This window comes from Callospermophilus lateralis, chromosome 15 (genome assembly GCF_048772815.1).
Source record: "Callospermophilus lateralis isolate mCalLat2 chromosome 15, mCalLat2.hap1, whole genome shotgun sequence".
Classification (NCBI taxonomy): Eukaryota; Metazoa; Chordata; class Mammalia; order Rodentia; family Sciuridae; genus Callospermophilus; species Callospermophilus lateralis.
In genome coordinates this window covers 82,288,531-82,360,619 of record NC_135319.1, presented here as the reverse complement: position 1 = coordinate 82,360,619, position 72,089 = coordinate 82,288,531, and the positions used below count along the sequence as shown (strand labels likewise).

Genomic DNA, 72,089 nt, shown 5'->3' with positions numbered 1-72,089 from the left:
AAAATAGTGACAAAACTTAATATGGTGGTTACCATAGGAGGTTACACGGAAAGAAGTAAAATCAGAGAAGGACAATTGGTAGAGTCTTACTGACTTGGTATTTTTTATTTCTTAAACTAGGTGGAAAGTACACAATGTTTACCCTATTATTTTAGGTTGCTTGTGATATATGGAATTGAAAATAAATTTAAAATTATAACTATATGAAATTTAAAGAGAAATCTAAACTTTCTCTTAGAAAGTCAAAAACTCTCTTGTTCTAGAATTCAGAACATTGTGAATCATATTTGGGAGAGCTTCTAGATTCTGTCAAAGTCCTCCAAAGAGTACTGTTCTTTTTAAGAGGCAGTTAGCTTAACTGATTTCAGACCCAAAACTGTCTCTCTTGCAGTGAGTAGCCCCAGAAACTTGGTTCCGTTCTTTGAGGCTTAGCTGGGCAACTTGCACACATGGTTCAGAAGTCACCCAATGGTCTGTGCAGTTCATACAGACCACGTCTCTTTCCACTCTTTGGCTCTCTTTCCAAGATTCCCCCTTACTTTCCAGTTACTTTAATTACCTAAGCCCTATCTCCTGGCTCTTCACGCCAGTAAGACTACAGGTTTTCTGTCCAAATTTTAGTCATCTTTCTTTGGCATGGACGGGTCCTGCTTTCCAGCAAAGAGTTATAATAATGGGCAGCCTTCCCGCTGCCATCCCCATCTCCAAATGCAGATTTCCCTGCATGGTCTGTCTGCTTGGTTGCTCTCCAGAGCCTTTGGATAGCTGCTTTCTATAACTTGTCCAGAATTTATAGTTGTTGTGTGCAGGAGGATTACAGAACCAGAAGTCCATTTCATTTCTTTTTCAGTTTGTTTGTATCCCATAATTTTTCTTTTTCTCCATTATTTATCACTTTTTCCTCTCTGGGATCCAGGGCTCTGGCCAGAGTCTCATAGCTTTTTTTGAAAACAGTTTCAATAGACCTCATCTTTCCAACCACAGAGACGCATACCAAGTCCAAGGGGCCAGAGAGGGGATGGGGATACGCTATGAATCACCTCGTCTTAATACACACCTGAGCATTTCTTCAACAGCACCATAACTTACAGACCTGCAGCCATTTATTCAACTCAGGATATATTTACTGTCTACAGGGTACAAAATAGGTCTTTTGGACACACTGATGAACAAAACAGTCAGGTGCCCTTGCCCTTGGGGAGCTAACATGATGAAGAAGGACACAGACAATAAACAATAGACATAAGAAGTACCATAGTTTGTTAGAAGGTGGTCATTTCCCACCTTCATTTTCATTCCCAAAGTAGTTTTGACTGGTCACAGTCATTTCGGGCATCTCAATTTCCCTTAACTTTGCTGACTTTTTATTTATTTATTTTTTTGAGTTATTTCTCCCAAACTAAGAAACTGGCAGCAAACCCTAAAGAATTATCGGCTGTTGCAGTGACTCAGTTTCACCACTGGGTGGGAAAAAAATGAAAGGAGTTAAAGAGCCAGTGCCTAAGGGCAGATGGCAAAGGAAGAAGAACCCCTGCTCAACACCCCACCCCACCCCCCGCCCGGCCAAATCCTACCCCTCTCAACTCTCCAGGGACCTCTGTAGTGCCAGGGTCACACAGTCTAGGAGCTGCCACACAGAGTGGCCATATCACACCCAGAGTGGAGAAAGTACCTTGGCAGAGATTTTGTGAGTGTGCGTGTGTATGTGTGTGTATCACACTTGTATTAGAACCATATTTTTCATATATATTAATATGCTTGTGTGTGTTTCTACTCACATTTTCATATGAATATACATATATTTTTATGTTTTATATGAGTATGTATATATTTATTTTATAGGTCTTCACCAAGCTACTCTGTCATCAATTACTATTTTCTGTATTTCCTGATGCTTTGGCATCTTGGGGTCTTCAGGGCACTGGAGAGGACCACCTACCCTCCCAGGACTTGTCAATTCCTAAGGAGTCAAAACCTCCCCAGGAGTCTGCCTTTCATATACGAACCAAATTACAAAGCCCCCAGCCCCACCTCCTCTTTTATCAGGATCACTCATAGGTAGTATTCTCCTGCCCTAGTCACCTAGAACCAGGTACCAGGCCACAGGCTGTAGGATCACTGGAGTATTCAAACCAGCAAATCCTAAACTGCTTTACCCAGCTGGCCTGTCCCATGAAGCCTCCATGAAAGTTCCCGCCCACAGGCTCCTGGCCCTGCCTGCTGACCCGCCCTGCAGAGCACCTGCCTGCTTCTCCTTTCTAGGGATCTGTGACTAGAAGAACTTCCTCCTTGAAGGCCATGTCTGTGTCCGTGGAAAGCCTACCTGATTAAAACAAGACCCAGGTATATTTTAAAACAAACTTTCAAAACATTTTTGAAGCACAGTGTTCCCTAGATGACAGTGTGACACATATCTGGGTCATCCTCATAACTGCCCTCATGAATAAGCTTCCTGTGGTCCAGGGGGTGTGCTAAGTACTTTGGGGCGTTTAATCCTCACAATAACCCTACAAAATAGACACTGCCCCTGGTCCCACTTTACAAATGAAGAAACTGAGGTATAAAGCAGTTAGCTCCCCCATGATGGAAGTAGGATTTAACCCAGTTCTGACTGACAAAGTCAATTTTTTGGTATTAATTATTTGTGTATTTCAAAGGTGTGGGTGGTCTCTTTTTTAATTTTTTAAAAATTAGTACATTATAGTTATCTTTAATATTGGAGTTCATTTTGACATAATTATATAAGCATAGAATTCAGTTTGCTCCAACTCAGTCCCTAGTGCTTCTCCTTTCCTTCTCTTCTCCCTCACTCCTTCCCTTTCCTATTCCACCGGTCTTCCTTCTATTTATTTATAGTTATTTTTAATTAGTACATTGTAGATATAACAAAGATGACATTCACTGTGTCTGTCCATGCATGTCGATAGGATCGTTTGGCCCGTTTCATTCCATCACTCCTCCCTTTTCTCCTTCCTCCTCCCTCCTCCTCAGTCCCTTTCCTCTACTGATCTCTTCTCCATTTTCATCCCCCTCCCCTTCCCCCTTTTCCCCTTATTTTGGTCTAGTTTCCCTATAAGAGAAAAAACATCCAACCTGTGAATTCTGGGTCTGTCTTATTAGCATGACGTTCTCCAGTTCCATCTATTTACCAGCAAATGCCATAAATTCATTCTCCCTTATGGTGGAGGAAAGTCCATTGTGTATATGTACCATATTCTCTTGATCCATTCATCCACTGATGGGCATCTGGGCTGGTTCCATAACTTGGCTATTGTGAACTGTGCTGCTATAAACAGGGATGTGACTATATCACTGTTGTTTGCTGATTTTAGTTCTTTTGGATAAATACCAAGGATTGGGTCATCTGGGTCATTTGGTGGTTCCATCCTAGTTTTTTGAGGAATCTTCATACTGCTTTCCAGAGTGGTCGTGCTATTTGCAGCCCCACCACTAATTTATGAGTGTATCTCCACCTCTTCCCACATCCTTGCCATCATTATTATAATTTATATTCTTGATAATTGCCATTCTGACTGAATTGAGATGAAATCTCAGTGTAGGTTTGATTTGTATTTCCCTAATTGCTAGAGATATTGAATATTTTTTTCATATATTTGTTGGTCATTTGTATTTCTTCTTTAGAGAAGTGTTTTTTTAGTTCTTTTGCACAATTATTAATTGAGTTTCTTTTGGTGTTAAGCTTTTTGAGTTCTTTCTATATTCTAGATATTAGTCTTAACTAATGATCAGCAAATATTTCCTGCAAAGGGCCAGAAAATAAATATTTCAGGCTTTGTGGGACATGTGGTCTTTGTTGTAACTATTCCCTCTGACCCTGTAGGGTGAAAGAAGCCATAGTCAATATGTAAACAAATGCGTATAGCTCCATTCCAACAAAGATTTAGTTATAAAAACAGGTTGAATTAGTAAGCTTTACATTACTACAATGAAATACCTGAGGCAATTAACTTAGAAAGAGAAAATGTTATTTAGCTCGTGGTTCTGGAGGCTCCTGCAAAGATTGAACAGCTCCATTGCTTTGGACCTCTGGCGAGGGAGCCACATGGCAATGGTGGGGAGTATGTGTTGGAGCAAACCATGCCCATCATGAACCAGGAAGCTGAGAGAGAGGACCTGTGAAGATCCACAGTCCCTTTCAAGGGCACACCCCAATATCTAAACACCTCTCATGAGGCCCGACCTCCTAAAGGTCCAAATCACCTTCTAGTTGTAACCTTTAATACCTTTGGGACACACTATTCCCAATCAAACCATAGCATGATTGGTGGGCTGGGGTTGGCCCAGGTGTCATGGTTCACCTACTCCTGCTCTTAATACTAGGGTCCACTGCCTCCATGATGACAAAGGCTAAAGGCAAAAACTCTGTCTCCCACTTTATAATAGTGCTCGTTAGAGGCAACTCACTTGGCCAGTCTGGGTCTCAATCCATCTTTTATTCTTTGATCACTCTGGACTTCAATCCATTAGATACTGGTGGAGACAGAAACTTGACTTACATTCCACTCTGAACTCTATGATTCTGAGTTCTCAAGAATTAAGCTTAGGCAGAAGGAGTTGCAGACAGTCATAGAAAAGGAAAGCATATGTTAATGTTCATATGAGCAGCAGAATCTGTCGAAAGGAGACATTCAAATGAAAATTGTGAAAGAGCCTTCTCTTATTTCACTCGCCACCAAAACAGTACACCACATAGTGAATCATGCCGTAGCTAGTGGTGGTTTGTTTGGAAATTCTGTTCAGGAAAAAGAGCATGCATAGTGAATTTTAGTCTGCAAAAGGCACAGTGCCAGGTACTCAACAACCCTTATTCCTTTCACAGTACCCCAGGGGGGTAGGCCTGGTACTTTGGGGTTGAAGAGGAGAACTAAGAGTATATTGATATCCAGGGGGTTGCAGTCAGGGACATCTCAGGACAATACTTCTTTTGGAAACCTGGCAGATCCAGAAAGGAGCTATCATTAGGCAGTCCATGATGATCAACTTGTCACCAAAGTAATAGTCCATAGGTTCTGAAGCATGCACCAGAATATCAATTTATCCATTTAGGAGTTTTCATACCTACTGTGGAAAGGGCTTGACAAGTATTTTCTCAACACCCAAAACATGCTAAGGCTTTGGGAATAAGGTGCAGAAGAGGAGCTGGTCCTTCCATTGAAAGAACTCTTGGATGGGTCACTGTGTGCCTCAAGGGATTTGCTGAGTGATGAGTGTGGGGACAGATCAGGGGCCATCTGAAAGATAGGTCGCACCCTTATCTAGACCTACCTGCTGGGGAACACTCACCCAGGGCCCACCTATGCAACAGAAGGAGGGACACTGAACCGACCATTGAGGAGATGGTCAGCCCTTGCCCTGCTTCATCTCCTTCAGGTGCCTGGAACAATAATGAAGATGGCTCCTAACTCCTGAGCACGACAGACATGCCCAGGACGATGTGCTGAGTTCCATACACACAACCGAGCAGGCTGGATCTGAATTCCCGCGTGGGACCAGGCGGGCCTCCCAGGATCCACCCCAGCATCACCTTCTAGTTCTTTCTGCTCTGTGTGCTCCCTGCTCCGCAGCCACCCTGCTCCGAAGCCACCTTCCACCTAGCTCCTTCTCTCATTCAATCTGTCCTATACCCTGTCCATCAGGCCCGGCTCTCAGGCCAACTCTTCCCTCAAAATGGTGGGAATCTCTATTAGAAACACCTAACCTGTGCACCTCGCTCAATGCTGTTTAAATACCTTTCCAAAAAAAAAAAAAAAACCAACCCATCCTAATGCTCTCGTCTCTGATTATAAACACTGCTCACTGTAAATAACTCAAACAAAAATGGCAAAGTTTTTGTAAACACATCACACACCTTTCATGATTTTAAATTCCTCAAGGACAAGACCTTATTTTAGTGATTTTTTACATAATCTTTATATCTCCCTGCCCCAAATTTGCCTACCGTTAGTGCCAGAATGTTTAGTTCAGGCTTGGTTTCTACTGAGAACTAAGTAAGTAATTATTTGGATGAATGAATTATGCTCAGATCTTTTATAGTGAAGCCTAGAGCTGGTTTTAAAAACTTATCTGAGATTTATGGTCACTAATTTTATTAGCACGTCTTTATTTCTAATGTTATAATATCTCTCCTCTAAAAAAAAACAACCAATAAAATCATTTCATGGCTAGATTAATGAAATGCCTGTTTCCTTTGCAGTGTTCAGTCACATGGATCTCTGAGCACCTGTCCCTGCTGGGAATTCCGTTGCCTCTACCTTCAGACCACTTTCGAATGAATTATTTAATTCCTGCTGAGAACATTTCAGTCCTTCAGTTTGTTCACCTTTTAAAGTTCCTCAGGTATCTGCGCGAATTTGTGAGTTAAAATATTCCTGGGTTATAGGTCTTCACTTCATTGAAAATTGACTGCACATTTTTATCATTAAATCATGAGCATCAGGTGACTTTCCGTTTCTGCCAAAGGCGTGTTTCTTATTAGGCAAAAGCTTTCCAGTCTATACAATTAATGGTTCATGGCACACTAGGGAACATTTATTAATTTTCATTTTACTTGTTTTTTGAAGGTTATGGGGGTTAAGGGTTCTAAGTTGAAGTTATTGAAATTTTAAAAGGTGTAAATAGGTAAATATTATGGTTCTTGGAAAAGCAAGACGTTTTTCCCTTTAAGCCTGTGATTAATATTACTAATAAAAATGTCATCAGCCTTCCCTGCCGGCGTGATGCAGTTGGAAACACATTTTGTATGCATGCGTGTGGCTTGCTTTCCATACCTAATGGGACATTTGGGGAGACTGCTTAATATTACATTTCTTTCAAAATAGATTCTTGATGGTTTCGTACAATAAAATTCTACATGAAAAATAGTATCTTCCTATGCATTTGGTAAAGATTTAGCTTGATTTAAAAAATCCATCTTCTGATTGGTAACTTATATCAATCAGTGTTTGACACAGGGATTTTTTTTCTTCTTCTCTCTCATCTGATCCCACAACACAAAGACCTCTCTTGTTGAAGGCTGAGTTTTGAGAGAGTGGGTGTCCTTTTTATACTTTTGGGACTAGATACATTTTCTTTCTCTCTTTTCTTTTTTTTTTTTTTCTTTTTCTTTTTTCTTTTTTTGTGGTGCTGGGGATTGACCGTCCTTGTGCATGCGAGGCAAGTGCTTTACCAACTAAGCTATATCCCCAGCCCCTTAGATCACATTTTCTATTTGAATTTAGTTCCATTCATAAGTTACTTTCTTAGGTAGCTATTTCCTTAATGATTATTCATAGTACAGGGGTTGGCTAAATATAGTAAAATATTTAATTTTGGCATAGATCAAGCACTACTGGGTAAATAGCTTTGTTGAGATATAATTCACATACCATGTAGTTAGCCCACTTAGAGTGTATAATTCAATGGTGTTTAGTTTATTCACACAGTTGTGCAACTATCACCACCAGCGAACTTTAAAACGTTTGAGTTACTCTAAAAAGAGACCCCATACCCATCGGTGGTCACTGCCCGCTCTCCCTACCCCACCAGCCCTTAGCACCACTAATCTACTTTCTGTCTGCATAGATCAGGCAGCATTTTAAAGCAGATTTTAATTATGTCAAAGTTTTGGTGATTTTATTACTTTATTAAAACTAATACATTCAACACAATAGTCGGGTAATGGCATCTTTCAACTTCTTAGGATATTTACCTTTGAAGTGAAGCATCTGGCTTATGACAATTACAGATCCACTGGTGAATTGCCGTTGTATTAAGTTGCCTGTGTTTCCCCTCTTCTTGGTTATTTCTGTAAGGATTTAAATTTATTCCTACACAAATCCAGAAATGTTACATAGAAAGATTGTGAATATTTGAATGGTCAGCCTGAGCCTCACTCGGACAACCATATCAATACTATTTTTATTTCTCAGGACCTTCTCCCTCACCAATCCTCACTACCCCCCCCCTCCAAACACAGAAGTCACAGTCACATATAGTGACCAGGCTTCATGCAGTGACAAGAAGCAGCAGCACTACATGTCCAGTACTGAGATATTCCTATGCACACATACAAGTATATAATATGTATATATGTGTATTATATATATGTATACATATGCATTTGGATTGCATATACATATGGTTTATTTCTAAATCATACTGGGAGTCACAAAACATTTCCTAGAGGTTGGAAGTACGAACACAGAAAACAAAATCCTATTCTAGGTAGATGCTTGATTCTACAGATTCCATTCATGGCATTATTAGAAAACCTGGTCCATTCGTCCGTTTGCTCCTTCATCCAACACACATCTACTGATTGATGACAGTGTAAAAGGCCCCATGCAGGGGCCCAGTAGAACAATGCAGAGCCCAAATTCAGCTTCTGTGGAAAGTGTCTCCCAACTCCAGCACAGGAAAGGGTGGGCTGTCTTCTCACAGGGAAAAAAGCTCAAAGAATCATGCATCTTTTCTTTTTTCTTGAAAAACTGCAGCCTATATTTTGCAGGAAAATTCAACATAATTGGTATATACCCATCTTTTTAGGTGAATTAGGCCTTAACTGACAGATAACCTATTTTGTTCTAAAATTCAACAAACTCTCAGAAAATCTTATTCCACACAATCTTTTGAATATGTCATTTGCCATTTATATTTGATGGCCTTAAGCAAAAAAAAGTTATAAAAAGGTATTAATGCAAGTAGATAATAAAGCTGCATTCTATAAATCTATAGCAGCTTACAGTAATCATTAAAGCATGCAAAAGTCTTTCATCTATTCAAAAATATGCAGTGCACAGAATGTCTGCTAAGGTGCATGACAAGTCAGAGTTAAATATATATTAATAAATGAATTAGCTTCATAAATAATAGCCATAATGACATTTTAGGAGACAATAAGTCTGAGGATTGTCAGAAAACGGTTGATGTATGAGCTTCACGTCTCAGTGATTCTTCAAAATGAATAGGCTTTGCAAGATAGTTCAGACCCGCGACCAGCCTATTTCCTTGAATAATTTACTTGTTGTCAATTTGTACAGCCACATTACACATGCAAATTGTGCTGCCTGTGCAAACACCACTTGGAGATGATAAAAACAAATTTACGAAGGCTATAGAAGGAGGATTTATTTCACTTTCTCACCCAGGTCAAGCAATACATGTATCTGACGATTGTGTGTACCCAATTTTGTTGTAATTATATCAGCAAATTATTCCTTATAATCTTATTATTTTTAGCAGTCTCCTTGTGCTTGGGATAATTAGCTTTCTTCACTCAGTGTAAAAACAATTCAACTTGCCAGCCAGGCAGGGCATAGCTCCATTATCTGTTTTGGGTTTAAATTTATTCCCTATATTCTTGGACACTTTGTGTAAATTAAAAATTTCATAGTCCCTAATACTGTACACGCTGTTCATTCAGTGATGAATTAAGGCCCCTAAACCTCTCCGTTTGCTATTAGATATCTCACCCACTTTATATGTTAATCTGTGCTAATGAATTCCACAACCCCTAGCCACAGCGAGATGACTAAAATTATTACCACTTACAGAGATATGCCTTTTTCATTTAAAGTTCAATTCAAATTGCTCCCATAAACAGTCTGCCACACAAAGATACCTCCTATAAAGGAGAGTTACTTACCTATAAGTAGAGTTCTCTGAAGGTAGTATTATCTTTGGGTGCACATTCCTAGGTCACGTGCCCTCAGGTCTGTGGCATGGGGGGAGAGGATTCATAGCTGATGGGTGGGTCTTCCTCTCCTTGGGGCTCTTCATTAGCTCTGTGGCCTGTATTCCTGAGGGTCACTTGGGCCACACCCCATCACACAGCCGATCGCGATCTTAGCACAACAGGCCCCAGTTGGCAAGAGTAGGGCCCGGGGAACTACTAAAAGAGAGTGGAAAGACTGGTCCCTCTAAACTATTGCAGTTGAGCAAGAAGCACTGTTTCCATCTTAAAGAAGCTCCCCATTAACTAATGAGCCTCGTAATTGAAAAACAAATCTAGGGTTGCTCTTTAACATTGAATGTGAAATTTAAAACCTGCATTTACTTTTTACAGACATGACATTTTTATTGTGAAAGTGACACATTCTCATTATAGGAGAATAAGAAAACATAGATTAAAAATATAAATAAATATTGCACATATTCCCACCAAGAGTCCTACCACCCAGTGATAGCCCCGGATGGGTCTGGCATCTATTTTCACAGACTAGTTTTCTATTTAGAAACACTCGTAAGTTGACAACAAAATCACTGGTCTCTCTTAACCATTCCAACTGGAGCTCACATAGGGTGCCTGCCCCGTTTGCCCGAGTCTCCCACTTAACCCTTTTTAATGGTGTAGGCTCCTTGGTGGGAATTTCTATTCTAAACGCCTAGCAGGTGCTGTTGTTCCTGTTCCACTGATGTGATCATCTAAGGTCCAGCAGGTGACAAACCTGCCTGGAGAGAAGGATTAGCACACAGGTCTTTGTGGCTCCTGGACTCACCCTCTCCATTTGAATTCTTGCCCTTAATTGTCGCTTATGACTTTGGAGCTCTGGGCACTTGGTTGTGTGTTCAGTATTTCTCCTTAAAGGCAGATCATTTCAAAGGTAAATCCCTGGAAACCTTTTTGGTTAGAAATTCAGAGCTTCATACATTATTTTATTTTGAGGTTCCTTAATTATTTATTACTTTGAGAAGGCTATTTACATAAAGCAAATATTTTGCTTCGGAAGAGTTTATAATAGTCCACCTTTCAGAGTATCCTCTGCTTAGAAGTCAAAACAACTTCTTGGGAATGAGATTTTTCAGTCCACAGTTAGGAAAGTACCCCAGGATTCCCTTAATTCAGCATCATGCTGAGGGCAGCGTGGTTTGAACCCCAGTCCTTTGCAGTAGGTTGGCTCTTCCTTTTTTGCCTCAGGGTCACTCACAGTGGGACACACCCATGCAGTTAGGATGGCAAATGGCATTTGATATATGATAGGATACTAGAGGGACAAAGTAATCCCTCATCTTAAAATCTGAAACCATCATGTGGATGACAGATCTAGCAGCCTACAATTAACCTGAGTTAATGTTTGGCAGGGCCAGATGGACAGCTCGTGACACATAACCTCCCTCAAAGTGCAATATGTTCTGAAACAGGAATTAAATATCCTTTGACTCAGCCTCCGCTGTGGAACACAGTGTGTTTATCCAATTGTCTCATCTCCAGGTGTGAATCTCAAGTGTGAGTTGGATTCTAGCAAGACCAAGCCCAGAACAAGGTGAAGTGGGCGAGGTCGGCTTTCTGGACCTCAACCAGTCTCAGAGGTGTCTCCTTTCTTCCTCTTTCCAGGACCCCTTCTTGGGTGCCCTGGCCTGCTAGTCCTCCAGCTCATCCCTCAACCCTAAAACCCTCCTTCCTGAACCCAGCTGGCATTGCTGTAGCTTTGGCTGTTTGGTCTTATCCCAGCATTGCTTTCCTTTTGCCAGGGACAAATCTGAGAGAAAACATTTAGAGACCAGGAAAATGTTCCCAGGGCCATCCAGTGATGGGACTCGGTCACTGCTCTCATTGCTCCAGGCCTTGGAGAATTGTTGAGTGTCTTGTGCAAGATCAGGCTCCTTTCCTGGTCCCTGTGACACTCTTCCTTCCTTCTTCTCCCCTCCTCCTTTTCCTCCATCCTTTTCTTTTTCTTCTCTTCCTACTTTCCTCCTCTCTCTCTTCCTCCTCCATATAGTTTACTCATGTACGAAATGGAGACAATGAGAAACCTCCCCCACAATGATTGCTGTGGGGATTAAATTAGCTATTATGTGTAGAAGCACTTGGAACAGTGCTGACCTGCAGGAATGACTCAGCTCACTCAGTTCAGTTTTCAGATTTTCTTCTCATTTCTTGGAGAAGTCAATGTAGCATGGAAGAGCAGAAATGTGCCTGGGGGTCAGGTGTTCCTGGACTTAAATTCATTTGCTACCACATGATCCTGTGCACAAACCTTCCTGAACTTCCATTAGCATGAAAAAGGGGATAGAAAACTACCTCATATTTTTGTGAAAATTAAGAAGACAATGTGTCTGTTAGGCTTAGCAGACACATTAATGAATGATTAGTGAATTACTATTATTGATGTTAGTAAAGGCAAAACATATACATAGGTTTAAATGCAGCAGTACAATTTTCTACATATTAAATAGTCTGTTACAGTTACTTAACTAAATATGGATGTCAGCTTCTTCACATTTAAGGAGTAAGTTTCCAACTTTCTGAAATTTAAATGTCATTTCCTTGATTTAAATGTTTTCCTACCATCAGAACAAATAAAGAAATAAAAAACACAGTGGCATCATTTGAAGAAGAATTTCAATGAAGTACTAAGCAGATGCTAGTAAGTGGCCTGTTGCTATTAAGAAAATTTAATATTTGGAAAATGTGAAGTATATGTTAAGAAGACTAACAGAAAATAGAAAATATAGAAATTGTATAAATAAGCAAAATTACGAAGAAAATTCCTTGAGTTTCTATTTAATTAAAAAAATGAACTAACTTTGAAAATTATTTTTCTCAGTATCTTTTGAGTCTTATTACTAGGTACAATAGTTTAGGATCATATTAAAATATATCAGAAAAGAATGAACCCTGGGTATATGCCATACTAAAATAATAATATATAATCTTTACAATGATCATTTTAGAGTATGTTTTTAAAAGATTTGGTTCTAAACTGAGTTTCACATCTTTCCTTCCTCCATAGGATCAATTGCCAAGTCTTTTGTATCTGTGCCCTCTTCTAAAGCCCCTCACCTCGAATCTGTGATTGAAATGGATTCAGCTCTATGGCCAATACTTTTCACTTAGAATATCACAACAGCCAACTAACAGGCTTCCTCACTCCAATCTATATGCCTCTATAAACCTCTCTTGAAGGGCTCCACTCTTATGATGATGAAACTCGGATTTGGGGAACTTCAGGTAGTTGAATATAGTCAGACATGCCTTTGTGACTTCAAAGTTCAAGATCTTATCATTAAATCATGCAGCTCTTCCTGAAACATAGCCTATAATTTCCAAATTTTCCTATAATGAATTTCTGTATCATATGCACCTATTAAACTCTTTACCTCCTCCTATGGCCAGTGTATATCCGCCTTTACTAAGAGGCTCTCCTGAAAACCCAGTCTGATTTCCTTGCTCTTTATTTGCTGCAATTACCACATTTTGCTCTGATCTCAACACAGCATTTACCATTGTCTGCCTTATTGGGAATATTTGCATCTACCTGGATTCTTGGGCAGCAGGGACCATGTCTTATCTGTCTTATTTGATCATCCTTCCCTTTCATCCCCAAACAGTGCTTCTCAGTGTTTTGCATCTAACAGATATGAAATCAATGTTGAATAAATTGAATTAAAATTCTCTTTTAAAAGAGAAGAACAATTCTGCATTTTTGTAAGAAATTTGAGGTTTTATTTAGTTCTAGTGGCAATTTGTATGAAGAATAGCCATTATTAACTAGGAGATCTTGCATGGAATGATTTTTCTCAACAAAAATATGCATAGTATGGGAAACTTTGGATAGTTTTACTCATTATTTATCACTTAGAGATTTATCAATTCCCAGTGTCCAGCACTATGGATAATGCAACTGTCCAGGTATTACTGAACATAAAAGGTAATCAGTCCTCAATCTTAAAATATAAGCTAAAAGGAATAAATTCAAACAATAACAACAAAATGATTTCATGAGAAACACAAGGGATGTTTAAGAAGATATGTATGCACCTGCCTGAATTTAAAAATATTTCCATATCATATATTTTACTTTCATAGCCAAATAAACTCCTATCTGACCAGACTTTCTAGATAAGAACTGTAGACCGCAAAAGAAGCAAAGTAACTATGCAAAAACATGGAGAAGAAACTGAAGCAGGCAGGCCTGGAGAGTCCTGATACTTGAAGAAGGGGACAGTAAGGGACATGATTAACATGGGCTTTGGGTTCTCATGCTGAGGGAGAGCCACAGCCAGCCACTTGCAGAAGGAGGCAGAAAGTAGATAGAAATCGAGTTTTACTTGGGGAGGAGTCTGATGTCCATAGCAATTGATAGAAAGTGAGAGAAAATTTTAGAAAGAAGAGACAGAGAAGGTGAGCACAAATGACATCTAAATGTGGGCTTTACCTATATGCCGAAAAGCATGAAATGTTCATGAAAGAAATAAAAGAAGAGCTAAGTAAATCTAGGAAAAACATCTAGTACAAGACTCTATAAGGTTAAGGTATCAGTTCTTTCTAATCTACAATGTATTCTCAAAGTCTTGCAGTATTTTTTAGAAGTTGAAAAACTAAACATTTGCATAAAAAGAGACAAGCTAGAACCATAAAACTATTTTGAAAACAAAAATAATTTGGTTGGAAGACTCATCTACATGATTTAAAAATGTATCATAAAAGCACTATCATTAAGACAGTGTGATATAGAGAAAGGATATACACATAGACCAACAGAAGAGAACCGAGGGGTTCAGAACACATATCTACAACTATATGGTCAATTTGATTTGCAAAAAAGATACAAAACTGATTCAATAGAAGAAGGAGTTTCAACAAATTATGTGGAACAATTAGGCATCAGGTGCCAAAAGATAAAATTTGACTTAGACTTTATACCATGAAAATAATTGGCCCCAAATGAAACACAGACCTAAAACTTAAAACTATAAAAAATGTTCAGAATAAAACCGAAAAAAACTTATGAACTTGGATAAGTCAAACATTTCCTAGACCTAATACAAAAAGGAAAAACCATCAAAGAAAAATTGAACTTCATTAAAATAAAAAACCTTTGCTCTTTGAAAGACAGTGTGAAAATCAAAAGACAAGTTGGAAATGTCAAAAATGATCAAAGAAATTAAAATTGACACCATAATGAGCTATGAATACATGTAATTTAGACCCTTTATTTTAAAACTTTTTTTATGGCCATACCAAGAATGTGAAGCAACTGGAACTCTTATGAATTGCCATTGGGAATGCACAATGGTACAACCACTTTGGAAAACATTTTAGTAGTTTCTTATCTAGTTAAATATAAACTAGATACAACCCAGCTATCCCACACGTGGGTGTTCATCCAAGAGAAATTAAGTCATTTTGCAAAAAACCTGTATGTGAATATTTTTAGCATCTCTGTTCAAATAATTTATAATTGCTACAAATTAAAAACAATCCAAGTAGACTTCAATGGCAAATAGACTTGTTACAGCTTCACAAGGCAAAGCTGCTGAGCAATAGATTGCTGATGCACGTAACAGGAATGATCCTTACATACATTAAGCTGAATAAATTAGGCTAGACTCAAAAGTCCATGTGCTAATGTATTTCATGTACATGATTCCATTCAGGACATGTCAAAACTATGAGTAGAGACCGTCTCAGTGACTTCCAGGAGTTGGGGTGTGTGGGCCAAGTCAACTCCAGCTGATGACAATCTTCTGTATGTTGATTGTGTAGGGTTCACATGACTATATAAGTCTCATAGTATACAAATTATAAGGCATGAATTCATGTGTACATCATATCCTGGTGTCTGATTTTTAAAAAAGAAGATAGAATATACTTTCAGATAAAAGAAAAATTGAAAACTCTGTTGCCAGTAAACCTATTCTACATGATATGCTGAAGGAATTTTCTAGAATAAAGATAAATCAAAGCAGATGTAAACTCATAGAATGATATGGAGTAGAATGAAAAGCATTGGAAGGAGTAACTATGTTGGTGAATGTAAAAGTCTATCTTTTTCTTCTTGAAAAGCTCATATATTAATGCAAAAGCCACTTTCATGTGAGCGTTACAGTGTGGATGTAGTATATACGACACCACCCAGGATGGGTCAAGAGCCAGTTTGGTTCTAAGATTTCTCCATTTTCCAAGAACTGTTAAGATATTAACTCTAAGTAGACTTAAGATGTTCAGCTGGACAGTGTAATCCCTGGAGTATACACCCTTTGTATATTTATACACCCAATGTATAAATCGGAGTGAAATTCTAGAAAGGGCCAGTGAGTGAGCCTGGGAAGCCAGTGCTCTAAGGGAGGGCAAAGGCTCAGGGCTGGGAGCGTGGAGGGCAAGGTGGTGAAGGCGGAGCACATATCTATAATTCAGGAGTTCAAGATCATAAAGTGGCCTGTGCTTTTCTTAACTGAAATTCATTTTTAAGTAAACTCACCTGTTATGGTTTGGATGTGAGGTGAGACAATTCAAGGAGGTTTGGAGGACAAATGACTGGGCTCTGACTTAACCCAATCAGTGAACAAGTCCCCTGATGGGATTAATTGAGTAGTGACTGTAGGCAGGTAGGGTGTGGCTGGAGAAGGTGGGTCACTAGGGGCGTAGCTTTGGGGGTATATATTTGGTATCTGGTGTGTGGAGTCTGTTTCCTGATCATCCTTTGAGCTGGTTCTCTTTGCCACACTCTTCTGCCATGATGTTCTGCCTCACCTGGAGCCCCAAGGAATGGAGCTGGCTACTATGGACTGAGACCTCTGAAACCATGAGCCTCTAAATAAACTTTTTTCTTCCCTAAAATTATTCTTATCAGGTCTTTTAGTCACTGAATAAATTAGGCTAGACTCAAAAGTCCACGTGCTAATAGATTTCATGTACATGATTCCATTCAGGAAATGTCAAAACTGTGAGGGTAGAGACCGTCTCAGTGACTTCCAGGAGCTGGGGTGTGTGGAGCTTTAAATCTAGGAAGTGCTGTATTTTGTATATTGAATGTCCCCCAAAGGACCATATGTTAAAGATTTGGTCCCCAGGTTAGTGCTTTTGAGAGGTGGTGAAGCCTGTTGGAGATGGTACCTTATGTGAGGTCAATAGGTCACTGGAAGAGTGCCCATGGAGGGCACAGTGAATCCCAGCTCCTTCCTCATTCCTTTTTTTACTCCCTTGCTTATGAGGAGGTGAGTGGTTTTGCTTTGCCTCATTCTCCTGCCTTGATGTCCTGCTGCCTTGCTGTTGATCCAAAGCAATGGGGCCAACCAGTCATGGATTGAAGCCTCTATAACTGTGAGCCAAAATAAACCTTTATAAGGTAATTACCTCAGGCATTTTGTTATAGTGACAGGAAGCTGACTAACACAGAAGGCAATTTGAAGAAATTTCAAAGACAGAACATAGTAAGGTTTAGATGGTGTGAGACAGATCATCAAGATGTCCTCAATGTAGCAAATATTTAAATTATGTATTTCTAAATAATTATAGGACATTCAAAATAGTGATTTCATTAAAGACCATATTCTGGGTGATGATTAGATTTCCAGGCCAAAGAAGATAATGCCACACTGCAATACAAACCAAACATTAAATAACACTGAATAGGAAATTATTATTCTCTATGTGGGGAAAGGAAACTTTGGAAAATATTTTGAAGGAGTCTTCTGGTCACTTTGGAGGGGCGATGCTAATACTTAAATGAGTCCTTTCACTTTAAACTTTCCTTTTCTTCACAGGTCCTCCATCCTCTGTGCTTGGCAGTTAGGATTAATGGGGTAGGTACTATTGTTTTGTGGGTCATAAAAATATGGACAACAAGACACTGAAGTTCCTTGGCTAGCAAAGAGGTTTCCAGGTGCCATCCCATACCTGTAGGAGGAGGTTAGCTGACATTATATTCTGAGCTATAAGAAACCCAGGAGAGGCAGGGAGCACTTTTAAGGTTCTCTCTACACCTAGAGGAAAAGTTTGGTTCAGTCCCAAGAGGAACAACAGGAGGCCACCTGCAGGGTCTGCATCAACTTCGTTGGTGTTTAGAATAAATTGAGGATGTGGCGCTGAGGTGGAAAGGAGGCTGTTTGTGGAGAGAATCTGAAAGTCAGAGTTAATTAAAGATGTTTTATAAAAGTCCATAGCAAAGGAGGCAACCCTGAAGGCTGGGCTGAATTCATAAAACTGAACACAGAACATGAGTGGGTGGAAAGCAGGGAGTAATATAAGAGCAATAGCATGAGGACCAGAAGGGGTGGGGATGAATAAATGGGGAAATATCAGGCTTGATCCTCAGAACTGCCCTTATCCTGTATTCCCATTGCCTTTGTCTAGATGCTAATCATTATTCCACAATGGCTTTCTGGCTTTTATATTGGTCCAACTATCTCCAAATCCATCTTTCAAATTCACATGACTATACCATTAATCTCCCTGAAGCACCTGCTTCATCATGTCACCCTCTTGATCAAAATCCTATAATTCCTTCCACTATATCAATTAGAACTTGTCCGCTTGCCTTAGGGAGGCTCCATAATCTGAAATCTGGCCCAAGCTGATTTCTCGTGTCTTCCTTAAACCACGGCATTCCTCCCTCTCTGGTCTGTTCACAGGATGTATGGGAACCACATTCCCCATTTCTTTTCACCCCATGTCTTGGCATCTTCCACTTCTGCCATACTGCCATTCTTTCCACAAACACTACATACGACCTGACAAAGAGGAACTCTATCAGAGGAGACCAACCATGGCAACTAATTGTATTTCAATCTGAAAAATCCCACAGTGCTATGTACCAACTATCATAAAGGCTCAGAGAAGAAAGGCGTGAACTCCATGGATCGGAAAGGTTTAAGCCAGGAGGTAATATTCGACCTAGGTTTTGAAGGATATAAAGAAGTTCTACAGGTATTAAAAAAAAAAAAAAGGCATTCTAGGCAAAGAAAATAATATGTGCCAAATTCCATCTAGTTTACTTTTCTATTCTTAGGACTTCCAGATTCATACTTGTTTTATGAACCTCACAATTTTAGTGTATATGGATAGGGTATATCATTTATGAACACATTACGTATCTCAGACTACAAACTTCTTGACAGACCAGTTCATATACTGTTTTGAATCCTTAAACCTTAGCACAGCGCTAAGCACTGGATATATAGTAAAGACCACAAAGATATTGGCGGATCAATCTGGCAATCTATCAATATTCATCTGCTTCTTTATTTTTCACATGTCAGGAAAAGGGACACTAATATTTACTATCGACCTTTATGCCATGCTCTGATTTGGTTTCTTTTCTTTTTTGCCATGCTCTGTATTAAAGCTTACATGTGTTCCTTCATTTAGAGGGATTAAGCAGACAGTGGTAGGGGGGCGCGGGGGGGAGGGTGTTGAAAAATAAAGGTATTAGGAAAAGGGAGACTAGCAAAGATTTCAAAGTAGCAAACAGGAATGATTGAAAAGGATGGCTCTGATGGGATCTGATCCCTCCCTTGGTACTGAGGAGGGGAAAAAAGACATTTTGCTTCATAATCGTTCTTTTCATGTGCTTCCACTGGATGTCCTATTCCATGTGGCAGTAATGGTGCTCTACTTTGATGGCACTGTACTGCCTCTTCTTACGAGGTCCCCTGGGGGGACCAGTAGTTTTCAAATCCAGTGAACTTCCCACCCTGGTTCTGAACGTCACTACATGTGACACATTAGGTTAAGTTCCTTAAACTCTTGATTTCCTTATCTGTGAAATGGATGCACAATAGCTACTTCATAGAATTACGTAAGATATTAGACTCATAAAACTTGGGATGTAGATGTTTTCCCCCTCTCTCTACATACAACTCATTGGACCTGAAGAATTTGAAAATACTACACATGGCCAATAATATAGATTTTCTTTCCTTAAATTTTAACTCTTTTGTCATAATGTTAGTTGTTCAACATATTCCTGGAAGACTAACATTGTGTATGGATATTTCAGGCTGTGAACCTAAAAAATTACTCTAGATAAACTATCCTTCCTTTGTTGTGAAGAGCATCAATACAATTTCTGAAAGTCAGAGCTCCCTGGTTTCAATTCTTTTATCGAAGTGACTAGACCATTTTTTACTTCAATGTTGAAAAAGAGGCATTTTGTATGGAAGGAAATTAATTATACTCTTTCTCAGTTTCAATAAGAAGCACATTTATTATATGTTCAATGAAACTGTATTCATTTTTTTCCAACTGAGAAATATTTTAAAGGATTTCATTATATTTGGAGAAATTTTTCATCAATCAGATTTAGCAGCCACCAAAAAGAATTCCACGATTGATTAATCTTTTACAACATGGGTGTGACTTATAATCTCTACACTGTGAAAAATTATTAAATATAAGGGAAAACTATTCATAGACTTTCATATTTCTTGGCAAAGAAAAACTGCTTTGTTTTTTTAAAGATATGGTGGATAATTTAAATGAAACTTACATGCTTCAAATTAGTGCCAGATGCAACACAATTCAAGCACAAATCACTAGCTGCATCAGGTATTTCACTATGATTTAGTAAAAGGCATTCAACAATTCTGTTTCATAGAAATCTCAAAAATACAAATATTTCATTCACAAAATACATGGCTTGGCAGGTCTCCAGGGCAGGAATTTGCTGGAGAGAAGGTAAATTTATTGATCAAAATAAATCAAATGACCAACACTTTCCTTAGAAAACTGGCAAAAAAAAAAAAAAAATTCAGAAACTGAAAGTCTTACAACTCAAACCAGAAGAAAAATCTAAGCTATTATTTACCTTTATTATAGGAACCCAATCATCTCACAATCAAATCCTTGAGAAATCTCAAATTAACACTGAGGAACTTAATATTTAGATACATATATTTGACTTTCCAAAACCTTTGATATGAAATTTGGTGTTCATAAATCTTTGGAGTACTTATTCCACCTATGTCCATTGCATACTTATAAAAACTAAATAATGAGCACTTGTTAATGAAAAAGATCTAGAAGTAATCCAGATAATTCTTCCACATGCCAACATTACTACATTCCCATCCAGGCCACAGTTTTTCTCCCTCTGCGTTTTCTATCCTGGTTCTGGTCACATCTCCACCATTGGCAATTGTTATGAGTTGGGTACCCTCAAAACTCTTTTTTTTAATATTTATTTTTTAGGTGTAGATGAACACAACATTATTTTTTATATGGTGCTGAGGATCGAATCCAGGCCCTGTTCATGCTAGGCGAGCGCTCCACCACTGAGCCACAATCCCAGCCCCCTCAAAACTCTTATGTGGAAGTTTTAATCCACAATGTGGCTGTATTCGAAGATGGGACCCGGAAGTAATTAAGGTTAAATAAAGTCAATGAATGAACCCTGATCCTGTAGAATTAGTGTCCTTGTAAGTAGCAAGAAGAGACACCAGAGAGTTTCCCTGACCTGAGCTCATAAAGAGATCATATAAGCACAGAGATATGGCAGCTACCCACATGCCAAAAAGAGAGGCTTCAGAATAAAATATATTTTTTTTTTCTGGTAAACCCTCCCAGTATCTAGTATCTGAGAAATAAATTTGTTATTTAAGTTACCCAGTCTGTAGTATTTTGTTATAGCAGCCCAAGCAGACTTGGCAATTAAGAGGCTCAATGTGAACAGTTACAACAGCAGTTTCATATACATAATTTTTTAACTGCTTAATATTTTAAGAGTTTGGAATCAAAGAAGAACCCCATAGAGAAGATGGATACGTTTGTCCAGAAGAGTTTCATACAGATCCTTAAGTTATTCAGCTTTGCTTGTACTCTAGAATCAGGGAATGTGAGCATAACAATGGACCTTAGCCACAAATACACACCAATACCCCATCTGACCTCCAAGGTCTTCCAAAAGATAGGCCGAGTTAAGGAGTAGTTTTTATAACTCCCAAATCATTCTAAAAGTAATAGGCTTAACTGTCTCTTTATGCCAACTTGAGATATATTACTGAGTGCAATGCAAAATTTTTATGCATCTTTAGAATGCTTTTTTAAAAAGGCATTATGTTAACTAACAACAAATAGCTAAGACTAAAAAATTACTCTGGGATAAGTAATGTGTTTTTTAATTTAAATTTAAACTAAAGTAGACTCCTTAATTTGAATAACTATATAGCTTCAACTGCAACATAACTTGAGTATAATTTTATATAAAGTCTCAGTGAATCACAACCTCTGAGCTTCAATGTCTGCCAACCGATCAGACCATGTCCATTTATAAGGCAAATGCTCAGCTATAATCAATCAAGCTGTTTCTCTGCATCACCTCCACCTCCTTTTCTTCCTCCTTCTTAAAAAAAAAAAAAAAAAAAGGAAGAAAGAAAGAAAGAAAAGAAAAGAAAGTCCAGGGATGAAGCTCTCTTAACCTTTACTGGTTCAGGAGCTATTCCATTCATGAATCAATTATTTGCTCAAAGAAACTGCTAAATTTAATTTGTCTAAAGTTTTTCTTTTAACGGTTTGAAGGCTATGTGTGTATTTTATTATGTAGCCGTCACACAACACTAGAAAATAGGAAGGCATTCTTAATATTACCACAGAACACTATTTCGAAAAATAGAAGCATTTCTAGAAGCAGTCACATTGCCCCTTCTATTTTCGTCACAATGCCTTTTTTCTCGTTTGCTTTTTCCTTGTTTCCTATGCTCCTCCGAGCCCCTCTGCAGGGCCCAACACAGTATTCTCCACCAAAAGGAGTTCCTAAACTTTTGGCCCCGGCGGCGCGGCGGGTGGGTGGCGCAGCTCGGCGCCCAGCCCCGGCTGGCGGTTTTCCGCTAGCCATCGAGTGGCGTGGTGCCTGGAACACGGCACACACAGATAAAGAGGTGCAGAAAGCGAGGGGAAAGAAAAGAGAGGAAGGAAAGAGAGGGGAGGGGAAAGGATGGATGAATGAAAACGTCCCAGAAAGCACAGAGCATCCGAGACCCTTCTCTCTCCAGGAGCGAACTCAGTTGGGTGTCGAAGTCGGCACTTTCCTCACCCAGACGCATCGGCGTAAGGCAGGGAATGGAGAGAACAAAGCCTTAAAGAACACTCGAGAGAAAGAAAAACGGTGAGAAAAAGGAGGGGGGTGGGGAAGAGACGAAAGACACCAACTGCCTCTTTCAGGCCGAACGCAGAGGGAAGCCAAGCGAAGCCGTTGCCATGGCGACCTTGGAGCCAGAACGGCCGCAGCCCATTGGCTGAGGCGCAGGAGCCAATGAGAAGGCGCGATGTTGGCGGGGTCTTAAGATGGACGCCGGGCAACCGCTTCCTGACCGGTGAGTAGGGCTCATCGCTGGGCTGGTTCCTGGCTGGCTCGGGCTCTGCGGCGACGGGTCCGAGAGGGCCGCGGGAGGGCAGCGGAGGAGCCAGGCTATGCGGCCTGACGGTTCCTTGCCCGGGGCACTTGGAACAGGCCCACGGGAGCCCTGGCGGGGTCATTGCGGTGCCTTCCTCAGCCTGTTAGTGGGTTTCTTGGTCCCAGCCGGGCCAAAGTGAGAAGGGGGTGAGGGGGCTTTCGGAGGAGGAGGCAGGCTCCTATTTACACTGCAGTGTCCCGGAAAACAGCGCCAGGTAGTGCGAACTCCGGCAGGCTGGACGTGTGCGCCGGAGCCCGCGGCGGTCAGTTCCATGCCCGGACGGGGTTCTGCCGGCTTGGGGACCCGGCCGTGACACCGCCGCCCGTGAGCCCGCGGAGCTCCGTGCTGTCTCCAACCCTGTAAGTATTTTCGCTGGCGTCGCCTTAAAATGAGCCTCAAAGTGACTGGTTCATTGATAATCTTTCAGTGCAAGGTCAAAGGTCTGGGGAAGTGTTTTCCAGGTCCCGACTAAACACACACCCTTGTTAATTAACACGCATACATGCAAAACCTTGTTAAGTAAATAGTTTATCTGGATAAGCGGATTGGCAACTTTAATCTGAACTCAGGCCTATGATTCAGTTGCACTTTCTGTAACTTTTTGAGAAAAAGGAACACATTTATTTTAGAAAAGTGTACAATACTTGTACATTGAAGTCAATATTACCTGCGTACAAATATTTTAATTAGGCAACTAATTTTAAAGCAGAGTAACTGATTATTATGTAGTTATTTAACAAGATCTTTCGGATTAGTGGATGATGGTTCATGGCTATTTCACAAGTATGATTAAATTTAGAGAGGATTTAGATTTCTGTGATTATTTCCAATTGAATACAAAATATAGAACATAAGAGCTTTATTTGGTGAGAATGGAATTTAAATTCAGGATTATTAGACAGGAAACATTCCTTGAGCTGCTCAGCAGTTATGTCTTGGGTTTTGATTTTTAAGCAGCTGCCTGGTCTTTCAAGAAATATAATATTATTAACTTTTATATTATTTTTAATAATATATTTGAATTATTCTAATCTCTGACTTTCACGTATGTGGTTTAGTATAACATTTTATGTAGCTTTTTGTGTTTAAAAACTACAGAAAAATAATTCTTCCTAACCAAATTTTAGCAAGTCTGTATTTACAATCATTCTTCACACCTACTCTCAAATCTTTGCCTCTAAGAATATGTTATACCATTCAACTCTGCTCTCTGAAAGTTTATAATTTAAGAGTTCATCATTTTGTAAAATAAGTGGATCTCAATGAATGAGGGAAGTCAGTTTCCTCATCTGTAAAAAGGGCCTGGGTAGTAATTCCTTCTGGAAGAGTTGTAAAGATTAATGGTAAACCACCACCTGCCACATTGCTTGTATGCCTCTTTCTTTCTGTTCTGTTTTCTGTTTTAACTGGGGTTTCCTTTATTAGCAACCTGAGGTGCAGAGTCTCTGAAAGCTTGTAATCTTGGTGGCCAGTTGGCAGATAGAAATCTTATCTACTTGGTTTTTTCAGGATTGGATATGACTGGTTGAGAATGGAGTATTATACCAAGGAGTGAGGAGTGAGTGAGGTGGGCTCTGGGCATTTGTGCCACTTATAATATTAAGATTAGAGGAAAACATTTTAGAGCTGCAAGACATCTCAAAGATCATCTGATCAAACCTTCATTTTAAGACTTAAAAATGGGGACCCAGACAAATACAGTGGCCTGCTCAGGACTAGAAATAATTTTCTGACTTTTAAGACAGTGTTTTTGCCCCTATAACCAGTAGTTCTCAATCTTTGCACAGTCTAGAACTCCTTCTTACTATGTTTTGATATCTCTGTGAGTTCTCTATTTCGAAAGATTATGTATATTAAATTATACCCATTAATTGTTTTCTAATAAAATTCAGCTCAATAGCTATCAATCAGCATTTATGATGAACATGAGCTTCCTGAGTTTTAAGATTCCTTACCTAAAGGTGGCTGATATCTTGGGTTTTATAAAATATTGAAAATAACTTAGTGACCCCTTTTACTGTCAAGATAAAACTCAGATAAAAAACATAGATTGGGAACCACTAAATTCTGCCTGTTCTTGATACATTGTTTTCTGCCCAAGTGTAGTAAATTCATGTCTATGGTTGGTTCTCAAGGGCAAAAGAACTCAGCTACTCAAACTAGAGCAATACAGAAATATTATCAGTTCATAGTAAATTGTGTCAGCAAGAATAAGATGTATTTGGCATAGTATACACAGAATGTTTTGTAGAATAATTGTGGATGGCATAAATCTTAACTGCAGATGTGTGAAATGTTGAAGATGATATTCACACCCATTGAGAAAAAGGAGATTCTGATTCTGTTACAGTTTCCTTGGGACCAAAATGATTAAATTTAAAATTATATGGGTTTTGGGCTGAAAACTAAAAGCTTATTAATGAATGCATTGGCTATTAGATGGACCTGGCTACAATATACATGAAAAAAAATTAAATTTCTACTTCTCTGGTACTCCACATCTCTTGAGAATGGCCAAGTGAATTTTCTCAGTTAAAGGGAAATTTGGAATGGTCTGCCTTAAAATAAAGAAATATACTTTGAAAGGCATGGGTAAGAGATACTTTAGTGAAGAGAGAGTCATCCTCCAGAACAGCCACAATGGGAATAATAGGAGGCCAGACATGGTGCAAGTTAGAAAATGCATGACTGAAAACATTTGTGTTATGAATAGAAGATGGTGTTTTCAAACATGAGCCCACAGCAGAAGGTACTAAGCAGCCACTTCATATTGGCTGATTTACAGTTAGTTGAGCTGCATCTCACAGAAGCAATTCCCTATTACAGGCTTCATAGTGAGGGGCAGCAGTTTTCTGTGTTTATCAGAACATACTTGCTTTTTTTTTTTTTTTTTTTTTTTTTTAAGTCACAGGAAAAGGGCATGCGATGTTAAAGAGTTTAAAGAACTATCTTAAAAACATACCTTTTTTGAATTTTGCCTTATTTTATGGATTTGCAGGTAGATTTGCACTTTTTAAAAAATATTCTTTAGTTGTCAATGGGTCTTTATTTCATTTATTTATATGTGGTGCTGAGAATCGAACTCAGTGCCTCACACACACTAGGCAAGCGCTCTACCATGAGCCAGACCTCAGCCCCAGATTTGCAATTTTTTAAAGTTGATTTTCTTTAGGTACACTCAGATTATGTTAGGCAGATATCTAACATAATAAATAAATAACTGTGAAGACAGTTCTTAATGCCATACCAGAAGGACCTAGAGTCATAAAAAATGGATAGCTGTTTGAAAATCTATTGAGGAAAAGCATGTACACTCCTGCTTACCTGCTACAACAGAGGTTTAGTGGGAGACCTTGCCACTGTTTCTTGGGGAGGCACATACCATTTAAGGTGCCAAGCTGAGTGACACTTGGCTGCTGATCAATAAAAACTTGCCATTTATATAGATATGTTGCTCCATGAGTTTAGGATTCTTGGCTTGTTTTGAATACTTATGTTTTCAAGGTCTGGAGGAGTACGTGGTACAAGATGAGTTTGCAAAAGATTCTGTGAACTAGAAAAGAAACAGTGCTTTCTAACATAAACTACTAAGAAATCTAAATCTGAAATCTGTTACTCTTCTTAAATGGATAGCAAACCTACAGGTTTAATTTATGCCAGGGACAAAAAAGTTTGCTGGAGTTTATTATTGCTTTCCTCCCCTTGCTCCCCAGAGTAGTAGAAATATTTTTATTAATAATATAACAGCTGTTTTCCAATATTGTCATATTTTTGCATGATATCCTTTGTGCTATTAAAGTATCTCAAGAGTACTCAATCCCAGCCTTTAACATCCATAGGCCTGATTAATAGATGGATACAGGTCTTATGGGCCTGCTAAAACAACAACAACAACAAAGAATGTAAGTTCTGAACAGAAAATTTAAATTCAATGCTTTGGAAAGACCTATGCAAATGAGAAGCCTTGAAACTTAAGCTCTGTTGTCTTCCTGATAATTTGCCTCTTGTTGCTTCATTCAAAAAAACCAAATGCCATATTTTTTAATTTAAAACTTTGCAATACTGTGGAAATGAGAAATAAAAACAATTTGCATTCATTGCTAAGTGAATGTACCACAAATATTAGAAACTTCAAAACTATCTTCTGAATCCTTCCATTTTAGAAATGATAAAAATGTAATACATAGCTGCAGAAATAATAATAGCAAAAGGAACTTACTATTTATTAAGCCCCAGAACCTCCTAAATACTATGTTGAGTGGCTTATCTCATTTAATCCTCAGAATAACCTTATAAGCAGTATAATTATCCTTGTGTTACAGATAAAGAAACTGATGGTCAGAGATAGTAAATGATTTGCTTGTACCACTAATGAGTGGTAGAGTTAGGATTCTAGTTGGAGCAGTTAGATAATAGAGTCCTTCCTCTTAAAAAACCAAGAGTATTTTAGTGAGGATGTTTCAGAAAACCAGAAACTGATGAGTCTATACTAACCACCCCCCACCACAAATAAGATCTGATTCTTTGGGTCCAAGAGGAGATCCTTTAAAGAAAATTATTGAGATTAATGCCAAATCCCCTGATGTCTTTTTGATTATCTTGCTAGGTTAATGACAATTGACAGAAAACTCAACAAAACAGATTTCTGCCCTTCTATTTTATTTCTTTTGATTAATAGTAAATTATGAACAGTATAATCAGCTTCTCTATTTTAGACTTATTTTGAGTGTACCGGTTTTGGCTCAGAACATACGTAAAAATAGTCTGTCATGGAAATGAATGATGAAAATGTACTCAATTATCATGATTTTAGCAAATGATTACAACTCTGATTTTTTTAAGAAATGATGTTTATTAAACTTAGATAATGATTCTCTCTACCAATGGCGTATGTTCTCTCTACGAGTGAGTGATTCTCTCTACCAATTAGTAGACAACTAATGCTAAATATTATCCTGAACTTTAATTTTAGTTTTCCAAATATAATATTATTACTCAAAAAAGCTGTTATGTTTTGTTAAGCTGCTAGAATTATATTTCATTTATTGTCAGTTTAGCAAGTGCATTAAAAGGGAAAACTATGGTATCCTTTTTCTATTATACCTTCTTCAAACTGCTTAATCATATTAAATTATCCTTTAAATTATTCTTTCCTTGCTCCTTAATCAGTAATTCCCCTAAAAGTTTTATGCATTCAAACATGGGTGAAACTTCCATCTTTATTTTACTATAGTTGATCTATATAGTTTGATATATAATACTTGATTCTTAAATTTCCTGTAGAATATATGTCATTGGACTTTTCACATTCTTGAGCAATTATTTCTTTCCTGAATTTCATTTTTCAAGATAAAATTATCTATATATTAGCAAATCGAGGTCTTATTTCCTTTAAATGTATGCTGTAACAAACTAGTTTCAACTACTTTTAAAACTTTTCTTTTAACTTACCAAGTGAAGGTTTTAGTTATTTTAATATGGAAGGTGCATTACATTTTAGATTTTAAAAAAGTTTAGGCGGACTGTTCTCTGACCATTGGTAGACTTCTTAGGCTTCAGGAGTGTCTTTTAAAATGATTTTATAATTGTTTCCATGGCTACTTTTTATTTCTAAATTTATTTTTTTTCTTCTAGAAGAAAAGATGTGGAGTGGACTGCTGCCTCCTGGCCTAAATGAAAGTGATGTTGAGTCAAATTCTGAAGATGAAGCCACACTGGAGAAGTCTGAACTCGACTTACAGGAAAATAAAGAGGATGGGACTAATAGAGACACAGAAATCTCAAGTTTCCCAGCAGATGGACCAAAAACAGAAACAGAGGCCAATACAGATGCATATGAAGAATGCCCTTCTGGAATTCCCTTAAATTTGTGGAATGTAGGTTTTTCCTAATGTGCTTATGTGAAAGCCTGTGTGTGCACGAGTGTGTTCAGTGTCTCTGCCTGGTCAATGTGAATGTTGTGATAAAGCAGACAGGGAAGGTGGGCTCTGAGTGCTTTGACTGTCCTTTGAGTAATCAGCCACTTAGGTGCTTTTCATTTTTACTTTGTTTTTCATAAAAAGAGGAAGGAATTGACTATTTTGCCTGATGTGGTATATGAGGAGTTTCTAACTTCATTTTAATCTCTTTATCTATGAGTTATCAAGCTTCAGTCTCCATTATTCAACAGTTTTTATCAAAACAAATGAACTTCAAAATTCAGGTTGTATCTTCAGGGAGTACAGTATCTCAAGAGCTCTGTTTTCATTGAGTTGGCATCTTTATAAATGCCAGAATATAAATATTTTTATTACTTAACACATTTAGATTTTTAAATGCATGTTTTTCTTCAAAATATATTTGTTTCTCAGTTTCTTTTTTTTTCTTATTTTTACTTTCATATAGAAATTTCAAGAATTGCATAAAAAACATTCTGAACAGAAAATCTCAACCTCAAGATTCAGAGGGAAAAAGAGAAAACGCTCCAGAAAAGGTTTTTTTGTTTTGTTTTTGATTTATGTTCACATTGTCCATAGTGTCAGTGTTAAATTGTGACTAATTAAGTTAAATAATTTTTTGAAAACATGATTTTGAAATAATAGCCAAGTACTTAAGTATTAATGCTTTGTAAATTCTTTTCAGATAAATTGAAGAATGAAAAAGAATCTCATAGGTAAGTAAGATTTAAAATAATTATTCTAGGCAGTATTTGTAGAACTTGTCCAAATAGCTCAACTACTAATCTGTGATCTTGATGAAACATAAAATCTAGTAATTGTAGTAACCAATTAAAAAATAGAAAAAATAAAAATGATTAAAAGGATTTTTTGTCTTTTTGTAGTGAACAGCCTTTAAATGAAACCCAATGGAAGGAGCTTACTCAGTACTTTGGAGCCAATGATAGATTTGAACCCCCTGTTAAAAAGAAAAAAGTTGAAAAGGTAAGATCTTTTATTATCTTATGTTAGCTACCAGGATATATTTTTTATTAACCTGTCTAAGGTACTTGTCCATTAGTTCATTCAGTTAAAAAGTGAATGTGCCAGATGAATGGACAAAGAAAATGTGGTATATATACACAATGGAATATTACTCAGCATTGAAAGAGAATAAAATAATGGCATTTTCAGGTAAATGGATGGAGTTGGAGAACATAATGCTAAGTGAAGTAAGCCAGTCCCCCCCCAAAAAACAAATATCCAATGTTTTCTTTGATATAAGGATAATGATTCATAATGGGGATTGCAGGGGTAGCATGGGAGGAATAGACGAACTCTAGATAGGGCAGGGTGGGGAAGGGAGGGTGAATGGGGATGGGAAAGATGGTGGAATAAGATAGACATAATTACCCTAAGTACATGTATGAAGACACAAATGGTGTGACTCTACTTTGTGTACAACCAGAGACATGAAAAGTTGTGCTCTATATGTACAATATGAATTGAATTACATTCTGCTGTCATAATATAACAGATTAGAATAAATTTTAAAAATGTGTGCCTATTTTGTACCAAAAAGACATACATAAACAAGTAGATATAATTATAAAATCATTTTTTAATAAGTGTTAAGAAGAAAAAGAACAGACTATAGTAACAAATATTAAAACAGAGGCCTCACTTTAGCTTTAGAGGTGAGGGAAAGTCCTTTTTTGTGTATTTTTTTGAGGGGAGCGGTACCAGGAATTGAACTCGGGGGCACTCCACTACTGAGCCAAATCCCTGGCCCTATTTTTCGTATTTTATTTAGAAACAGAGTCTCACTGAGTTGCTTACTGCCTTACTTTTTGATGAGACTGGCTTTGAACTCAAGGTCCTCCTGCCTCAGCCTCCCAAGCCACTGGGATTATAATCATGCTGCACTGTGCCTGATGGAAAAGCCTTTCTTAGAAGATGCCATTTCAGCAAGACCTGAAGAGTCTGAAAAGATCAAAGAGTGATCATGCAGAGGCAACAATGTAGGTAAAGATCTAGGGAAGGGTCATCAGAGACTGTTAAGTAACTGTAAGAACACCAGCCTGGCTGAAGTGTCATCAGCATGGAGAACAGTGGCCTAAGATAAGATTATAAAGACTGATGGACAGGGATCAAACTGGGTAGGAACTCAGAGAGCATGTCATGAAATGGGTTTTATTTACAGTGCAGTTGAGCCTCCTTAAAGGGTTTTAAGTCAAAAGTGCGATGTGATCTAATTTTAGTTTAAAAAGATTGCCCCAACTCTTATTGGAGAATTAATTATGAGGCAACAAAAGTAGACGAGAACAGAATAGTTCAGAAATTTCTAGGCATGAGGTGGTGGTGAATTGAACAAGAATGGTGCTGCTGAGGATGGAGAAAAGTGGGTGGGTATAGTATCTGAGGCATAGTATAGAAGTAGAATTGACAGTGCTTGCCTCTGCATTGCTTGTAAGGTGCTGAAGAATAAGGAGGAAGAGGAAATCATTCAAGGTTTTGCCTTATGCAGCGGGTGTGCACAATAATGCTAGTTATGAAGATGAGAAAGTTTGGAGGGGAAAAGATTTACAGTGGAGCCTATTCAGAATTCAGTTTGGAGCATGGATATTAACTGGGAAACAGGAATAGAGTAGGTGACTTAAAAAATGAGATAGGAGGCTTGGAAAAGAGCCTGAGATTGAAGTACACATTTTGAGTTGTCAGTCTATAGAACTTAGTAAAGGCTTGAATGAAAGTAACTCACATATTCACATAGGGGGATGTTGGCAGGCTCTAGGAATATGAAAATCAAGTACTGAATGATAGGGAGCTAGTAGTTGAAGCCCAAGTGCAATGTCTCCTGTATATAGTGAAGATAGATGCCTCTTACATGAATCATTGCTGTGTAAGCTGCTGCGTGTACTTGGAAACCTTTGCCATTTTGATCAGTTGATATTTCTTGTGAAAAATCCTCTGGTTTAAATCCATCATTGGGTGGTTTTGTGTCATTGAGAGCACATATATCAAGCATCTGTCAGAACAGAATTTTACGTGTGATTTTTTAAATTTCAACTTTGTAAAGAATTTTTTATTATCCAAAAATAGTCCCTAGAACACTGGGTAATTGAAACTAAGATTACTTTTTGTTACTGAGCAGTCTCCTTTAACCATGATACAAAAATGCTAAAATTTCTGGCAAAGGAAGATCACTAGTAGTTTTAAAAGTAAAACTCAGGTTTCATGACCCATTCTTAGTTCCCTGGGTTCACTCTAGAACTGATGGGACTGTTTGCCAGTGTCATTGCCATGCCTCTGACCCTTGAAATTCGGGAGGACTTGGAGAAGGGGCTATGTAAAGAGGGATGCTCTTGATTGTACTAGATCTATTTTAAAGCGTAAGGGAGGAGAATGGTATTGAGCACTTTGGTCTAAATGCCATCTCTGGCAGATTTGGAGTCCCAGCTGATGATTGGATTGTTCATTAAGAAATAAATAGTTAAATATTGGTTCTACTTGGCATTTTTTTTGAAGTTTTACTAATGAATGATGTGATTTGCAATTGAAATGTTTCCTTACAATTATTGATTAGGTTATCTAAATTGTTTTAGTGGAATTAAAGCCACAAAATGAACTTTTTAGGCATTCTTAAAAAATAGAAATTTAGAGATATTTTCTAGAATTTGTCTTAGAAATTACATATGAGATTGTACCATCTTAATCCTGGTTAGGTATACGAGCTCTTATTCATAGTCTAGAATTTGTAATTTATGTGAAGTTACTTTAGTATAGGATTCTAAAATTCTTTGTACAAAAATCTTTTAAATAATTCAGTTTCAGGGACTGGTGTTCTATTTCACATTATGCATTAGCTATGTTCTAGAAGAAAATTATAAGTCAAACACCATTTTAAAAATGAGATCTTCTGTTTAAGGGAAATTGCTGTAAATCCTGTTGTAATTACCCGTTGATCTATTTTATAAATCTGGGTTTTCTTAATGCAGACATTCCTCTGTGTGGCAGCTGGCTAAGAAAGTTATGACAATTTTCTAAACAAGGAAACTGATGCTGGCCAGGATTTTGCCAGCACTTCATATTCTACAAATAAATGCAAACATAAAAAGGAAGGAAGGATTTAGTGAAGCCAAATTATTTCATGTTCTCTTGGGAGTTCAGTGTAATTGCATGCCAGTAAGTCCATGCTCGTTCTTTGATTTGGGATTGTGGTTTTACGTGTCACCCCCTTTGCTGTGGTGCTGAAGTCTCTGCTGTGAATCCAACAGAGTAAATAAACTTTAGAGAATGTCCACATTGGAAGCACCAAGATAAAAACTATGAGTAAATGTAAGTTCAGGAGATAGTAGCTGCTGCTCATGAAATCTCTTGAGGATCATGAAAACCTGATGTAACATGGACGGACCAGCATGGATTTTTCAGTCCATTATTTTATTTCTCTGGAGCAAAGGCTGATCTGTTACCGTATCTCAGAGAGTCTTTTAATTTTATATTCACTCAGCCCTCAGTAATGGTAAAGCAAAACAAATTTCTTAATCTTGCATCTATCCCACAGTGTTTTGTTTTTGTAATGTTGCCAAGCTGATACTGTTGCTCAGCCTAGAATGTGTGTCTACAGCACTGCTGTCACCTGCTTGCTGGACAATACAAGGAAGCTTGTATTTTTTAAATGCAATCTTCCTAATATCCAAAATATTCTTTGTTTTAAACACAGCTATAATTGTGTTTCAGACTTGCTAATAATTATGTAATTGTAACATAATTATTTTCAATCTATGTGGGAATTTCTATAGAATAATTTCACTCATCAATTTCATTAAAAATGTCTCAAGTATTCTAGTTGAATCAATTTGATCAGCCAGCAGTCATTATTGAAGTAGTTTTCTATGTGTCTATGGATACTCTTTTAATAATTTTTATAGTAATTGTACAGTGTCTGATGGTTTTTTAAAGGTGTTCATGAGAGGAAACTGCTATTGTGTAGTAGAGCTTTTTCACACTTTTCCATCCCAGCTCTTATGTGGAACTGCAGTGCATAGATCATATAACAGCTTGGGCTGCCTCTATTGGGCAGGAGGGAGCAGGAATGGTGTGGGAGTGTTGTGGTGGTACCTGGAAGCTCCCCTGGTATCAATTACAAAGCATTCTCTCTTGATCCCTGTGTGATCCCTGTGGGGTAGGTAGGCAGGGCCAGTGTTATTCTCCTAATACAGATGAAGAAACTGAAGCACAATATAATTTGCCTACAAAACAAACAAAGCAGAAACTTCTTAGTGAAATGAGTTTAAAACCAAGTCATTTGGTCCCAAATCTAGATTTTTCTGAAATAACAGCTGAATTTAGTTTTTGCTTTTCTTGATTCAACTGATTTAAGTGAATAAAATTTAGATATAAAGACAATAAAATCATAAGTATCATTTGTAATTATATAATATATGTTTATATATAAAGGTTGCCCCCCCCTTGTTTATGGAGAAATTACCTCATTTTTTCTAGATATTTGAGTCCAGTCATAATAAAGCATGAAATTCATTTGTTATCATGCTTTAGAAATTAAATGTAGTATCAAAATAAATATCTAGTAAAAAAAATTCATAGAAATATATTGCGATACAGTTTGACTTAACAACCTTTAATCATATGATAAAAGATATTCTGCAAATGCATATTTGGGCATTTTGCTACCCATAAATTTCTTGTGTGCGTAGCCATACCTCCTTGGCATCTGCAGCAAAACTATTAGTTAGAGGTTGGTTGTTGCCTCATGGGAACCTGTTAGGTATTGCCCTTAGATGAATTTTCCATCTGTGGCCAAATTGCCATTCCTAAGTTGATCTATCTGTGATGATATATATCTTGATCTGAATTTTCATTCTTGCCAAAAGGCAAGGTTAGAAGCCCACCAAGCATCACCATTACCAGCAGTGCTTTACTTCTTATCTGATCTCTGGTGTGGAAGATGCCCTGAACAAGTTAAATAATATAGGTTCCTCTTAGGTCCAGTTTAAGACTTTTTAAAAAAGCTTTAATGCTGAAATCTTATTTCATGGGACTATTTACTGACTCAAAATTGAATTCTTGGGTCTCTGATTGGATGTGAGTGCTTGAAGAACTATGACTAGGTCTATAGTCATAGAAAGAAAAGCCCTCTCTTTGCATTATGGTATCTGGATATTTAGATATAGGAGCAACTTATTGAATGAATAGTGATCATTTATATTCTGAAAATGTGGCCTAGATATTTGGAGGGGGGGTGGTTACTGGGGATTAAACTCAGGGGCACTCCACCACTGAGCCACATCCCCAGCCTGTTTTCTCTTTTATTTAGAGACAGGGTCTCTAAATAAAACTGAGTTGCTTAGTGCCTCGATTTTGCTGAGGCTGGCTTTGGACTCCTGTCTTAATCTCCCGAGCCAATTAAATTACAGGTGTGGCTAGATATTTTACATGTATCTTCTTTGATTCTGACCGTAACCTTTCAGAGAGAGTGGTTTTATTCTCATTTTATGTGTATAAAGCAGCTACAGCTCACAAAGGTTAGAAACTCACCTAGGATTGCTCAGTTCATAGGTGGAGGAGCTGATATCTGAGCCCAAATCTCACCTCCTGACCTGTGCTCTTTGTAAACTACTGTGAACTTGGAGTCTTAAGAAGATATTTAACAGATGAATGTATTTTTTATTAATAAAACATTTTGAATGTATTTGGAATGTTGCTGTATTATTACACAAACAGAAAACTTGGGCGTCCACGTGGAACTAGAAATTTTTTAAGGAGTAATTTTACTTTAATAAATTAATCAGACAAAAGGAAAGGAAGAAAGGAAGAAACAGTTTTATCTAGCAGAACTTGGTTGAAATTAAGAAAAATCAAAAACAAAAACTTAAAGGAACTAAAAGGAACAAGCAAGGCAGCTTTAAGAATGGATTCCTAACCAGGTTGCTGAGAAGAAAGATTGGAGCAAACCTGGGTTTGTTGATTGATTAGGTGAATTCTGAGTTGAGGTGTCAGATTACCTAGAATTTGTGATGCAAGGATGATTGAATTTGATATTGATGTTTTGTTTCATCTATCTAAGTGGCATTTGAGGGGAGAATTAATATTCTGCACAGGAAGGAGAAGCTGTCAACATTTTTAAAATGACTTTATTTCCATTCTAAGTTAAATAATAAATATGAAGTTCTAGATGCAGGTAAACTAAACTCCTGGAGCCCAAGATGGGCATATTTCACATGTCCTCAGGGAATATATATTTTAATAGCTAGATAGATTTTTGTATAAACAAATGTTATAACATGTGACCCCCCCACACCTTATTTTAATCATAGGGGCGTTATTACTTCAGTATTACTATTGCAAAATTCTCTTGGGGCCGTCTCAAAGTAGTGGCTGTCTCAAAGCATGTCTCCAGCATGAGTGGGTCCTGCAGTATGGATGCAAAGTTTTGATTACTTCACTGTGAATATTCTGTCAGTGAGTGAGTGCCTCTTACATGGGAGGAACTGGCTGGATTTGGGGACACACCAAGCCAGTGACACACAGAGTCTGTCCTTACTGAGCATAGAACCCAAGAAAGGAAGACAGCATGTGAGATGAGTACGTGCTGAAGGGAGGAGGTGCATCCACAGCAGAGTGATGAGCCGGCTGGCAGGGGTACAGGGACAGGATGGCAGACTCAGAAGTTATGTAGGACCATAGAAAAGGTAACATTTGATGTAAGCTTGAAAGAATGATTAAGTATGTTCGAAGGGAAGCACATCAGAGGCATGAGAACATTGATCAAATGGTAGATGTGGCCATAGATGGGAAACATAGCATTACCAAAGATAGGCTGAGAAAACAAGTCATCCAGACAAAGTTGTGTTAGTCGTGAAGTTGATTTTCATTCTGACACAAGTTCCTTAGCTTTGCTTGGACTGAAACAGTTCATGGATTGACACTATTCACAGACCACAAGTGGACCACAACATAGACCACAGTTGGAGTGGCACTGCCCTTGGCTTCTGAGGTGAGCAGGGTTAGAGCTTCCTGAAAAAGGATTCTGAGAAAGTGAGTCTAGGGTGTCTGGGTCATGGAAGAGTTCTGCAGAAATACCAGAAGGGAAATATTTGGAGGTTAGACAAGAGTGGGAAGAGGGCATTAGAGCCATGTGGCCTTTTTAGGGTCAAAGGTTATGAAGGGCCATTGATGAAGGTCTCTAACTCCTGTTTGGAACAAGTGAGAAAGCCTGTTGGCTCCCAATCCTTTGGAAGGGTTTGTGAGAAAGGACAGGCTTCACTCAGTGATAGACATTGGTGATGACCTCACTGGGCTGTTTCTCCAGACTTTTTAAACAGGTTATGTTGTCTTTTAAGTCTCATTTCAACAAGGCTGCATAGGAACAAATTTTCTCTCTGTTGACTGGAATAATCAAGCAGTATACTGATGGAAGAGATGTTCTTAGGACTTCTGTTGTTACATAAAGAGGGAGAAGTTTATAAGGTAATATTAACTGAATATGTGCTTGTTTAAGGATACAGTAGGGAAATCATCGTTAGAATAAGATTTTCTTACAAGAAGCATATGTTAGACCATTTGGGGTGTACTAATTAGTTCTACACGTGACAGTAGAACACATTTTGATACATCATACATAAATGGAGTCTAACTTCTTATTTCTGGTTGTACATGATATAGAGTTACACAGGTCATGTAATCATATATGCACATTTTTTAAGGAGTAATTATATTTTATATATTAATAATATCTGATTCATTCTACTATCATTCTTATCCCATATCCCCTCCCCTTCTTTCACTCCCCTCTGTCTAATTCAAAGTATGTCTATTCTCCCCTATACCCCCAACCCCTTAATGTGAATTAGCAATGACATATCAAAGAAAACATTGGACCTTTGATTCTTTGAGATTGGCTTATTTCGCTTAGCATGATATTCTCCAGTTCCATACGTTTACTGGTAAATGCCATAATTTCGTTCTTCTGTAAGGCTGAGTAATATTCCATTGTGTGTGTGTGTGTGTGTGTGCGTGAGAGAGAGAGAGAGATAATTTCTTTATCCATTCATCTGTTGAAGGGCACCTAGGTTGGTTCCATAGTTTAGCTATTGTGAATTGAGCTGCTATAAACATGGATGTGGCTGTGTCACTGTAGTATGTTGACTTTAAGTCCTTTGAGTATAGACCAAGGATTGGGATAGCTGGGTCAAATGATAGTTTGGTCCATTCCAAGTTTTCTGAGGAATCTTTATACTGCTTTCCAGAGTGGTTACACCAACTTGTAGTCCCACCAGCTATGTATGAGTGTACCTTTCCCCCCACATTCTCACCAACATTTATTTTTGCTTGTATTCTTGACAGTTGCCATTCTGACTGGAGTGAGATAGAATCTCACTCTCCAGATGGATTTGCATTTCTCTAATTGCTAGAGATGTTGAACATTTTTTTCATGTATTTGATGATCAATTGTATTTCTTCTTCTGTGAAATACAACTTAGTTCCTTACCCATTTATTGATTGGGTTATTTGGTTTTTTGACTTTGGTTTTTGAGTTCTTTATATGTCCTGGAGATTAATGCCCTATCTGAGGAGTATGTGGTAAAGATTTTCTCCTATTCTGTAGGCTCTCTCTTCACACTCCTGATTGTTTCTTTTGTAGTGAGGAAGCTTTTTAGTTTGATTCCATTCCATTTATTGATTCTTGATGTTACTTTTTGCACTTTAGAAGTCAGTTCCTAAGCCAACGTGGTGCATATTTGGGCCTACTTTTTCTTCTATTAGGTGCAGGGTCTCTGTTCTAATGCATAAGTCCTTGATCCATTTTAAGTTGATTCCTGTGCAAGGTGAGAGAGAGGGGTTTGATTTCATTTTGCTACATATGGGTTTTCAGTTTCCCCAGCACCACTTGTTGAAGAGGCTAACTTTTCTCCAATGTATGATTTTGGCACCTTTGTCTAGTATGAGATACTGTATTTATGTGGGTGTTTGACGCTGTGTCTTCTGTTCTGTACCATTGGTCTACATATCTGTTTTCGTGCCAGTTCCACACTGTTTTTATTACTGTGGCTCTGTAGTATAATTTAAGGTGTTAGACCATTTCTTTAAAAATATTTTTTTTTAGTAATTATTTTCACAACTCAGAACTCATTTATGTCAAGACATCTTTCCATAAATGTATGCTGAGTCCTACCTAGTCAGGTAATCCCATGAAAATTGTAATTATAAATTTTTGTAGCATCTTTAGTAAATTAAGACATTGCCATAAGCAAATAAAATGTGATTAACTCCCATATTTAATATTCAACTTTAATCTTCTTTGTCAAATATGATGAAGGGCTGTTGAGTGAAAATCTTGAGCTAGAAGTATAGGCCTTGCAGGGTCTGAATAAACCTTTTATTCATATAACTTAAGTTTGGCTAAATTAAGAAGTCTGGAGCTCTGTTTCTTCATCTTTAAAAAAGGGTAACATTATTCGATGGAGCTGTTACAAAGTTTAATGAGCTTTCTTCCCAGTACTAAACCCAGAGTCTACTACATAATAAGCTCTTCATAATTTTTAACTGTTATTACTATTAATAATGTTGTTATTAAGGGAAAGTATAGTTTTTGGAGTCACAAGAATCCGATTTGAATCTCCTTTTTATTGTTAGTTAAGAATTATATAATCTTGGATAAGTCATGTAATGTTTCTTAGACTTTCCAATCATGAATAGGATAGTAACAACTACCTTATGTTATTGTGAGAGTTAAGTGGTCTGCATGTCTGATACATTTGGTGTAGTCCTGTTACATAATATTGGCTATCAAATGCACTCTTTTCATTTGTATTCTTAATTTTAGATTTCCTTCTTTTCTAGTCAGGTCTTGAAAAGAGGATAGACCAGGCTGTGGAGGAATGGGATGTTGAGAAGGCTGAAGAACTCAGCAACCAGCTTGCTACTCGAGAGGTGAGTCAGACTGATTACAAATTGCACTTCAATGTTTTCTAAAATGAATCTACATTCTTTTTGCAATTTTTAATAAGCTCAGTATTATCTGAAACTTATGCTGGAAATAATCCATAAATTGATATCCAAACCCTACATTTACTTACTTAGAGAGTTTTTCCCCAGGTATGATTAAAAGACTAGCTTTCTTTTTCCACTTGTGTCTTTAAGTTTAAACTCTTCCTGAGGGCATCCATACTTCTAAAGTTACACCCCTCAACCTTTTCTTAAACCTTGCTATAGCCTTTTTACTGCTTACTCTGCACAGCCCCCTCAGCCCTATAGAAATGTTTACCTTTTTCCCCTGTAGTGTATAGTATAAAAGAACAGGTACTTTGAATATTCTTTTTCCAACTACAGAAGGCAACAGGAAAATTCTGACTCCTACTCCCTGGGAATAAGGGGATTCCTCCCACTGAAAATTAACTTTATATATAGACTAAAGAGCTTATGTAGGCATGCATTTTGTTTGTTTGTTTTTTGTTTTTTTTCTTTCTAGAAAAGAAATCTCTACCCTAGTTTTTATTTTTAGTGCCTGGAACCTTACTTGTTCTTAGCCTAACTGCTCCTGTGCTTAGGCATTATTGGGCATTATTGGGCCATCTGTGTGAACTGCTGGCCAGGCTCAGATTCTAGCTCACTTGCAGGTAATATTTGTTGCTAAACTGAGACTCTAGGGATAAACTTACTATTTCGGTGTATTATTCTATGGAAATACTATTGTACTCTTCCATCATCAGATGACAAAAAAATCTGCCATTAATAGTCATTATGATTTTTGTGTTTTCTCCTCATAATTTTGGCTGAATCTTGTGAATTTTATATTTTCATGTAGGTAAAAAAGTTCAAAAGAGAGCCTTAGAGATTCCAAAAATATGTTTTTTCTTTAATCCCTTTAAACTTATTTGTTACATTAAATACTTCCATTGTATAGTTTGTGTGCACATATATATGTGTTAACGTCTAATATCATGGAAATTATAAAGCTGTGGACTTCATTTAGGGGCACTGACAAGACGTAGTATAAATCAATAGGTACGTGACTTGTCAAAAACTAAGCTGACATTTTTAAAAAGTATTTTTTATTGCAGCAAAACATACATAAATTTACCTTGGCATTAAATACATCTACTCTGTTGTGCAGCCCATCACCATTGTCCATCTCTAGAACTCTCTTCATCTTACAGAACTGAAACTCTGAACCCATTAAACAGTGGCTCCCCGTTCTCCCCTTCATGCAGCCCTGGACACCCCTCTCTCTGAATGGGACTCTCACTTATAGGTACCTCTTACAAGTGGAATCATGCTTGTCCTTGTGATGTAACATCTTCAGAATCTATCCATAGCCCAGTATTTGTCAGAATTTCCTTCCTTTTTCAAACTTATCAATACTCTGCAGGTATTTGTTAGATCCTGGGTGTTATGTTTTGTTTGTGCATTCAGCTGAATGATGTTGCTATGAACATGAGTGTACTAATATCTGTTTGAATCCTGTTTTTCTTCAGTATGGGTAAGATAGGGGACCTCGTCCCTACCTGGAAAACTGTGTGCCTAAGATATCCTTTTAAAAATTCCACTGGGCAAACATAGAATCTTTTATTTGTTAGCAAGTAACTATTTGGCACTTGGAACTTATATTTCCATAGAAGTGCTGTTAGAAACAGTGGCTTAGTTTCTTGGTCAGCTTGAGAGTGTAGATAACTCATGAGATAGCCAGGTTACACCAGTGATATATCTGATCTCCAAATTTTGTAGTGTTGACCATGAAATCATTAGGGAATGGTGGGGAGGGGCAATGCTTGTGTGGCTGGAAGAGACTCCAGTGGGTAGATATTGTTCGTGGCTCTGACAATGGGCAGTATAGTAAGGCATCCTGTTGGGATAGGGAGGAGTGGCTCAAGATCTGAGGGGGCTTTCAGGGACTGGAAAGCACAGGCAGAATAATCAGTCACTTAACTATTTCACAGTTAAGTAGGGATTTATGGAAGCTGGTGGCAGTGTCCTTTGAATCAGGAACAAAACCCATCAGAGAATCAGAGAACTGGTACTTAAATACATCACCGATGATGACATGTTTCATGTTGGGCTATATGTTGAGCAAGTTTCTCTTGAATCCCTTTAAAAATTCCAGAAATGTGTTATTGGTTGCTCTCTGATGATGGTTGGTTTTTGAGTCAGCTAGATAGTTCCAATAAAGCATAATACAGGCATGTGGAAAAAAACAAGCAGGGCTATAGAGTATGGCTGCTCTACTGCAACTGTAAGTATTGTGGGTTTCTGTCTCTTCTCTGGTCTGTTCAAGAGCATAGGACTCAGCCAACTGGTCTCCCATCCTCATTCTTTGTCCAGCCTTCCTTTTCTAAGACCCAAGAGTTGCATATTAGCTAATCTCTTGCAAATACCATGGCATCTGTGACAGCAGAGTGCCCAGGCCAGTCAGTGGCCTTAGATTTTGGCCTTGGTAAAGGAAGAAAGGAAAAGGATAAAGTCAAGCCTATGCTGCAGCATTATGTGACCCACTGATGGCTGTCCATTCCTTGTGGTCTCTTTCTGTTTAACAGTGGCACCCCCACTGTAGGTTGGGTTCTTTTTAGTAGAGTTAGTAATGCTAAAACTTTGAGTTGAACATGTTTTACTTAATTTTTTTTAAAGAGAGAGAGAGAAGAGAGAGAATTTTTTAATATTTATTTTTCAGTTTTCTGTGGACACAACATCTTTTTTTTTTTTTTTTTTAATGTGGTGCTGAGGATCGAACCCAGCACCCCACGCATGCCAGGCGAGTACGTTACCACTTGAGCCACATCCCTAGCCCTTACTTAATTTTTTAAAAAAATTTATTCAGACTTTGAGAAGGTTGGAAATTTGTAGTTTTTCTCTCTTTTCTGCATACTTTAAACTTACCAAGTGTCTTACTAATTTCCTTAATAACAAAATACAATTTTGGTTTCCTGCATTTTGTTGGATTTCCTTTGTCTTTAATCTGGAGCAGTTCCTCACTCTGTTTGTTTCTTAGGGCATTGGTAATTTCGAAGAACGGAGGCCACTTGTCCAATGGCATGCCCCTCAACTTTGGTCTGCCTGATGCTTCCTCAGGTTAATTTCAGGTTGTGTGTTTTGGGCAGAAAAATCAAGCAGTTGGCCATGTGTCCTTCTCAATGTGAGCTACTCAGAGGCACCTGCTATCTCTGTCCCATTTATTGATGGTGTTAATTTGATTATTTGATTGGGGTTGTGAATCTGTTTTGTAATGAGTGTCTGTGGAGAGACGGGAGGTAGTCTGAGACTGTAGCCATCTTTTTTCTCATACTTGTACCTTCTAGTTTTAACATCCATTGCTGATTCCTTTCTTGCTTGATGATGATTACCAAATGACTTTAGATCTTTTAGATTTGGTTTGCCTTTATTTGGCAAACCAAATCTAAAATTTGGCTGAAGTGAGATATTTAATTATAGAATCTTTTCTGTGTCCATGTTAAATCCTTAAATGTGGACAATTTCCTACATATGATGTTCTGGGTTGGGAAGCAGTTGCTCATTGACACTGTGTGCACCTGGATTGCATTACTGACCTCCCCTACCTGTAGTACTCATCCAGGTGAACTGGCCTTGCTGAGTACAGTGTAAAGCTGCCTGGAAAAATACCTGGAAGCAGTACTGAAGGCTTCAGGAAGGAATGTTTATTTGAGGATTTTTGGTATTTTGTTATCCTGTTTTAGAAATGGAACTTTAATAAATAATATCAACAAGATGTTTTTCATCTCAAGGGCTGTTACTTCCTGGTGCACTTTAATATAAATGAGTTTTTTTTTTTAAAAAAATACATATTTTCAGCACTTGTAAAGATGGGAAACATTATTCTTTTTACTTCCATACAAATGTAATGCTTTATTGTGTAAAATTAAAGTTATTTAGTGTAGTGTTAAATAATTCTGATTAAAAGAGAAAACAATAATTTGGGCCCTCTACTTTCTCTTGGATAAGTGGAAAGACATCAAGACATCTAAAAAATGGCATTCAGACCTAGATACTAGAAAAATACTGAGGGCACATTAATTAAGCACCCATGGAGAATAACTGATGAAGATGGAATTCCTGAATGAATAGTTTAGTTTGAGCTTTAAATTTTCTTATTCATCTTGGTGGTGCTATCACTGTGGATACGGGAGATAGGATTTTGAGAAGTAAGTGTAAGTTTAGGATAGAAACTCTTTATGAATCTAAGTGTCTGCATGCCTGGTAGGTGTCCTTTTGGAAATCAGGTATGTTGATTTTTAATCAGTACCATTTTCTTTTTTCAAGAAGCGGCGACTGGGACCTGCTGATAAAGCCTTTGCTCAGAGGCACAGATCCCAGAGTTCTTAAAGCCTTTTCCAGCCATAATAAGGGAGGCTAATTTTTGATGTTTAACATTTATAAGCCTGTGAAACCAATAGGGCAGCATTAGTTTTGAGAAAAATGAAGCCAAAAGTAGAGAATAGTCCTTGAAAACAGTTCTTAAAAACCAAATGAAACAAAGAAAAAAAAAAGTGTGTCAGAATAAGCCTGTCAATGTGCTATCATTGTGTCACAGCAAGCACATAATTTTCCAGAAACACATTCCCTTAAATTAATGATGACATTAAGGATGATACAGAGTCTGGTTTGGGGGAATGGCCTGAGTTCATGTGTTTGAAGCCTGGCTTGTCTGTCATCCTTGGTTTGTAGTGTCTTAATGGGCTGCTTTGAGACTGTCCCTCCTGTTGGTTGAATACTTTGTTGCTGTTAAGAGTCTTATAGGAAAAATGAAGTGGAGACATACACTTAATGTTGTGTCATACTGATAAAACTGTTCTAATTTGAATAAAATGTCTTGTTAAGTGTATGAACACAAGTATTGTATTTGTGGCTTGTTTAACCTTAGATTTGGAAGTACATTCTGTTTATTGATATAGTCCTTTGGTAATTTCTTTCTGATGTCTTCATCATACTATCTATACCAATTTTTAGAAACCAGTAGAAACTAGTATTCTGCAATTAAGTGCTAAAGCCTAAATTTAATTAAGTAGGTAGCAGTTAGGTTGAACGTCACCTTTTGTAAAGAAAACTTTTCTCTTAGATCTTCGTTTTGGCTGCTGGAGATAAACAATTGGTTTGGCAGAACAAGGTGTTCTTACCATCAAATTTGTCACACCTACATTAGCTATACTACCCAGGTGAGTGTCACTTTTACCTGTACAGTGTCAGGGAAGGAATGAGCAGGGGTTCCTATAAATTTTGTTTGAGCTTTGTATTGTATGTTCTTAAAGTAACTAAAATACAATGATCTTAGGCCATACCGAGTAAATTTACTCCTTGAAAACACCAGTACGTCATGTTGTAGCATTAAACTGTTTTTTGCAAACTGGAAAGAGTCAAGTTGTTTTTGATGATTTGCAACTTATTAATATTCACATCTGGGATACTTTGGTTATAATCCCCTGCCATCTTTGGCCAAGGCCAAAAGCCAAAACCTTTCATTTAGATAAATGATATGATAAAATATTTCATATTTTAAAGTTTATTTTCTTGAATTTAACAACTGAGGACCCAAAGCAATGACTTGCTGTTGAACACAATAGTCATTTAGAATCTAATTGAAGTACCACAGGTAGATATGATTTTTATCTATCTATCTGTCTATATATAATTTTAATATTATCTTTATGTATGTAAGTAAATATTACATGGCTAGGATGAGTTAAACCAGGAATTTAATTTTATTATCAATAGCAACTTAAATTTTTGGATTGCAGAGCAGTTAAAGTTAACAAAGTACTAATAGTTTGTTAATATTTAAATAAGATAAGAATGGCTTTTAAAAAAAACTAAAGTTTAAATTGATTGAGTTGTCTTCTTCCATAGATGAGTGAATCAAATGCTCTCTAAATTTGGGCAGAGTGTTAATTTGTAGCTTATATTTTATTTTTAGAGTAATTTCCTAGAAAATCTGAAAGCATTTTCATTAACCAGAGCTATGCATGTACATTAGAGAAGGTTCTGCGTTTTATGTTAACATCCAAAAAGTAGTCCTTTCTCAAGTGTTCTGTATACTGTAGCACTTGTTCTAGCATTAGGGGTTTTCCAAATCAGTTTGTTACTAGGCTTTGGCTTACCATGAGAGGGTTTGACTAATTATTCCTTTAATTTCAGTTGTTTGATATAGATGTAAGATTTATGGAATAGGAGCTTGAACCCAACCCTGCCCCCCCCCAATAATATGATTTTGAGAGAGAGACTATCAAACACCTGGATTGTTGTCACATCTAAAGTTTTAACGTGAAGCATTTGTGTAAATGTTTAAACTAGAAATACTATCAGACTGACTAGAAGTTTAAAGTTACTTCTGGTCATGGTGGTTATCGTTTGCACCAAAACAACAAAAACTTTAAAAAGCTGAATTAAAAGACATAGTGAAGCAAGTTTTAATTCTAAACCCTTCATTCTATAGGCCAGAGAGCAACATTGTTCCCATTTTTGTGAATACTTTCTTTGTATAGAAATAATCTTGACAAACCATGTTTCTGAAATAAAACAATTTGCTCAGATACAAAGCTGAACAGCATATTCCAATTAGCTGTTATAAAAATTTATCACTGGAACCTGTAACCTTTCTGAAGAAGGGCAGGTCCTTTCTGCTGTCTTAATTATTGTGATTTCTAGCCACTGAAGACTGGCTAAACACAGTAAAAATGTACTGAATATCAATTATTTGTATATATTAAGAATTTAAACAGCTCAACCTCAGTATTTTATTTTTATGGAATGGAGATTATTTTGCTGTGATTACTGGAGTGTATATGATGAATACAGTCCAACTATAGGTTTGCTTTAAAAGCACATGGTTGTTTTCTACTTAAATTACTTCATACGGATTCAACTAATGTCTGCAGATACTCTGGAAAAATATATTTTATGTCTCTTTCAAATTTTACTACTCTACCTTTGATTTCTTTTCTTTTGTTTATTTCTCTTTCCAAGTAGGCAGTAGAGGTCAGGACCATTTTGTTTTGGATAAATTTTCACTGATTTGCAATGGGAAAGAATATAGGACACTGGGGAGGAGAAGCCCTCCCACTGAATAGGTTGCTGCTGCTCCTCCTCCTCCTCCTCCTCCTCCTCCTCTTCCTCCTCCTCCTCCTCCTCCTCCTCCTCAGCTCCATCAGCCACCTATGGAGTGGGGGCTGTCGACTTCCGGAGGCGGGTGTGTCTGCTAGGGATCCTGAGAGCTGATTCCCTTTCATTAACTTTGGTCATCTCTCACTGCTTTTTAATTTCAGTGTTCCTCCATGTATCATTTTGTACTCAGGGTATATAGTCTGGGGCTTAAATGGTTATTTTAATTCTTTGAAGCCTTGTTCTCCTTATTTCTTGTAAGCAATTCATTCATTACCTAAAGGTGAACACTTAACAAAATATATAGAAAATACGCTGTGTCTATCCAGCATTGGAGGCCTGGTGCATTCCTTCACATCTACTCTGAAGATATGTTCATTCTCATAAAACATTGCCTTGAAGTTGGAGCATTTTAACATCAGAAAAGTAAGAGTGGTGCTCAGTGACAGGCCTTTTCTCTCAGGATTTTGGGTTTGCTTACTCAGATCTCATTGCACTGTGGATGTTTTCTTCTGACCTTTGGGGTCCGATTGGGTGATCACCTCGAATGGCATGCCTTATGCTCTCTTTTAATTATGTTTATCTGTGCTTTTAACTAACCTTAAAAAAAAAAGATTTCAGATGTTACAAGTCTAATTAAAGAGACAGACAAAGCACAGTTTATACTGTAGATTTTTTCTGCAGTTCAATTAATCAGCATGTTTTCTCTTTTAATTAAAACCATTTTAGTAAATTAAAGCCCACAGCAAAACACATATATAATTTGTTTGTAATTAGCTCTTAATTGGTGGTAGTTGAAGCTTAGCACCCTTGGTTTCTTTCTTCATGATTGCCATTTTATTAGCAGCCAGTCATTAATTAATCTTTTTTCTAATTAGCTTATAAAACTGTTGATGGCACATTATTGTAAATGTGATTTTAAGTTCAAAGCTTGTTAATAGGCTTTCTTACTTAGAAGAACAGAGATAAAGAAATTGCTGAAAACAGTACTACAGTTCTTTTAAAAAACTGTCTTTCTTATGGGGGCTGTGTAAAGCATCTAACAGCTTATGGTTAATTTTTTAATGCTTTTTTTCTCTTATGAATGGAATAAGTTGCTTGAATATAAATGTCTGTGTACAAGAGTAATTTCAACAGTATAGCATCTTTTCTCTGTCTTTTGGAATGCTGTAATCTACATATAACTTGAAGCCTTAATAGTCATCATTAAAACAGGTGTTATGTAAACTATTTCACTGTTAAATCAAAGTTGAATATGTGAATTATATCATGTATGGATGTGTATATATGCTTATACAATATATAAGATTTGGTTTGTGTTTATGTGTATATATTTGGTGTGTTTTAAAGTCAGGATTGTGCACAGTTGTACACACATGTAGATTCATGTTGTGCACAAACAGATGCAAACGTACGCCAGTCTCTGCTTTGCACCTTTTAAGATGACAGTGAAATTCAGTTATTTCCTCTGACAGAGAAAATGACTTGATTTAGAATCAGAGTTAAATGACTAGGGTGTGGCATAACTTATTTGCTGTCATCAGAGGTTTGGCATCTCAGGTGTGATCCTGGGAAGAAAGGTCCGAATTCAGATGTGGACATCTGAGTTTACTGGAGGACATCCCATGTTCAGTTGTGGAATGAGTGAAACCCATTAGTTAACGTTATATTCTTGAAGTATACTACCAATTTTATAAAACTCCTTAACTGCTTGGCATTCCCAGTGGCTGTTTTTTAAAAATCAATTATTACTGCAAAGGTTTTTTTTTTAAAGTTTTTTAAAAACATAGCATTCCCAGTTATTCGAAGTGCTTGTTCTTATTTGCTTCATGAACTTTTCATGTGATTTCAACTTTGACTATTTCTTTGCTTATTTTTTAGAAGGCATTTCACGATGCCATGCGAGAGACACTAGAAAGGGATAGCTGACAAGGAAAAAATTAAAAATTGGATAAAAAGTAAATGAATAATGTCATATTACTAAAAAGATGAGAGGCTAATTTGTGCCGACTTTTTGCTAATTTTGTTCAAGCCTCAAAATGAGGAGCTGTCACCCGTTCTGTGTAGCACTGATGACAGTGCCAATGATCCATGAAATAAGCTGCTGCTGGCTTTGTTCTGATAAGAATGAACAAATCTGCACAATGTTCGGCTCCCAGAATCTCATTTTCATACTTGCATGCAGGCTAAAAGAAATAAGCTGTTTGCAGGCTTGATTAATCAGACATTGGAGGGTTTTTTGTCTCTTTGATCTCTTTCGTCTCCTAGGTAACTTGCTTGACATTAATGTTGAGCTTGAGTAAAGACAATCAGGAATTGTCGACCAAACTGATATAAAAATTAAAGACCTTAACACTTTAAGTACTCCAGTAATGGTTCCGCTTTACTTCAGAAAACATCTGTTTTCATTTAATTAAAGAACAAAAGAGAATGGCATAAATATTTTTCATAGAGACCTATTATTCCATAAAAAGTTAAAGTATGATAATTGGTATTTTTAAATAAGTGCCTTGAAAGTGTTCAAAAGGGAGGAAAACTTCATAAATCTGTTACAAGCTAGTAATTTTGAGATGAGTAAAATATTTTATGAAATGGATAAGAAGTTTATAGTTGTGCTAGATTAAGCTGTTTGAATCAGATGCTTCAAATGATTATCAGCAAACTTTATAATGACAATATTTTCTTAACAAAACTAACTTTATTTTGAAGTTTGTCTTTAAAATATCTGTTCCATGCTATAAGGATGTGCCATTATATCTATTTTACAACCCAATATGATTTACACATGCTAAACCTGTAAAATTGAAAGGAATTAAAAAAATGTCGCCGTGCATTTGCTTGAGGTTATGCAGACGCTTTTACAAATCTTCCAAGTGGCTGTAAAGATGAATGCCTCAAGGGTCCAGCCAGGGCCCTGCTTTTCCAACCAGCTAAAGCCCTTATCTTAAATCCAAGCAAAGTACCATTAATCTTTTTGAAAGACCTTTTATGGCTTTTAATATATCCCAAATTAGAACATTTTACACCCTTGGTTCCTGAAATATGGTGATAAAAAGCCTTTAGAGCTTAATTTTCCTTACCGCATGCTCTGACCAATTTGCAGTTCTTTGTGATAATGTTTAGACACCTTAATTAAAATGCAGCAAAATATTGGATGTTCTATATGGAAAATGCTGATACTTTGGCTACACATACAAGAAACTCTGTATATTTTTTTATTCATTTAAAAAAATGTCTTTCCACATTGTGTTGCTGTAGTTATCTGATGACCTGAAACAGTTTTTTAATATAAAAACCATTGACCAAGCTTTTGTGATGTTTACATTGGGCAGGAAGATGCATTTTTCTTTTTATAGAAGCAAAAGGGGGATTCTTGTCGGCCTGTTTTATTTGTTTGTAATACTGAAACAGCGCAGTATTCCTTTATATTCTGGAACTCGAGGTAGTCATCTTGCTGGGAAAACTACGTTTTTCCCTCAACCGTCTTTTCCATTGAAGGCCTTATTGTCCTTTTACATTTCCAGATAGTTCTTGTTCTTTTTTCTTTCCTCACAGAAATAAGTGAAACACTAATTTTTAAGCACATGAGGGACTATGACTTTTCACCATCATCACAAGCTAAAACAGTTTTCTATTTAATGTTTATCAGTTGAAAAACATTCCATTTAACGTAACCCATAGTAATAAGGTACAGTTAGAAAGTATACTTTTTACAGGAACAAGTCGGTTTGTCTGAAAGTGTTTCTATGCACCTGATAACTGCTTGTATTTATTTAGTTCACAAAATGATGGACCCATCTCGTGTGAACGCTTTCTAATGCATTCTAATGAGTCATTTTTAACAAGTTTATACTGTGTGTTAAGATTGTATGCACTGAGCCTATACTGTGTTGGGTTTGGCTGTGGCCTTGCTGGGACATGGGGGGTTTCCATTCTCAGAGTGGGTGAGTGTGTTAAGGTGGAGAGCCCACAGGAGTCAAGTGGCTGCGTGTCCACACACTGAGATCCACCTTGGTTCGTCTTTTTGAATCCAGAAAACCCATACTGGGAAATTGCAATAAGTTTAAAATATAAAGCTTAATTTAAAACAGTTTTAGAAAATGATTTTCTTAAATGGCTAGTGGCATATAGCAGAGATGGTTTGAATTATTTTTATTTCTTACACAAAGTCTAGGTTTAATTTAAATATAAGATAAACAAGATAAACTAGCTGAGCCCCTTTGAGCAGATGGAAAAACTGTATTATATATATCACATTTGCATTTGATATATAAATACATACGAATGGAGTTAATGGAAAAATACAGATTATTTTCCCCCTCCATGCTGGGAATAGAGCTCAGGGCCTTCACATGGTAGGCCCATGCTCTACCACTGAACCACACTCCAGCCCCCAAAGTATAGATTTTTATGTTTTACCTTTGTAGGTTCTGTGTGAATGTGGGTAGCCTCTTGTGCATCATAAACTCAAGCTGAAAGCTGTATTTTCTGGCAGAAGATGGCTTTTTAGGTGGGCGGACTGCTCCCCTAGTGTCCTATTGTGCCTTTATATTTCTGTGTGAGCAGAAATGATGTGTGTCACTTTGGGATGAAAGTATTTAAGAGCCGGTATGAGACCCTCTACCTCTTCTTGTGCATGTTGACTGTAAAGGCCAGGTGTGGAGGGGCTGGCCACACAAGATGGAAAGGCCTGCCCGTCCACAAGGACTTAAAGCAAAACAAGTAAAAACTTGGCCAGTGAGATTGAGGATTTGTTTGGTACTGCAGTGGTGACCAGCCTAACCCAGTGGGTGCTAACTTGAGGTTTTACTGATGTCACAAGTAGAAGGTTTTTCAGTGGGTAGGAATTCCATCTTAATGAAAAATGACACACAGCATCCTTCCAAAGTTTCGACAATGATGCTTAGAACCTTTTGATTCTTAGCCTTCTTTTGGTTGACTTAGGTGAATTTTTCTATAATAAAGAGCTGGGAGTAAAAGAAGAACCAGCAGAACAAAGCCTTCATTGAGGCCGCTTGCTCTCCTCACCCGCAGCTTGAAAGCAAGCCTTGTTGGTTCAGTGCTGTGTCTTCAGCACCTAGAACATGCCTGGCAAAATTGTGCATTTGTGCTGTCATAAAGTGTGTTCTTGTAGAAAAGATGACAACAACAGTGTTCACATTGGTTTGAGTTCTGAGTGTATACTAAGTTTGGTCTGCTTTCTCAAGTGAGCTCTCAAGTCATTCCTTCTTCAGTGGCTGTTCTGTTGGTGTTGACTGGTTCAGCACCTTGGCTTGATTGTCAGCTTCCTTCCATTTGCATATGTTTTATATACATATTCTTAACTGAAACTCTTTTTCTCCCATTTATAAGTGCCAGCCAGGGCTTGATTACCACTTGTCTGTTTTGCCCTAAAGGAAACTGTTCTCCAAGATAAGCTGAAAGACATGTCAAGCATGCCAGACCTTGCTTTCCTAACTTGGCTTCTTTCCTTACACATGTGCTCTTAACCTCTTACAATGCCTTCCTGTTGGCAAGAAGATCCCTAAAGTTTTAGGCTTTGATGTGTTGTCTATTGGGTGGCTTCCGGGTCCTTTCTTCTCATCCACTAGTCTGCATGTCTACCAATAAGCATTAGATTGAGTGAAGGAATACAAAAAAACAATCACTGGAAAGGTTTAACCTTCATTGTTAATCTGGGCTCTCAACAGATCTGATTGAGCCCTCCGTGTATGCTGGTCATTTTAAAATCAGCATCCCTGACCTGGAGATACTTTGTGGGGAAAAGCTCTGAAACCAGAAAAGGGCTGGAGAAATGCAGAAGCAAGAACGGTGATAGAATGAATTAGAGAAGACTTTGGGGGGTGGGAGGTTAATTCTGAATGACTCTTGTGGGACTGGCAGTTGGACATTAGGGAGGTACGCAGAGGGCCCTGCCCAGGGAATACCTGGGTCCTGGGGTCCAGCCTTTTCACTTCCTAGTACCCCTTATATTCTTTTCTCTCTCAGATACTTAAAAGCTGTTGCCCATCATGCAGAGTGCATTTATGAAGTAGTAATTAGCTTTCCCATGTTTTATTAATCCCATCTGTGACTGCCAATCAACGCTTCTGATCAGCATGAGATAACTGGTGTGACCGTACTGAGTTGCTGTAATTCTAGCCCAGAGCAAAGAAAGTTGATGTCTCTGTCAGTCTGTGCAGCCTTATCAGGACAAATTCCTGTTCAGCTGACTAAAATGCTAGGGTAGCTTGAAGAGCCTCATTACAACCTTTGTGGACCCTCAAGGGGCCTCTGTTTGGGAAGGATTTCCATCCAGGAGACAGCGCAGCTAGGGTTGAGTGTTGGGAGGGAAGGGAGATATGGGCCATATCTATGTATTCATTCTTCTGTATTCAAGGGGCCTGAGCATAGGATTTCTCAGTTCTAAAATGTAGCTTTCTTACCTACACATTTTCAGTTATTGGTATTATAATTCTTGTATTAGCTAGAATATTTATTTTCACATTTTTTCCCTTCTTTGTGATTCTTAGCTTGGTGTAAAAATTGCCAAAGCAATTGCCTGTCACAAGTTTGTAAAAGCCAAAAAGGAGGCTGAAAACTCTCAGGCTGCTCGAAAAAAGAAGAAACTTGCATGGGGGTGAGTTCACTTCAGATTTTTAGTAGTTATTCTACTGATCTCATAGGAATTGTAGAAAGCTTGCTAATACATTTTGTGAATCCAATTTGTACAGAACTGTTCCTTACTTTATTGTTTGTATCTTTGCTGAATGTTTATCAGATTATAAATATGGAGGCATTTTTTTACCCTGTTTGATGTTTGTTTTGTAAGCAATGGAGTATGGGTCGTTTTTACATTCGTTTTGACTTTGATCACTTAGTAAACATGTTACTTTAACAAATTATTCTATTTTAGAAATAAATTGAAATTTTTATGTTCTTCATTTTAGATTTGAAGCAAAGAAGAGATGGGAAACCAAAAGCAACATGGGATATATGTAATTTGTCAGAGTTCTTCAAGACACTTGCAGAATTTACTGAAAAGATTTTCCTACTTAGGTTAAATATATCAGGAAATTGTTAGAAGTAGAAAAAATAAGCATAAAACTATGGAGTTGATTATCAACTCTTTTCAGCCTTTTCATAAGGAGTTCTTTCTATTGAAGTGGATGAAATGAAGCATTTTATTATTTATGTAAGGAATCTAAGCATACATACAAGAAAAGAAATGGGATTTTATTTATTTATTTGTATAGACCTACAGTATAAAATCAATTTTGCTTTTCATGTGTTTGGTATAGCATAGCCTGTGAGGTCCTTGTACTTGCTTATCTGTTGTTGGCATAACTACACTTTTTCTAGAATTGTGTTTTTAAGATTGGCTTTTGTTTATAATAGATTAGTTATAAGTGCAAGTAGGTCTCAATTGATGCTCTCTTTACAAATGACTTTAATTACCCTGATGTCATCAAAACAACTTTTTTATTCTTTATTGGAGGCACTAGAGTTGATATTTCAAAGTCACATATTAAAAGCAATTGATATATTTTGCATACCTTCTGATTATTTTTGCATACCTCCGATTGAAGGTATAGAATGTAGTATTTGGAGGATGGTTTAAATTCAGCATGGCCTAGAAATGTTTTCCTAAATATCTCGTGACCTTGTCATTCTTTAAATTGTGAGATGATTCTTGGAATAGAAAGTGGTAAAATTACATTAAGCAGACAATTATAACTCAAGATAACAACTTTGAATTGTCTAAGAACTGGTTTGTTTTTATTCTCATCCCCATTTCTCCTTAACAGATAGAATGAATGAATGAATGAATGAATGAGGCTGAGAAGAGGAATGGTCCCACAGGAGGTAGTTTTCATTAGATGTGTGTTTCATAGTCCTAATGGGAAGGGACTTTGAGAAATCATACAATAAGCTGGTAAGGAAGTCCACAGTTGAACCTATGTTATAAATAGTAATAAAACTTTATTCATTTATGGTGTTGCATTTAACTTTTTTATGTTCTAGAATAAGTGAATAATTACTTGTTATTTAAGAGTCCAAAAGTCATATCTTGCTTCTACATAGTTGAGGAAAGCTGATGTAGAGAAAGCAAGATTTAGGAGATTGTGCATCTAGTAATTTATCATGAACAAGTATTCAGACCAGGTATTGGGAAGCTGTATATTTTATAACATAGTATTCCTTGTTCCATTTTATAGATATTATCAAGTACTAGTTACCTACAACATTCATTTTAGACTCCTAAAGGGACAATACAAACTTAGAGCACAGGAACCTTTCTTCTACAAAGCCATTGTGGAAGAGGTATCCATGACATAATCCACTGGTTTTGTCTGCAGTATGAAAAATACTGTCTTTGAGCACTGGGTGGTGTAGGTATTCTCATACACAGGTCCCCAAGACAAGATTTCTCTTTGACCTCTGCCTTGTCCCTGCCTTCCCCACCCCAATATGTGCTTCCTTTGGCATTTAGTGACCCCTGCAGGTGCTTCACACCTTGCTTCTCCTGCTGAGGCCTCACCAGAATGGCTTCCTGTAGGGTTGGATCTGAGAGTCTCTGAATGAAGGCTGGCCTCCAAAAGCCCTTCTTCACCCCTGTTTGGTGCTAGCAACTGCTCCTACAGTGCCCCCCAGTTCATGGTTATGTCTGTGGGAGCATTTTAACTGAGTGGAATACAGTGGTGGGGGGGTCAGATGCAATAGGGGACTCACTTGACAAGGGAACCCTATCTCCTATGATGTCCCTACTCGTTTAAGGGTATGAGCTGTGAAAAGCTTCAAAACACTGGTTCAGCCAAAGAGTGGGTGGAAGGGAAGGATTTTCAAGAGAGGAAGGAACTGGTGTCTTATGTTGGCCCTGCCTGCACCTTATTTGGGACGAGTTTTGTTTGATCAGCCTTGATACAAATTAGACATTTTACTCATTATAAAGTGAAATGGGAGCATTATTCCTAGAGTACCCCTGTTGCCCAAGGGCTCTCCATTCTTATCACATTAAAATAAGGATTCTTTATGGATCAGAAATAACTTCAGTTCCTGAAGCTTCAACATGTGCATGTACTACTACCAGAATGCTTGAATTAGATTAGTAATGTAAATGTCAGTTATTGTTAACTGAGATTAATATGTTTTAAGCCATTGGTATGGCATTAATGTAACTATGATTTATTGTTTAAGTACTTTAGGCTAAAACAGCTTACTAAAGAACAGTAATTTGGAGCTTTACAGCCCTGGTTTTGAGAAATAAAGTTGGTAGTGCATTCTTGTGTAGGAGCCCTCAGGATGTTTCTGATTTTCAGCAGAACATTCTATTTCCTTCACCAAAAGGAGAGTTTGAATATATAATCTCAGGCTTGCTATAATTAGTTCTGATGACAGAGTTAAATACCTCAGCCAAGACTGTAAATCAGTAGTTAAACAGGTTTCTGCAACTGATCATAAATCTCAGACTCCATATTTTAAACACTTATTTTTGGGGGCAGACAGATTAAGGAGGGGTAGACCCAAGGACAGGAATAAAATGTTATCTCAAGTTAACAACTTAGAACCTCACAGTTGAAATCTACTGATTTCCTTTATGCCTTTTGTCTAAAGTGTTCTTTTTTAAATATTTTAATAACTCAGCTTATTAACAACTTAGAGAAGTTTGAATTTAACTCAAAATATGAAGATATAATTTACAGAATGTTTAAATTCTCATTTGTTAAAAGATTATTACTTTTTTAGCAATGTATTTTACCAAAAAATATTGTATGAATCTGATATTTAAATAAAATGCCCATTATACATTTTTTTTTTTTTAAGAGAGTAAAGTTTGGGGAAATAAGCCGATGTTACGTTTAGTACCATTTTGGAAAATTAACTCAGTGAAACCTAGTCATCTCAGAACCAACTGGGACGATTGAAGTTTTTTAGTGTTGGCAGAAGTCACTTTTATTTTTAGTATCTGGCAGGGTTGCAAGTGCTTTGCATGTCAATTTAATATTTTGTCAAGCCAACTGTTTATTCATTGGCTTAAAATTTACACTCTACTAAAGTCTTAGCTCTGACTTTCATGAAACAAATAGTAATATTTATACAAAATGTGTACATGAAAATCTTTTTCCAAAACCGAGCATAGGTTGGTATCTGTGGTATCGGTGCCTTCTAACCTGGTAACAGATCTTGAAAGTACTTTTAAAGGTTGAAGGTAAAACTCATAGCAACACAGTTCAAGTAGTTTTATTGTGAAACAATCAGAACATTTTTCCAAGTTTTCAAACTTAAGTGAGAGACTTATGCTGTAAAGCAGAATACAATAGAATAAGTTTCAGTGAACTGTCAAGATACTTTTTATGAAGATATGAGGTTCTTGGCCGTTGTAGCACACTTAATGAGACCCATTTTATATTTCTGAGGTTGAGGTTCTCTGTAGATTTTTAATCAAGTGAGCAGAACTGTGGGGTTTTTTTACTTTATTATTTTATTTTTCTCTCCACACTACTACCCCCCACACACACAGGTTAGCATGGTGGCAATCATCAGCACCCACTTAGGGGAAGGGGTTCTTTGGTCAGGAGCAGAGCAGCGTATGGCAGCTCAGGGTGACTGTAAGGGGACTTAGAAAGGAGTCACAGTTTTGCTATGGTGTGGGAGTAGAGTGGAGTGTTTCCTTAGAGGCACTTCCTCCTGATCTTTGGTGGGTGTTCATTTTGCCAGGGTGTCTTCAAGTACAGCGGTGCCTTCTGAAAAGCTTCCTGTTACACTGGCTCTGGTGATTTTGATCCCTGGAACACAGTGACAGGCTCTGGTGGAACAGTTTATGAAACGCCATGCAGTATACAAGAGCTGCTTGTAAAATCAAGAATTAATCTGAGGCATAATTATATTTTTATTGGTATTAGTAATCCCTTTCTAAATTCAAGTAGAAAAACATGAAAAATATCCCAAATGAGATGGCATTTTTAAGAAATTGATTTTTAGTTTTATGCCCAGGTCTGTTTTTTAAGGAAACAGAAATGCCCAGAAACAAAAAGGCGGGAGGGCAGTGCCTGAGAGAAACTTGGCTCCTATTGGTCCTATGCCAGCTTGCCTTCTGTGCCCATTCCTGAGCACCACCCTAGCAGCTGCAGCCAGTGCCACCTCATGGGTCCATGGGCTGCTGCTTGCTGAATTGCTGCAGGGGGCCTGCTTGGTGACAGGTATGGAATGAGGTAATCTTCCCACCTCTCATTTCTGAAGGGTGTGTCCATCCAGTCATTACTTGTTCATTGAACCGAGAGCTTTAGAAACCAACAGCTACAGTACAAGCTGTAATTATTGATGTCTGTTTCATATTCATCTGTAAGTTCTGGCATTTGGTCAAGAAGTTAATATATCACTTCATCTTCAGGCTGAATGTGTCTCAGCTATCAAAGTTTTATTGTTTGATGGATAGCATACAATTATGACTGCCCAGGAAAAAAAGTGTTTTCATTTGTAAAGTGGGTGATACCAGGAGAAGTAATTATGAATGTCACAAGAAATAATGAAACAAACAATGAAGCTTTGAGTTTCTTTGAATTCCTCCCCACATGATATCTGAGGAGCGTTTACTGAACAGCTTTAACCATGTGGCATTTACTGAGCTAACTCTGGCACACCCAAAGATAAATAAGCACAGTGTAATGGAAAATATATATAAACCAAGTTTTGGACAACTGGATTTTTAGATGGGTTATTAAGAAAATCAGTGAGTTTTTCTTTGCTGAATACAAAGAAATAATTCACATGCAGTAAATTAACAGTTTTGGTCACCTGCATGTGTGCGTGCAGGACGTTGAATTGCCTAGCTGAGCCATTGCCTACAGTTGTTCTCAAGCTTGGGACTGATCCATGGTGCTTGTGTTAAGAGTGGGTGGATGACACCCTGACTTCTGCCTCACTTCCTGTGCTCACTCTAGAGGTGAGGATTGCCAATGGAGTGTGATGAATGAACATTAACATTGGGATCTGTTCACCACCTAGTAACTTATGCTGGAGCTTTTGTTAGACTGTGTCAATATGTCCTTCAGGTAGGCGGTGTCAGTGCCTGCCCACGTTAGGGTAATGCTAGCTCCTGCCAAATGTGTGTCCTCAAAAGATAATGACTGAAGCACAGAAGTTTGTTGCTTGCTTATGAGACAAGGGACAAGGGATGATCCTACCTACTGGAGCCTTTGCCCTGGACACTCATTCAGACCCGGGCTGTTGGCGCTGTGGCCACCTTTTCCTAGTTGTGCCAGGTGTCCCTGCTCCAGTACACTGGCAGTAAAAGAGTACTCCTGGAAGTTACAGGCCTGGCCTAGAAGTGGAACTCGGTACTCCTTACTGCACTGGCTAGAACTTCATCACTTTACACCTAACTGCAGGGGGGGCTGGGAAATGTAGACTGGCTGCTTCCAGAAAGAAGAGGAAGTAAGCTTTAGTAAACAGCCAACCTTCCACATTGCCTTAATCACATATGACCTTGAAGTAGTACCTTTAAGTTTTTCTGATTTTAACTAGCAGAAACTGCTTCTTGTAACTTGGTGTAGTCAGACTTACTCGAATGTGTTGACAAAGCTGAGTTAAAATCTTCCAGAAGGGAAGATTGTGCAGAAGACAGGTCGAGGAGGAAAGTTTTAAAAGGTGGCACTTCAACAGCAACATCTGAGATGTCAAGCAAGAGAATGGCAGAGAGGTGACTGTGAGCACCCAGCAGTGCTGGGGATCATGGCCAAATCAACATGTAAGCCAGGATCACAGTAGAGGGTGCCTTAGTTGGGTTTCCTAGAAGCAGTGCCTCAGATCCCTTGTGAAAGTAATTTATAAAGGAATGCACTTCAGGAAAAACCCGAAAGGGAAGGGAATAGCAGAACAGGATAAAGCCAGTGCATGGGGGTGGCGGGGGGCTCCTGTTTGCATGGAGGGAACGATCCTTATACCTGGAATCAGTCTGTCAGTGCCTTGAGCAAGGGGGCCTCTACCTAGAGACTTTCTCCAGTGGAGGGTAGTTATCCAGAAAAGGGACAGCTGGGAACAGTTGGCAGCCACGAGCTGGGCATCTACTACGGAAGAGGGCAGTGCAGTGTGCGCCAGGACAAGCCATCCTCATCGCTGTTCTGCTGAGATCTGTTTAAACAAGGCAGCATGGGGTGGGGAATTGAAGTCAAAGGAATTAAATAGTGCACACTCTAGCTGGTGGTTATGATTCAGTGGAATCATACGCTGGATGAAGCGTGTTGGAGCTGAAGTCATAAATATTGTGACTACTGACTTCCAGGATGAATGAAACTATTCAAGGATCATTTACAGTCCCCTACTCCTTTAGGTTTTTCTTGACCTTTAGGTTGGAAATCACATCCTCAAAACCCTCATATAGATTTCTGAGCCCAACCCAGCCAGATCTGCTGAGCCTCCAAGCATGCCATCTTGATCTGTTCTTCTTTGCTTTCTACCTCTCAAGTGATTCCTATTCAGCTACCCAGTACAGGATCGTAGGCCAGCTTTTTACATGGGATGAAAGAATGAATGGATGGACATTTATTTATTTATTTTTTTTAATTCGGTGCTTTGGATCAAATCCAGTGCCTCAGTAGTAGGCAGGCATTCTACCACTGAGCCACAACCCCAGCCCCTCAACTGAAAAATTTTTAACACTGAGAATTTATTGTTATTTATGCTCCTGCCTTAAAGAGACACTTTACTTATGCAAACATTGTGTAAATGTCTAGTAATCAAAAATCGAAAACTCTTTTTTTTACTATTTGCATACAGTGCTCTTGCACCACCTCTCTAAGGAAGCCCAACAAGCATTATATTTTGTTCTGTAAAATGAGGACAGTGAGGTGCTAGGAGATTTAAGAGCTATACATCTAGCATTAAAACTCCAGCATTAGAACCAAGGCTAGGCCTTTGCCCTTTCCCCCTATTCTGCTATGAAGTGTCCCCTGAAAGTTCCTGTATTGGGAACTTAATCCCCAAAGTCTTATGTTAATGGTATTTGAAGGTGGGACCTTTGAGAGGTATTAGGATTCATGAGGGTGAATCCTCATGATGGCATTAGTGGCTTTATAGGAAGAGAGACCCACACTGGCTAACACTTGCTGTGTCTCATCATGTGACACCTTCCATGTTAGGCTATAGCAAGAAAGCCCTTACCAAATGCCAAGCAATCACTGGTGCCATGTTCTGGGACTTCTCAGCTCCTGAACTGTGTGCCAAATAAACTTCTATGCTTTGTTAATAACCTGGTCTCTGATAGTTTGTTATAGTAACATAAAATTGAGTAAAACACAAGTGATTCTCAAAGTGTGATTAATGCCCACCTGCAAGCAGAATCATTTGCTAAAATATAAACTTCGTGGTCCCACTTGGGGAACTGGGCCTGGGAGTCTGTATTTTAATACACTTCTGTGATTAGTGCATCCTAACAATGACATGTTGTTGTAGAGTAACACCTCCTTCCTATATGGAGAAGGAAAGAAAGGCAAGCCAACGAGACTCATACATCTTTCCACGAACCATAGGGAGGTGGAGTACCATATAGTATGAATACTGAGTAACTGCATTAATATAATGCTCACAACCCCAAACAGGCTGGCTCTACTTGGTAAACCACTTTTCATTTTCAAAAAAGAGCAGAAAAGAAAGGGTCTGTGTCAAAGAACTCAATTGGAATCCTTGCTTGATACTTGCTTTCTTGCCAGCAGTGTTCAAAACGAAAAATCCGAAGTCCACGCACATGAAAGTTCCATTCCCAACGGTGGAGGGCTTAATTAAAGTCCTCAGATGTTTCTCTGCACCTCAGAAGGTGTGTTTGTGAAATTCATATATTACCAAAAGTGGCTTCAACAATCCTTGCTGTCTAAAACCTTGTCAGTTGTGCAGCTCTCAGGAGCAGGCTGCCTTCTTCAAGATTCAGTGCCCTGGTCCCTTTACCTCTGTAGCCTTGAGGCAATGAGGACTGCTCCATGGTGTGCCAGGATAGCACTAGAAGATTTTCCAAACTCAAGGTCAGGTAACAGAATCTGGAAGAAACGCCACACACACATATCCATTTTCTTTCCTCATTCTTTGAATAAATACATTTTGAAGGCTTGTGATGTTCTGGGTACTGTGGCAAGCACTGAGGATACTGTGCATAAAACAAAAATACTGGACTTTGTAGAGCTTGTATTATAGTAGGGAGAACAGATGATAAAATTGTGACATCACCTGGGAAAGACAAATGCAAATGCTCAGGCCCCACACGGGCCCTGAATCAGGAACTGTTGTAACAAGACCCCGGGGATTCTGATGTGCACTCCAGGTTGAGAAGCACTGTGCTCTCAATGGTGATAAGCTATGGATAACAAGGGGCCCAGAGGGACGTGTTGCTGACTCCAGAAGATATGCAAGTGGTGAAGTCGCATCACAGTGGGCTATGGGGCAACCCAGATTTAAATCTCAGCCCTGACACTTGCAGAATGTGTAACATCAGGCAGATTGCTTAATCTTCCTGTACCTTAGGTTATTCTGAAAAAAGTGAAGATGATAATAGGGTTGTGAGAATTAAAGAAATTAATGAACATGAAAGTACTTACAATAGACTATGACATGGAGCACACAATATGCCTGTTAGGAGATGATTCTCCAGACAATTCTTGGACTTTTTTCACATCTTGATAAGCAGAGCAGGAAGCACTTTACCCTTTTGTTCCAAACTATCTTTGCAAGGGTATTTGTAAATAAACAACCTTGGAAGATTGAGATGGTGTCTTACTCAGGCAAGAGCGTCAGTGCTTCCACCAGGATATTCCCTAATATCAGAGCCCCTCTCCAGTGTGACATTGGCCCTCCTAAGATCATACTTTGGGAATCTGTGCAAAACACTGAAACTAGCTACTTTTATCATGGTGAGTAGTAAACTGTCCTTTATCTCTTGGACCCAAGAATCTAGGGGCTTCTGCCAGCATCCATGTAACAGTGCAGGCTAACTTGCAAGGAGGGCGAAATCTAAGCTCCTTCACAATTCCTGAGCATCCTGTGTCCGTGTAAATGTTGGCTTGACTGGAGTTATTACTCTAGACTGTGTGAAGAAACAAAAGTGTAACTGATAGCTCGCGTTTTCAAAGTCTTTGAAAGTGACGGAAACCCTTTAAGCCTCAATGTATGGTGGATGTTCCAATGATGCAGGTGGAGAGTTTAGCACGGGGCCAGGCATGCAGTCAGGGCCTCAGTTATTAGCACTGGTTCTCCTTTGGTACTTAGCACACAGCTGGAACATTTCTGTTCCCTCCCTGGACCTTTAGGGAAGTCAGGCCCCAATACAGTGCCCATTCCAGGTGGAAGCTGCTGTCTTTGGAATCACCCAAATCCCAGCTTGATATATTCCTGGATTTTGCCCAAAGAATTCCCCAAAGCTAAGAGTCTATGGGTGGGGTTGGTAAAGGACTGGCTTTGGAGTCAGATCTTAGTTCATATACACTTTGAGGTTTAATATGGTCATATAATAATTTGAAGTTTATATGGTTGTTCATGAAGATTTTATTAATGTGCACAAATGCTCCAGCATACAGTATGTGTTCAGCCAATGTTCAGTGCCCTAGGCTGCATACCATAGGCCTTGTCTTTCATGATGTGTTCCTGGGACCTTTCTCAATGACTCATACATGGTAAGTGTCCAAAGGGTGTCTGTTGACTGAATTAATGAACTAAAAAACTAACGTGACAATTCCTCCTTTTCTCTCATCTTTCCTTTGAAGATATTTCTGCTCTAGCTTGTCCTCAGCGTATTGTTCTGAGAGCAAAGATTTTTCACAAAACTCTTCATTTCTTCATCTCCCTCTCTGCTCCTGGTTTTTAACTGTTGAAGGTTACAGACCCTCTTTCTAGAAGGATGTACATGTGAACATACACACTGCATTCTAAACACAGTTTCAGTAGGTCACAAACCTCTTACAACTTTCCTACCTCTTAAATACTCCAATTTCCAGCCTGCTTTACTACAGTTTCTACCATGAGGTGGCTGAGAAATCACCTCCCCTATGTCTGCCCCAAATCAGCAAGCCAACATGAACAACCCCCAACATGGTTGCTATTTCATAATAGCCAAGGCCACAAAAGACCTACTTCCAGTCTACTTGTGAGATAAGGATAGCAAAAAGTTAAATAAATTCAGGTATTTTGGGTTTTCTTATTGTGTTTCAAGACAAGCTAATAGAAATGTTATATTTTTTTAAATAGGTTCATTAAGTCTTTTTTTTTTTTTAAATATTTATTTATTTTAGTTTTCGGCAGACACAACATCTTTGTTTGCATGTGGTGCTGAGGATCGAACCCGGGCCGCACGCATGCCAGGCGAGCGCGCTACCGCTTGAGCCACATCCCCAGCCCCTCATTAAGTCTTATTGGACATAATTATAATCCTGAAAATTCTAAATATACTTTTTGTAGCCATATTTGTCCACCCTTCCATCCTCTAGTTGTGAGAAAAATCCCATTGACAAAGAATTAGCATCTTCCCTTGGCCTTTGGGAACTGAGCAGTCAAGACCCTCTGGAAACGGAAGGGAGGGTGAGACAAGAGGGTACTTTCCAAAACTAAACCATACCAAGTAACTTTCTTCACCTCAAAATATATGTAACCAGAATCTGGTTATTCATCCAGTCACCCATCAAGAGTGGCAGGAAGGGGGACTCAACAAGTGGGGAAGGTGTGAAAACAATACTGTCCCCCAAAGAAGTTCATGAAAGCATTAGCATGTCCAAATATTAGGCAGTGAGTTTTCTCCACTTGGAGGTTGAAAAAGGAAGGATCCAGAGCCCAAGACAAAAAATAAAATGATTTTGACCCAGAGGGAATTGTCACACATACACAATCCAGGGGGCTGCAGAAGGATTACAGCCGCCATTTTGGCTTCTGTAAAGTGAAGCAGCAAAACAATGTCTAGTGGTTGCTAAGCAACCATTAGTCCATCGCTGCCCTTTTCCATTAAACATTATCTGCCTTCTTAGATTGTTTTAATTTATTTTTTAAACAGAAAAGGTAATGCAACAGAGAATTACCAGTGAGACCTAACAATGAAAATGTGTTCGAGCTTCTCAAATCAGTGAATGCTTTGCAAAGGTTAGATCACTCTTGGGCAGGATGTTAAAGATAGTGACTGTTTACTGAAACCTCTTCCCCATGCATTTCATCACTTATCTTCACGTTTCATGATGCCAAAAATAATGTCCCTGGTGAAATAATGACAGTATCTGATGTTGTAAAATGTAAAGCTTTCAATCTTCACATTGATACAGTTTGAATAATCTGTATTCTCTGCTGTTCATTGCCCCAAGCTGGAGCTTGTCCTAATGGGGTGCCTCTATTGGCAAGCAGTGGTGGTCAAGGGGAGGTAACAATGAGTTCTGACTCTGGTTAATTTTGCAGATACCTAATAGCATATCATTCACAGAACTGGAGCATAAACACATGGAATTAACACCTGTTTGTATAAGGAACACTTTTTGGCACATGAAAAGAACCTGTGCTATGGTTTGGTTGTGAAATGCCCTCCAAAGAGCTCGTATGTGGGAGACATGCTATCCAACACAGCAATGTTCAAAGTGAGATGATTATAGATGAGCTGTAATCTCATCAGGGGATTAATTCATCTGTGCCCTTGGGGATTATATTTTGTCCCTAGATCCTCTCTGTCTCTTTGACCCTGTCTCTGTCTCTCTCTGGACTGTAGGGTTCTGAACTTCGGGCAGATAATATAAATGGAAAACAAGGGTGGAGTAGGGAGAGTTTGGTGTGGAGGTCTAGTCTTGACAGATGTTTTATTTTAAGAACGAAAGACCTTTCTTTGTACGAAAGAATTCTCACTTTTTAAATTTTGACAGATTTGATCTTGAGGTGAGGATTACATAGAAAAAAAATTAGAGGACTAATATTTTTTGTTTGCTGTCACACATAAAGAGTCAGCAAAGTTGGGGCTGGGGCTGGGGCTCAGTGGTAGAGCACTCGCCTGGCATGTGTGAGGCACTGGGTTCAATTCTCAGCACTGCGTATAAATAAATAAAATAAAGGTTATCAACAACTAAAAAAAATGTTAAAGAGTTGACCAATTTGTTCATTGTGTCTGTCCTATTCCTTCTCTCCTTAACTTTATTTGTTATCTCCCTAAACTACCCATTAAGTTAGTGAAATCCACAAGGCGATTGTGATTTGGGCAACATACTTCTCAGATGAAACAAAACAAAACCAAAACCCTCCAGCAACTAGATAGCTAAACCGTGAACTCCAACATTCAAAAGGTTGGGGAAACTCAACAACTTCAAGACCTGAATGCTATTAGCACCTTCACAGCGGAAATCAATAGAGCATCTGAGGGACCCAAGTCAGCTTGACAGAGTCACCAGGTGTGCACAGGAAAGCACAGCAAGACATTCTGAACAGGTGGGACAGGGAAGGTGGAAGCCAGGAGACTGCAATAACACTGAAGGGGCCACTGCAGTCTGGCCACTGTGAACTCAAAACTGAACCTGTGAGGCTCCCTTTCGAATTAGGGCCCAGCAGAGGAAAAGTGTTGGGGCTGAAATCAAGGTGGGTAGGACAAGGGCAATAGAGACGAAGAGGGAAAGAGAAGGTTCAGATTAAAGTTGCTGAGAGGGCAGAGCCAGGAAATCTTGGAAAGCAAGCCACCATGTGCGTGCGCATGCGTGTGTGTGTGTGTGTGTGTGATTATATATGTAATGCTATATATGTTGTATATATTAATATGTGTGTGTGAGTGTGTGTGTGTGATTATATATGTATGTATATATTAATATGTGTGTGTGTGTGTGTGTGTGTGTGTGAGTGTGTAAAATGCAGCGGGGATGGAAACCAGGGCTTCACTCATTCCTGGCACAAATAAGCACTCTACCACTAAACTATGTCCCATCCCAAGCCACCATATTTTTTAACACACACACACACACACACACACACACACACACACATTATTGGTGTTATCAAGTTAGAAAAGCACTTTGACTCAATCTTCTCTCTAAAAGTTTAGGAAAACTAAAGTTATATATAAATAAACATCAGAAACATTGGGGTCGAATGTTTAAACTTATTAAAAAAAAACAAGAGTAAGAAGCACTGGGTTTGATTCTCAGCACCACATAAATAAATAAAATGAAGGTCCATCAACAACTAAAAAAAAATTTTTTTAAAAGAGTAAGAAACAGGATAACATCCCTATAAGCAATGACAAAGAATGATATTTTTACCCCAAAGAATAAAAGCTCACAAAAGTTGTAATGTACCATTTCAAGACAGGTTAAAAGACAAGAGACAATGACATATGATATGAAAACAATCAACACAAAATTAGAAAAACACAGGGATGAGGTGACAAAATGCAAGAAGGAATTTGAAATAAAAGACAATTTCTGAAATGAGGAGTAAACTAGAAGGAATGAAGAGGAAATGAAAAGGAAGAAAATTTCAAAACAGTTTTGCAAAAAGATGTCAAAATAATTTGTGAGAAAAAAAGAAAGTGACAAATTTTGGAAATTAAGAGAAGAAGACACAAGATATAGATAATAGAAGAGGAAAATCAATACAAGTAACAAAATAACTATTAAAAACCCTACACTCAAGCAATGTTTTCAAAAGCTGGAAAGAAAAAAATTCAAAAACATATTGAAGACCTATGTTGTGTGGCTGAGAATATTGACCCAGAATCGTCAGCTTCAGGACATACTGCCTGACAATTATTGGTCTTGCCCAACAGCAAAGAAAATTGTAGTAAAATGACTAGCCTTTAAAAAAAAAAAAAAAAAAAGAAAGAAAGAAAGAAAAAAAGAAAACCTGAACTTAATGGGAAAGAAAATCTTCCACCAGATTTCATCTGGATCCCATCATCTCAGGTCTGCTCTATTTGGGCTCCTTTCTAGCTTCTACTAACTTTGCTGCTAATGACTCTCTTTCCATTTTTTTGCCCTTTTAGATATGTGCCTTTTAAAAACAACACTTTTATCATTGCAAGGAAAGAATAAAACAGTTAAGTTCCACCCACCATCTTTATCCAAAAATCCTTTTTAAATAAATTTTATTTTGGTATAATTCATATACAACAAGGCACATCCATTTAAAATAAGCAATTTGGTTAGTTTAGATAGAATTATATACTGTAAAACCTCCTAAGAATTTCCATGAGCCCCAAAAGATTCCTTGTGACCCCATTGGCCATCCATCTCCTGCTCCTATTCTCCAACCACTGATATCCTTTTTATTATTACAAATTAGTTTGTAACTCTTTAATTTTGCACAAATGGTTTCAAACAATATATACTTTTGGGGCCAGGGGGAATGGCCTAGCCTCTTTATTACAACATCATAATGATCTTGATATTCAGACATGTTGTTGCATGTACCGGTAGTTCATTTCTTTATATTACTGAGTAGTATTCCATTGTGTAGATATACCACAATTTGTTTAACCATTCTTCTTTTGAAGCACATTTGGTCATATCCAGTTTGGGTTATTGTGACTAATGTTGTTGTAAACATTTGTGTATCAGTCTTTGCAAGGATCTTTTCATTAGTTATTAATTTCAATAATTTTTTTATTATTGAAAAAGTACCAGGAATTGAACTCAGGGATGCTCAACCTCTGAGTCACAACCCCAACCCTTATTATATTTTCATTATTTAATCTTTTACTTTAGTTTTTTTTCACAAAGGAAAATATTGGTAATTTTGACCAGATCAAAACTCTGTACAAGATTTTCTTCTAAAAGCAGCCGTGGTCTTTACAAGGACACATGTACAGCATAAAACTAATAAATTATTAGTACACAGAACATGTAAAAACATAGAACATAAAACATAGGGCATCAAAAAAACAATTACAAACACCCCAACAGAAAATTGGGCAAAGGCTACGAGTAGGCAAAGCTTATCTTGAACTTTGATCCTTTCTCCTCAGCCTCCCAAGCCACTGGGATTACAGGGGTGTGCCACTGCACCTGGCTCATTTTAGTGATTTTGAGATGATTTTGGTAGCCTCTTACTGGATCTTGCTGTCTCTAGCCTCACCCTGCACTAACACAGCCTACACATTGCTTCCAGAACATTCTTCCTAAGGCACAGCTCTGAATCTGTCAGACCCTCAATGATAGTTCATAGTCTGTAAGTAAAGGTCAGATTCTTAGTTGCCAAGAGCATCCATGTTTTTTTCTATATCACTTAATAAACACTTGGTACCTTTCTTCTGTCTAATCCCACTCTCCTGCATGTTGCCTTTTCCTGGACCCTCTGCCTGTTGTTTCAGAAAGCCTTCCCATTGGATGCTCTGCACCTGATGTTTAAGAAGGTGTAGAAAAAGGACCATTTTCTCCTTGAAGTTCAAGGTGGCCCTCTGACCCTCCTCTAGTTTCCTGTCACCCTTTGTGTGCCCCTCATGGACCCAGTGCTTTTGCACAGAGGAGACATGCCTCCTGTTAAATAGCTGAGTGAGTGTGGTTATGAGTCTGTGTCCGGGACACATTCAGCAGACGGTGGTCTGACCCTGTGATGTTGGTATATACCATAAAACGTGTGAGTCATCCGGTAACATAAATGTAATAGCATTTAAAATATTAAACCATTTTATGAAATATTTCTAAAATGAGTTTCAAATACCTCTGATTTCTTACCCAGACTTACCTGAAGCTAATTTGGACCTTTTCATGGGTCAGGGTACTCACCGTAATCATCAAGTATAGGTGTGTTCTGTCCGTGGGGCGGTTTAGGGTGCAGAGCTTTTACCCCACCCCCCACCCCACCAAACGCCCCTCTGTAGCTGGGCTTATGTACTTTGATTTCCTTTCTCCTCGGGTTGTCAGTTCTTGCTGCACGGTGCCTGGTGGCTGCCACCTGCCCTATAGAGAGAGTAGACATCACATTCTCAAAGGTGGGGACCTTGTAATATTTAATGAAATCATTCCAGACTCCCTGTGTAGAATTGCTCATCAAAGGCTGTTTGTTAGCATGCATAGATTATATCCCAAATGAGGAAAAGAAGGCCCCCAAAAGCAGTGAGCTAGTTGGGAGCAGAACAAAGACCAGAACCTAAGTTCCCCAATCTGGACCCCAGGACTTCCCTTCCCCCACAACTTATTTTCAGAAAGTAGAAACATACAGTGGTACTCAGATTCATGGCTACCTTTTGAGCAGCTGAGTTTCTGGAAGCATAGCTGACAGATTGATATGTTTTACAATATAAATATTCATTAACTGGGTCTTCTGTTGAAATTTTGAGAGAGACCAAAAACTGTACCAGCAGCAGGAAGGGAGAAAGGGCCAGTTCCGGGTCTGCTCGTGTCCCTAGAGGAGTCAACCAGTAAAAGTCAGCCAGTGAAACTCAGCCATCGCAAATGTGGCCTCAGCCCCCAGAGCTGCACACCAGTGCTGCTGGGTCGGTTCTCTGCTCTGGGCACATTTTCAGATTAAGAACTATAAAAACTCCAGTAAGGCTAAACTTTATAAAGAGCTGCCCCTTTTGTGCAGACTCTGCTGGCTGCCCAACCAATGTCCATTGCCCATCTCTTTTTTTTTTAACATTTATTTATTTATTTATTTTTTTTAGTACTTGGCGAACACAACATCTTTGTTTGTACATGGTGCCGAGGATCGAACCCGGGCCGCACGCATGCCAGGCGAGCGCGCTACCACTTGAGCCACATCCCCAGCCCAGCCCATCTCTTCCTTAACTCACACAACCCTGGTTTTATTTGGAATGCCAAGACGACTTAAAACACATGATCTCCCAGCCTTCCTTGCAGTAAGATGGCCATTGGATTCATTTCTGACCAATGAGATGTGAGAGTGTCTCGGACAGAGCAAAACTCATGAGGATGCTTAAGTAAGGGGAAAGTGTACCGATTCTGTAATTTATGTTGAAACGTCTCTGACAATTGATGATGGATAGCTGGACAGATGTGTGATTCAACAGATATGTCGAAATATTAATAGAATCCAGGTGTTGGGTATACAAATGTTTCCTATAAATTACTTTCAACTATACATTTAAGATATTGTGAATATAAAGTGTTAGGAAATACAGCTCCTGTGGAAAAGGCATTTTGGCCCTTTTGCCCTTCACCCTTCTCCTCTTGCAAGTCTGGAAATTGCTGCACCCATCTTGTGACTGTGGAGGCTGTTTGGGCTTGCACAGGACATGTGACACAAGAATTCAGAGGATGTAAGTCCTTCTTGCGTTTTTTTGGGCGGGGGGGGGGGGGGGGGGGGGCGCGGTCAGTACCGGGATTTGAATGCAGGGGCACTCGACCACTGAGCTATATCCCCAGCCCTATTTTGTATTTTATTTAGAGACAGGATCTCACTGAATCACTTAGTGCCTCTCTTTTTGCTGAGGCTGTCTTTGAACTCGCGATCCTCCTGTCTCAGCCTCCTGAGATGCTGGGATTACAGGTATGCATCACCGCCCTGTCTCCTTCTTGCATTCTTTAGGTGGTCACACCAGGAATTTCCTTCTAGACGGCTTGCTGCATGAAGTAAATGGATCCTTGTAGGTTTGCAACAGCATTGGCTAGGTTTTCTCATATTCTTGGAAACTTTCGAAAAAGATACTTGTTTGAAAAGTTTTAAGATAGGGTATATAATAGAGACCATCCCAAATTACTTTTCAGAGTGCTTTTTGCAATTAATTTGTTACAATGTCTCTTCTGGTGCACAGTCTACAAATTTTGCTCTCATTAGATGGACTTTGAGAGCAGGGGCCCGATTTCCAAGTGAAGTTCTATACTCCTGGGCAGATGCTATGGCTGCACTTGGCAGGCTGTGGGTCAGAGATATGTCAATTCCACTCTTCAGAGAAGCAGCCTCAATCAGGCAGCCAGAGAGTTGTTACTAGGGAAGAAGACTACATACAGGATGTCCAGGCTCTGTACAGCACAATCTGGCTTGTGTTCAAGGGGCTAAGCCAAAGCAGAACGC

At 38.3% G+C, this 72,089-nt stretch overlaps 1 protein-coding gene across 5 annotated transcripts; it reads left to right on the top strand.

The window, feature by feature from the left end:
• The first annotated feature begins 22,965 nt into the window (after positions 1-22,965).
• On the top strand, positions 22,966-55,123 carry Fam204a (family with sequence similarity 204 member A). 5 transcript variants are annotated; one of them, XM_076834434.1, is made up of 9 exons: positions 22,995-23,031; positions 23,321-23,471; positions 28,747-28,988; positions 29,497-29,584; positions 29,734-29,764; positions 29,933-30,032; positions 39,891-39,980; positions 53,663-53,769; positions 54,080-55,123. In XM_076834434.1, exons 3-9 carry the CDS (start codon positions 28,755-28,757, stop codon positions 54,129-54,131), a joined length of 702 nt encoding a protein of 233 aa, XP_076690549.1. In that variant the 5' UTR covers positions 22,995-23,031; positions 23,321-23,471; positions 28,747-28,754; the 3' UTR covers positions 54,132-55,123. The 5 variants fall into 5 exon arrangements, with proteins under 5 accessions (XP_076690547.1, XP_076690549.1, XP_076690551.1 ...); XM_076834432.1 differs by lacking the exon at positions 23,321-23,471 and having other exon boundaries at positions 22,966-23,031; XM_076834436.1 differs by lacking the exon at positions 23,321-23,471 and having other exon boundaries at positions 23,009-23,031; positions 28,750-28,988.
• Positions 55,124-72,089: the final 16,966 nt, after the last annotated feature.

Excerpts from the sequence above, each read along its gene's own strand:
- Fam204a (XM_076834432.1), top strand. The coding sequence starts at position 22,971 with ATGAGAAGGCGCGATGTTGGCGGGGTCTTAAGATGGACGCCGGGCAAC. Across the intron at positions 29,765-29,932 it reads AATGAAAAAGAATCTCATAG|TGAACAGCCTTTAAATGAAA; the intron begins GTAAGTAAGATT and ends GTCTTTTTGTAG. Across the intron at positions 39,981-53,662 it reads ACCAGCTTGCTACTCGAGAG|CTTGGTGTAAAAATTGCCAA; the intron begins GTGAGTCAGACT and ends TGTGATTCTTAG.